Source organism: Dasypus novemcinctus, chromosome 10 (assembly GCF_030445035.2).
Source record: "Dasypus novemcinctus isolate mDasNov1 chromosome 10, mDasNov1.1.hap2, whole genome shotgun sequence".
NCBI lineage: Eukaryota > Metazoa > Chordata > Mammalia > Cingulata > Dasypodidae > Dasypus > Dasypus novemcinctus.
This window is the reverse complement of record NC_080682.1, coordinates 15,097,178-15,169,266: the sequence shown is the minus strand read 5'-3', so window position 1 is coordinate 15,169,266 and position 72,089 is coordinate 15,097,178. Positions and strand designations below refer to the sequence as shown.

Sequence of the window (72,089 nt, the reverse complement as noted above, 5' to 3'; positions counted from 1 at the left end):
ATTGCTTTGTGACCTGCACATATATCTCCAAGGACAGCATGACTCAGTGGTTAAGGAGGTAACTTGCTATTATGGAAACAACATGCCTTTGTTTCCCACAACAAATGTCTCTGGCAAAGACATCCAACTTTTAATAAATCAATAAGTAGATCATAGTGGGTGGTAAAATTTTATGGAAGTTTTGGGTTTGATAGAAACACAATGACTTGGAATTAGAAATAAAACAAATTATATATCTCCTGAAACTCAGAAATATGTGGGACTACTTAAAGTAACAGTGTAGAAGTTAGATGGATCCTTCAATCAGACATTGCAAATTGAAGAAAACAGCTTTAAACATGATATACCCTGCCATTCCAAAAGCAGAAGAAATAAGAAGAAAAATTCCACCAAAGAATGGAGAAGAGGTTGACATGGATATTTTTGCAGTCGATACTGATTCCCTTTTGCTAAGGATAAGGATAGACCCAGTTATATCAGTACTGAGGAAAGTAGAATTTGAACAAGGTGATTATATGTGGCAGTATCAACTCCAGGCAGAGGTTACATAGGAACTTTGTATTTTCTGCATGAATTTTCTACAAACCTACAACTTCTCTAATTATGCTTTTTTAACCTAAAGGGCCACCAAAGGTACTGGTTCAAAAGAAGGGGAAGGGAAACGAATTTTTGTTAAATATACATGTGGCAGGCATTAGTACAAAAAGCATGCATGCAATAAGATGTATTCCTCATTTGAACTCAGTTGAGGAGGGTGCAGTTATATTTAATAGAGGAAGAAATTGAGTTTTAAAAAACATCATTTCCCGAGATCACATTGCTAGTAAGAGGGGAGCGGAATTCAAACTTCAGCCCAGCTATGAAGTTCTCCTCCTTTCTGCTACTGTCTCTTTAAAGACAATAGGAAAAATCTCCCTATTTTCCATCTACAGACATACCATAAGCCATCACTTCAATAATGCACTTTTTCACATTGAAATGTCTTTGAAATATTATGCTGTCATAGTTTAAATGGCAGTATTTTTCCTCTTAGTGTTTGTAAAAGAATGATGCAGCTTACTAAAAACAATGTGATAGATTTAATGAAGTTTTTAGCTATATGAATGGGCTCCAGATGGAAGCTCTGGAAGAAATGTTTAAAAAGTAACATAGTCTAGAACGATTTGGATATTCACCTCACAGATGAAGGCAGTGGCATGAAACCATATCTCTCTGAGGTGGCTTCTTTGTTTAGCTCTATTTTTCCTCACACTTGGATGATGCCTCTTGTGCTGAAATATTCTACTTTCTGACACTTGGAAAAAATCATTTTTACAGAAGCTCTTTGGCTTTGATTGTCTGAAACATGGACATTTTTCTGACAGACTGCCCCCACACAAAGAATCTTTCATTACTAATGCAAATGCTAATGAGTTTTTGGGGGTGTCCTGTCAATTCAGAGAAGGCTCAGAGAGAAGAAAAAGAGGCCCCCAAGAGATTAAAGCCATATTGCACCTTTTTCTCCTCATCCTCCAAGAGGAGTAACTCATGGGGGAAAAACAAAGAGAACAGGATATCCATCTGATGATGGAGATAGGGGCTGGCCAGCCGGGCAGCTACCACACCTACCCCCACCTCTGCCTCCTACCATGTAGAAAGTGGAGGGCTCCATTTCTCTCACTATTAGACCTAGGGGAGAAAAGGAATAGGGTCTACATCACATACCAGGAAGCTCACACCCTCTAATGACTGGGATCCAGATCTAAGGAAGAGCAAATGACTACAAAGAGGCCACTGAAGGCCCCTGACATTGACAGAATTAAATTCTCATACTACTGCTTTTATTTTTTTTTTACTGTATTATTTCTTACTTTATTTTTTTTTCATTTATTTATTTTTTTATTGACTTTGTAATAATATTACATTAAAAAAATATATATATGAGGTCCCATTGAACCCTACCACCCCCACCCCACCTCTCCCCCCCCCCCCCCCCAGCAACACTCCCTCCCATTATCATGACACATCCATTGGATTTGGCAAGTACATCTCTGGGCACCCCCGCACCCCATGGTCAATGGTCCACACCATGGCCCACACTCTCCCCCATTCCATCCAGTGGGCCCTGTGAGGATTTACAATGTCCAGTGATTGCCCCTGAAGCACCATCCAGGGCAGCTCCATGTCCCAAAGACACCTCCACCTCTCATCTCTTCCTGCCTTTCCCCATACCCATCAGCCATCATGTCCACTTTTCTCAATCCAATGCCACCTTTTCTATGTGGACATTGGATTGGTTGTGTCCATTGCACCTCTATGTCAAGAGGAGGCTCAGATTCCACCTGGATGCTGGATGCAATCCTCCCACTTTCAGTTGTAATCACTCTAGGCTCCATGGTGTGGTGGTTGTCCTTCTTCAACTCCATCTTAGCTGAGTGTGGTGAGTCCAATAAATCTGATTGTAGGTGCTGGAGTCTGTTGAGGCTCAGGACCTGGCTATCACATTGTCAGTCCAGAGATTCAAATCCCCTAAATATATCTTAAACCCCGACACTAACTGCACCTCCAGCACATTAGCATGAAAGTCTTATGAAGAGAGATCCCATCTGAGTCCAGATTCGTCACACATAAACACCAGTTCCAAAGAGGGGCCATCTGACCTGGTAGTTAACCCCATCGGCCATGACCATAACTCCCATGGGTCTCTTTAGCCCTCAAAGGAACCAATATCTGGGGGTTGTATCTGCTTTATCTGTCTCTCAGACTCTGCTCAGTTGTGCATAAGGGCAATCCTTCTGACAGCCTCCAGACTCTTTTTTAGAGACTCGTAGCCATATAAACTCATTTCTCCTTTCCATTTCCCCCTTACATTAGGTCAAACAGCATTTTAAAGTCATGTTATTTTATGTAGACAGGGATATTCTGCTGATCCGCATTGAACCTTCCATATAAGGTCATTTTCTAGTTGCATCATCAGTTGGTAGTTGATAGTGGTCCCTCGGTGCCAGGAAGGCTCATCCCCAGGTGTCATGTCCCACGCTGGGGGGAAGGCATTGCATTTACATGCTGAGTTTGGCTTCGAAACTGGCCACATTTGAGTAACATGAAGGCTGACAGGAGGAAATTCCCAGGCACAATGCTGCTCTAGGCCTTGTTCTTATTTCAGGCTTATCAGCTCACAAGCATAGTCATTAGTGTCAGGGGCTCACTGTTGAACCCTCACTCCCTCCCGGTCCCCGCTGCTGCACCTGGGAGACTGTCGCTGCTCCCCTAGGGACCATGACAGAGCACCACTGGCCAGGAACCCAGTACCCCCCCTGCTGTGGTTTTTAATTGTTGCCACTATGAGTATATCCAAACATTGCCATGCACCCTGGACATATGTTCTGTACAGCTCCCTGTCAGCCATATATCCCCTGTCAATGGTATCCCATACCAGTATTCCTCCATTGCCTTTGTTGAACCACTCTGTGATCCAGAACTCCCTGAAATTTGAAGCCCAATATAATGTCAGGGTCCCTTACTAGGAAATGGCATATAGTGATGGGTTTAAAGGTTATATAAAGAATACGTGTTGACTTGGAAAAAATTCTACATCTTATCTTTCCCCCCCCCTCCAATTATTCAGCTTCTCTTCACAGGAGCCCTAGACCACAGCAATGCATATATATAGTATACAGCACTCCCATACATCCACCACGAAACCTTTCCCTTCACAGCGATACTCTTACACCCTATTCACATCATATTTACTTAACGTAATGTACAGAGTCTGAGACAATAGCTTTCAAACAAGGTGACATTTGTGCTTACATTGTGGTGCATACTTTAGGATACACAGTTTTTTACATTCTTAGTTATCCTATGTTTTACATTATGGTTTACATTATCAGTCTGTCATCTCCTATATGTTATGCTGTAATATTACATGTTTTATATCCATCCTTGTGTACTCTCACGAAACTCCTCTCTTACCCCCCATTTACCTTGGTTACACACATTTAACGTCCATTTTCCCTTCCACCTTGGTGCCCACAGTGACAGCCAGCCTCCGTTTCCCGAGGAGCCACTTCCAGATTAGATGGAATAGTGTTCAGGGTCTAACTTGCTCAACTGCCCCAATGCCCTGGGAGCCACCCTTTCTTTCGAGGGATACAGTTTCCTCTATTTGATGGCATTAGTCCTCCCCAGGATGTGGGTCCACCCCCACTCTCACTACTTGGATTTCTACCCCATGGTGTCACCCACTCTGGCAGAATGAGCATTTAGACATTCCCCAGGAGCCCGTCCTGCATCAGACACTCCCCTCCGAGCATTCTAAACAGGTAACCCTCTTTAGTATATTTTGATATGATTTTCTCGGCATTTTACTCTCCACCAACACCTGACCCTCTCCTGTGTTCGTATGCTACCCCTCCCTCCCCCCACTTTTGGGCAATGTTACCCATCCGCCCATCCCCAGCCTCCCTCAAACCCGCAAAGCCCCAACCAAAGGCAACCCCTGCCCCCCTTTTATCTCTTCTTTGTGTTCATACTTACCACCATCTCGTCTTAAATTCCACCCCTGTAGACATCGGCTCACATCCTTCCTCCACCCTCCGATTTCCTGTAAGCCTATCGTTCAGTCTCTTGCTATCTAGGGCAGCTTGGTTATTTCAAATCATTGAGGTCATGTAGTATTTGTCCTTTAATGTCTGGGTTGCTTCACTCAACATAAGGTTCTCAAGATTCATCCATGTTATCACATGTGTTTGTAGTGTGTTTGTTCTTACAGCCGAGTAGTATTCCATTGTGTGTATATACCATATTTTATTGATCCACTCATCTGTTGATGGGCATTTGGGTTGATTCCAACTTTTGGCGATAGTGAACAATGCTGCTATGAACATTGGTGTACATATATCGGTTTGCGTCCTTGTTTTCAGTTCTGCTGGGTATATACCCAGCAGTGGTATTGCTGGGTCATATGGCAAATCTATGGCTAGTTTTTTGAGAAACCGCCATACTGTCCTCCAGAATGGTTGGATCCTTCTGCATTCCCACCAGCAGTGGATGAGTGTTCTCCTTTCTTCACATCCTTTCCAGCACTTGTATTCTTCTGTTTTTTTCATAGCTGCCAATCTTATGGGTGTAAGATGGTATCTCATTGTGGTTTTGATTTGCATTTCCCTGATAGCTAGAGATTTGGAACATTTTTTCATGTGCTTTTTTGCCATTTGTATTTCTTCTTTGGAGAAGTGTCTGTTTAAGTCTTTTTCCCATTTTTTAAATGGGTTGTTTATCTTTTTATTTTCAAGATATAGGAGTTCTTTATATATGCAAGTTATAAGTTTCTTATCAGATATATGGTTGCCAAATATTTTCTCCCACTGTGTGGGCTCCCTTTTTACTTTCTTGACAAACTCCTTTGAGGTGCAGAAGTCTTTAATTTTGAGGAAGTCCCATTTATCTATTAGTTCTTTCGCTACTCGTGCTTTTGGTGAGATATTCATAAATCCATTACCTATTACAAGATCCTGTAGATGTTTCCCTACACTGCTTTCTAAGGTTTTTATGGTCTTGGCTCTTATATTTAGGTCTTTGATCCATCTTGAGTTGATCTTTGTATAAGGTGTGAGATGGTAATCCTCTTTCATTCTTCTACATATGGCTATCCAGTTCTCCAGACACCATTTGTTGAATAGGCCACTCTCTCCCAGTTGAGAGGGTTTGGTGGCTTTATCGAATATTATGTGGCTATATATGTGAGGTTCTATATCAGAGCTTTCAATTCGATTCCATTGGTCTATGTGTCTCTCTTTATGCCAATACCATGCTGTTTTCACCACCACAGCTTTGTAGTATGTTTTGAAGTCAGGTAGTGTGATTCCTCCAATTTCGTTTTTCTTTTTCAGTATGTCTTTGGCTATTTGGGGTCTCTTTCCTTTCCAAATAAATTTCATAGTTAGTTTTTCTAGTTCCTTAAAGAAGGCTGTGTTGATTTTTATTGGGATTGCATTGTATGTGTAGATCAGTTTTGGTAGGATAGACATCTTAATAATGTTCAGTCTTCCTATCCATGAACAAGGAATAGTCTTCCATTTATTTAGGTCTTCTTTGATTTCCTTGAACAATCTTGTATAGTTCTCGGTGTATAAGTTCTTTACTTCTTTAGTTAAATTTATTCCTAAGTATTTGATTTTTTTATTTACTATTGTGAATGGTATTTGTTTCTTGATTTCCTCCTGATCTTGCTCATTATTGGTGTACAGAAATGCTACTGATTTTTGCGCATTGATCTTATAACCTGCAACTTTACTAAACTCATTTATGAGTTCTAGAATCTTTGTTGTAGATCTCTCAGGGTTTTCTATGTATAGGATCATGTCATCTGCAAATAATGACATTTTGACTTCTTCCTTTCCAATTTGAATGCCTTTTATTTCTGGCTCTTGCCTCAGTGCTCGAGCAAGTACTTCTAAGACAATGTTAAATAGGAGTGGAGACAGTGGGCATCCTTGTCTTGTTCCTGAGTTTAGAGGGAAGGAGTCTAGAATTTCTCCATTGTACACAATATTGGCTTTAGGTTTTTCATATATACTCTTTATCATGTTCAAAAAATTTCCTTGTATTCCAATCTTTTGGAGTGTTTTTATCAAGAAAGGGTGCTGTATTTTGTCAAATGCTTTTTCTGCATCAATAGATATAATCATGTGATTTTTTTCCTTCAATCTGTTTATATGGTGTATTACGTTGATTGATTTTCTTATGTTGAACCATCCTTGCATACCTGGGATGAATCCCACTTGGTCGTGGTGTATAATTCGTTTAATGTGTTGTTGAATACGATTAGCAAGTATTTTGTTAAGTATTTTTGCGTCTAGGTTCATTAGAGAAATTGGTCTGTAATTTTCCTTTCTTGTGATGTCTTTGTTTGGCTTTGGTACTAGGGTAATGTTGGCATCATAGAAGGAGTTGGGTAATGTTCTTTCTGTTTCGATTTTTTGGAACAGTTTCAGCAGGATTGGTGTCAGTTCTTTCCGGAATGTTTTGTAGAATTCACCTGTGAAGCCATCTGGCCCTGGGCTCTCCTTAGTTGGGAGATTTTTAATAACTGATTCTATCTCTCTGCTCCTGATTGGTTTGTTAAGATCATCAGTTTCTTCTTTTGTCAATATGGGCTGCTTATGTGTTTCTAGGAATTTGTCCATTTCCTCTAGATTGTCATTTTTGTTGGAATATAGTTTTTCAAAATATCCTCTTATGATAGTCTTTATTTCTGTGGGGTCAGTGGTGATATCGCCTTTCTCATTTCTTATTTTGTTCATACTACTGCTTTTAAACGAAAGGTCCCACAGACTCTCCACTTCCAGAGGAAGTTCTACCCAGAGGCAGGTTCAAGGATGACCTCTTCTGTGAAGCCTTGCCTCACTAAGAACATTGTAAATTCTTACGTTCTGGGCTGACTGCATCTTACAATAGCTGTGTATTTTGCTAGGTCTAATTCTCTCTTAGGATATGAACTTTTTGAAAATCAAAAACATTTTTTCTTAAATTCAGGATCCCCAGTTCTTTTTCAATCAATACTTTCTAAATAACTGTTCGTCTCTCCTTCAAGAACCTAGTAAAATCATCTCAGGAACAATCTGCATCAGTAATGCTAACTCCTCAAGGCACTCATATTAGAACAAAAGATAACACTTGCCTTATCTTCTATACAACTTTTATTCCCTTTAAGTATTCCAGAATTGATGGCAAGACCTTCAGTTTTTATTTGCTAAGCTCAATCCTTCCGGCTGGGGTGGGTAGTACAAAACACTATTTGTAGATAATCCTCTTATCTATATCTCCCTAAAACTCCGAAGGGTAGCAGGGAAATTCCATTTGTGTACTCCATGCAATGGTTTCTCCCCTCCTCCAACCAGCAACACTTTCATCCTGACCCCTCTAGAAAGTCTCTTCACTTGCCTGTTCCTCACATTCATCAACTTTAATGCAAGACTTGATGGTTCTTTCCAGCCTTGTATTAGTTAGCCAAAGGGGTGCTGATGCAAAATATCAGAAAATCTGCTGGGCATTATAAAGGGTATTATTTGGGGTAGGAATTTACAATTACCAGGCCATAAAGCATAAATTACTTCCCTGGCCAAAGTCTATTTCTGCATGTTGGAACAAGATGGCTGCTGATATCTGTGAGGTATCAGCCTTCCTGAGTTCCTCTGGGCTCAGTTCCTCTGTTTCCTCCACAAGGTCAGCTGTAGACTATGAGGTTCTCTAGGCTTTACCTCTCTCCACAAGGTCAGCTGTAGACTATCAGGCAAACGGCTCTTATCTCTTTCCCCAGGGCCCCAGCTATTTTGCAAAAAAGGCAAAAACCATATAATCCTTAGATAAGAGATGACCAGAAAAAGCAAATTTGCAAGGATAGAAAGCAGGTGAAGGGGAGGACAGAAGAAGGAAGAGGGTGTGTGTGCTTATTAAAAAAAAAAAAAGCCACTAAATTAAGAAAGGCTATTCCACCTCCTCTTTACTAAGGTCCAAGGTTAAAAATAGCCCTGGACCCAACTATATCTCCCATCAAAGGCCTAAAAAATGATTTCCTGGGAAGAATTTTGCCTTCTTCTTTTTCAGAAATGGTGTATTTCCTGTGAATTGAAACCACCTTATTTGTGACGCTCGCTTTTTTAAACCTTGACTTTTCAGATGAGCTTTTTTATGCTCAGGATTATTTATAGGATTCAGTGGGCAAAGGCTGAAGAGAAGCGCAAACTATAAGTGGGGCTCATGAGCAAATAAGCTCCTAATGACCTTTCTCTCTCATTCACCAAATCCAGTCCCATGATTATCTATACAGCAAGGAGAGGGATTGTAGTACAAGAAGAGGGAAGGGAAGGAAAGGTAAATCAGGGGCCGAGGACACTACAGTAGGAGTACTACAGACATACTCCCCACAGCTAGCCAGTTGGACTGAGGGCAGTAACACCTGGTATTCATCAAGGAGCCCCAAGACAAGGGGTTCTTAACCTTTTTTCATTCATGGATCCCTTTCCCACTCAGGTGAAAACCATAGAGCTGTTACTAGGTCCACATGATACCGCATATTATTTAATAAACATATCACACCCACACCAACACGCCTCCATAAGAATAATGTTTTTTTTAACTTAAACTCTTGTTCATGGACCCTTTGTTAAGAACCACTGCCCTAGACCATACTTCACCAATGAACCAACTTTCTGCAACTTTACACAGTAAAAAAAGGAGGAGGAGGAGGAGGAGAAATCCACAGTTCAATAGGAGAAACCATTCCTTTGATGACTCTTTGATTTTGGACATCTCTTAGCCTCAAACCTGTGAGTCAATAAATTCCCATTGTGTAAGCCAACTCATTGCATGGTATTTGCTTTAGCATCCAGAAAAACTAAAACAGATTCACAACCACTTGTTACTTATTGGGCTTGCAAAGTGTCAAGGGGGAGAGAGAAGCAGAAGAACATGTTCTGTTGCCTCTTCAAAGTTCTCATGTTAACTTCCTGATATCTGAGGAAAAGAAAGACTTTGAAAAACTCTAATTACCCAAAAATATGGAAGAAACATAAAAAAGCAAAGATTAACCTTGAAGGACCTCTGGTGGTGACATCTGTCACTCTCGCATCACAAATACTTCTCTATGTACTTCTGTGTCACTTGCCACTTGAGGCCACTACTCAGGCTCTGACAGCACAAAACCCTACCAGAATTTCCACATCTTATGAAAAGCCAAACCATGGGAGCCCCTATGTTCATTCTTGAGTGCACTCCACCTCTGCCTGACTCTGCTCTTCCTGGCTTGGCGATGATGGCCTAAAGAGTTGATTGGGCCCAGGTCCCTGCAAGTGCCCTGCTTTAGCAGAAAGAGTGCCCGGCTGGGCTCAGACACACCAGGTCTGAGACCTGTGCTGCTTCCTTGCTACGTGACTCTGATGACCATAATCAGATTGCTAAACATGCTGAGACTCAGTTTCCCCAGATATAAAAGAGGAATTAATGATATCATGGTATTACCATAAGAATTAAATGAAGGAGATTTGGTAAAGCCAACTAGTGTCCAATAATTGGCACATGATATTATATTTAAATCACTCTTAACCTGATTGCTCAGATGATCTACAAAAAACACTGTACTCTGTATACCTGCTTGGCATCCTCTCCCATGAGCCAAACCACTCTGCTGATTACTCCACTTTTTGAGAAACCAGGTGGGCACTGATTAACATGCTTATCAAGTGATAATTCTGTGACAATATAAACCAGTTAGTTGGGTTACCTATTTGTGATAGAGATTGTAGCCAATGGAATCAGGCCACCCACAAAGACATATTCAAGTCCCCACCTCCCTCCTGGGGGTGTGAACTCCTTTGTAAATGGGATCTCTGAAGATCTTATTAAGGTGAGGGTAAAGTGAATCAAAGGTCAGCCTTAATCCAACATGGCTGCAGTCCTCATAAGGAGAAGAAATCTAGACAGAGTCACAGACAACTGAGCAGCAGGAGAAGCCAGAGGAGACAGAGGAAGACAGGTTGCCATATAACAGAGGCAGGGACTGAGCCTCCAGCAGAATGCTACAGGCTTTGAGAAAGCATGGCCTGTTGATAGCTTGCTTTTGGACTCCTGGCCTCCAAAACTGAGAAAATAAATTCCTGTTCTGTAAGCCAAACAGGGATATTTGTCATGGCACCATATGACAGTGCCATAGCCACCAGTCAAACTAAGACAGCTACTCAGCAAGACAAATTCAGTAACTATCCACAATTTAGAGAAATGGAGAGGAGAGGAGTATACTTTGAGTTGACCAATAAATATATATAGTTGCCAGAAATGATGTAGTACTTGAAATCCTGGTGAAAATTCATAGGAACACAGCAAGGGTAGTACCTTGTTGGTAAAAGAATATTTATTTAAAGAATTAAAAAAAGAAGTACATGTGCCTTTAATTCAAGAATTAATACCAGCAAGAATTGGATCAGTAATTCATGCAGTAGCATTTCACTTTCCCTCTAAAAACAAAGGGATGTGCGCAAGGAAACAGTACACAAAAGAAATTTGGGTTATAACATAGGTCCCTGTTTTCTGAGGCAGGGAAACTGTTGACAGAGTTCTATGAAAGGGAAATATGTACATGCTTAAAGGATTAAAGCTTTAAGCTTTAATTACAGTAGTCGGCGAACAGCCCCACTCTCCAATTATGCTATGAACAGTATGTGTTGCATTATATATAAAAGTGGAACATAGGGTCCTTATTCTTCAGCACTGACTAGTCCTTGTTTCACAACTCAGAGCTCTAAAGAATGTGCTCTATGCTGGTTAAAGAGAGAAGTTTTCTCTTCCTTTATAAATATGAAGTGAGCATTCTTTCTAAAACTAATATTTAACTGATGATATCCGGCATCTTTAATAGTCAACTCAGATTTACTAGGATATTCCTAAAAGAGTGATGAAAAAGAAATTATGAAATTACACTATATCCCCTCCCCTAATATAAGGGTTAAGGAAATAAGAATAAATAAAACATTACATGAAAGGATCACATCATTAATGACAGCAATCCCATGGTTATGAGACCAGACAGAGAACACTAGATGATTAAGAAAGATTAAGGTTAAGAAACATTTCCTCATCTTTGGAGAATCTGGAGGCCCATGTGGAGAAGGAAGGGCATGTTCAACCTCAAGAACACTGTTCGTTTTCAACTTTCTCTTTTTGCTGTTTGAATGACATGAATCAGGGCAGCCACGTGATATGCTGCCACACAGTCACCCTGATTCTGTGATATTTCTTGTTACTTTAATTATCTTCAGCCTTCAAGCAAGCAATGCTTTGCCTAAAATTATGACTTTCTTAAACTCATACCATTAATATATTTTTATCATCCTTTTTTTTGCCATTTCAGAAAAACATAAATTTAAAATCACATGAAAAAGAAAGCCTTCAATAATAGATAACAGGAAAAGCAATGTGGAAAAGGAATATGTATTCACCCCATGGATTCATTTGACATACTTTTAATGAGTAGTGTGGGTTAGGGGTGGGGACAGATGTCAATTCCTGCCCCAGGGATCTCTGCCCTCAAGATGTTCATGTGTACCTGTGAGACAGAAGGGAAAATAAATAGTTGGAATACAAGAGGACACACTCCAAAACAGAGAGCATGCAGCTGTTAAGAATGACCATAACTACAGTGGTGGGGACCGGGAGGGAGTGAGGGTTCAACAGTGAGCCCCTGATACTAATGACTATGCTTGTGAGCTGATAAACCCAAAATAATAACAAGGCCTAGAGCAACTTTGTGCCTGGGAATTTCCTTCTGTCAGCCTTCATGTTACTCAAATGTGGCCAGTCTCGAAGCCAAACTCAGCATGTAAATGCAATGCCTTCCCCCCAGCGTGGGACATGACACCCGGGGATGAGCCTCCCTGGCACCGAGGGACCACTATCAACTACCAACTGATGATGCAACTGGAAAATGACCTTATACGGAAGGTTCAATGCGGATCAGCAGAATATCCATGTCTACATAAAATACCATGACTTTAAAATGCTGTTTGACCTAAAGTAAGGGGGAAATGGAAAGGAGAAATTAGTTTATATGGCTACGAGTTTCTAAAAAAGAGTCTGGAGGCTGGCAGAAGGTTTGCCCTCATGCACAACTGAGCAGAGTCAGAGAGACAGATAAAGCAGATACAACCCCCAGATATTGGTTCCTTTGAGGGCTAAAGAGACCCATGGGAGTTATGGTCATGGCCGATGGGGTTAACTACCAGGGCAGATGGCCCCTCTTTGGAAATGGTGTTTATGTGTGATGAATCTGGACTCAGATGGGATCTCCCTTCATAAGACTTTCATGCTAATGTGCTGGAGGTGCAGTTAATGTTGGGGTTTAAGATATATTTAGGGGATTTGAATCTCTGGACTGACAATGTGATAGCCAGATCCTGAGCCTCAACAGACTCCAGCACCTACAATCTGATTTATTGGACTTACCACACTCAGCTAAGATGGAGGTGAAGAAGGACAACCACCACACCATGGAGCCTAGAGTGATTACAACTGAAAATGGGAGGATTGCATCCAGCATCCAGGTGGAATCTGAGCCTCCTCTTGACATAAAGGTGCAATGGACACAACCAATCCAGTGTCCACATAGAAGAGGTGGCATTGGATTGGGAAAAGTGGACATAATGGACAAAGGGTATGGGGAAAGGCAGGAAGAGATGAGAGGTGGAGGCGTCTTCGGGACATGGAGCTGCCCTGGATGGTGCTTCAGAGGTAATCACCGGACATTGTAAATCCTCACAGGGCCTACATGATGGAATAGAGGAGAGTATGGGCCATGATGTGAACCAATGTATATGAGGTGCAGAGGTGCCCAAAGATGTACTTACCAAATCCAATGGATGTGTCATGATGATGGGAACGAGTGTTGTTGGGGGGGGGGAGAGGGGGGCTGGGGGGGTGGGGTTGAATGGGACCTCACATATATATTTTTAATGTAATATTATTACAAAGTCAATAAAAAATAAAAAAATTAAAAAAAAAAAAAAAAAGAATGACCATAAGTATGTTTATTAACATGAAAAAGTGTTTATAAAACATTAAGCTTAGAGGCAGGTTACAAAATATATACATCATATGATCGTAATTAGGTGACTTTATAGATAATTTACAAACAAAAGTTTAAAAATCTGTAAAGGGAAATATGCTTGATATGCTTAATTATTTTAGGTACAGTGAGATTGTGGACAATTCTTTACTTCTTTATTATCTTCATTTCCCAATTTTGTTTATCTAGTTAAAAAGGTATTAAAATGCAATATCATGTTGCACTCGAGAGGAGCACAAAATTCAGAGAAGCTGAAGAGGATAAGCACTTAAGTGTTTGGAAACATCAGGAAAGGCTTCCTTCCAAAGGAGAGGAAGCCTAGCATATGCTGAAATTTATAAACAGGCCTCTATGTCATGTCCAATTGGGGTGGAAGAAAGCCAAGCATAAGAGGACTTTGGACTATATACAGAAAGGAGACAGGTTGATTAGCAGCAAGGAAGTAAAATATACATATAAAATCTGAGACCAGCAGAGAGTTTGGAGCAGAGACAAAGAGAAAAACAAAGGAGCCAGAAAAACAGAGTAAGTCCATCGAAACATCTCTACCTATCTCTTCAATGGGCATAAATATTGGGCTGGCCTACCTGGGCGGGTTCTCTGCTGCATTCAATTCTCTAGTCTAGAGTGATGAAGCCAATTCTTGAGTATATGTCGAGGTTAGTAGAAAAGTAAGGAAAAAACAAACCAAAGAGGAATGAAAAGAGGAGAGACGTGAAACAGAAGAGCCATAAGATACAGAAGAGAAAGGAAAGAGACAGCCAGCTATAAACAGATAAAAAGGTACTGCACACAAACACAAATACAATAGCTAATGCTGAGAGAGGACATAGAAGGTTCAAATATGTCATTTCCATGGGAGGAGGCAATGTCCCAAAGTAAGTATTAGATGATCATAGAGCTGCCACATGACTATCATAGGACATTCTTATTGCACTTAGTTTTATACTACATTTTAATCAAGTTGCCTCTTTCTGGCAAGAAACAAAGGTGGGGGAAATCATGCATTACCACTAGGTCAGCATGTTAATTTGTGGAAAGTATACCAGTGAATGTCCTGAGCGATACTGTGCAAGTGATTCAACATTTTCCTCACTATATACTCAGACCATGGTCATTATCACCAACAGTGTTAAAAATCAGATTAATATAAAGATAGAAAGGAACTAGCAAAATGTAAATTTTTCTCACTTTTATTTGAAATTTACTAACCAAATGGCAAATTGTGAGCTCTTGTCTTCCTTTTTTGTTTGCTCACTTTTTTTATTTTTTAAAAGATACTTCAATTACACAAATGTTACAGAGAATATATAGGAGAGTTCCATATGCCCTGCTCCCCACACCTCCCACATTTTCCCACCTTAGTTTTGTCTTCCGTTTGATTTCATCGCACCTTATGTTTGTGTGTGTGTTACTTTTGCTTTAAAGCGATTGTGATTGCTCTAATTTTTTGAAAAAAAAGATAACAACTGGTACCAATAGCCACAAGAAGAACTGTACTATGTACATATTTTACCAGTTACCAGTAGCCACAAGAAGAACTATACTATGTCAACAGATGGACTCTACAAAGAAAGTCTATTCACTGGGTTGCCATTTCCTGTATCATTTCCAGGATTATCCTCATTTCAATGGTATAATCACTTAGCTATTCCATGAGCATTTCCCATTCCCTTTGTACCAAACTCTGTAAACAGCAAAGCTGCGTGTACATTAAGTCATTTTCAGTATAAATTAAAAGGAATGAGATTGGCTGGACTTTTCACTCCTCTTTTTCTAAAAAACACAATTTAACCCAGTAAATATGCATTCTGAAACCAGTCATAATCATCACATAGAGGTATTAATAATCAAGATTCTATTTGAAAGTATGGCCCTTAGTTCAGAACTAAATACTAGATATGAAAACAGAATCTCTTGATGAGTGAAATTTTTATAAAATTTTTCAATGAGACAAAAAAATTACCAATAATCAACAGTAAGAGAAGAGTAATGAGATCACATACATGCAGAAACACGGGACAATCATTTAGATGAATAATTTTTAAGAATTCAAGAAATTCTACTTCTGGGTAATTACTGTACCCCAAACTCCTATCTTTTATCTACTTGGTCTTTGTATTGCTCTTTTGAAGTTCTCTCCCTGTTAAAAACTTTCCATAAGGCAATAGTTTAAACTGGGAAAGAAAACATTGGGTTGTAATAATAAATTGATAGCTATCTTTTAGTGAGCTCTTGCCATATTCCAGGCATTGTTCCAAGGATTTATGGCAATTACCATCTCCATAACACACCCTTTCTATAGGAGACATACATAGTCTCATTATACACTTGAGATAAGGGGAATAAAAAGGATTTAGAGAGATTAAGTAATGCCCCAGAGTCAATGAAGTGGCAAATTGGAGCTTAGAATACAGGGTTTGAGGGTTAGAGGGTCCGGGAACCATTTCCATGGGCTACAACCGCATGTGCTCAAAAAATCACTGCAATGGAATTCTTACCTTTTCTTTGTTTAAAATAACCGTTTGTGGATTGAATTTTTTTTTCATTTTAAAAAAGTAATCCCTTGGTATTCAGAGGATTAAGAGATATTTTCTCTTGTTTTCAACCATCTTCAGTTGTATCTACCATCTGGGCAGTTTAAGGTAATGGTTATGTATGTAGGTTCTGGACTCTTGTTTTCTCATCTGTGATATGGACATACTAGTAGTACTTGCCTCCTGGGGTTTAGCAAATACTAACAGATAACTTATCTCACACACTTAACATAGCAATAAAAATAATACCCAACTGGTGTAGTGCTTATTATGTAAAAGTTGCAATTCTAAGAAGTTTGCACAGAATAAGTCAATAATACTCAAAGCGACCCTAGGAGGAAAGTGCGCTTATTATTCACACTTTCAGATGAGAAACTATGGTAAAGAGAGATTAATAAACTTTCCAAAGATACATGGCCAGTGTCAAGCCAGGATCCAACTGAGAATTCATATCCCTTAACCACAACACAGCATGGCAACTACTGTGCATACAGCAAGTATTTAGTAAATCTTAGCTCTCTAGACAGCCCACCAGAGGTTCACAGAGGACAGGCCTTGTTAACTCGGTTTCCAAATCACTTAGAATTCAGCCTGGTTTACAAAGCCCACAGAACATCAGCAGAAGAAAGGAGCTTAGTCGCTGGTTAGTTGTAGGTACATGGTCAACTCTGCCTCACCAAAGCCGGCCAGGATGACGAACTCTGCAAACATCCACAATGAAGCAGGATGATTGTTGTGGAGGAAATATGGAAGCAGTCAAGAGCCCTATTTTCTTTTCCTGGCTCCACTACACATTATCTGTGTAACCTTGAGCAAGTCATTTAACCTGCCTGAGCTTTAATTTCACATCAATAAACCTAGAGGAATGGGACAGGATGACTGAAAAGATTCTGCAGGCCTGAAATGTCAGAATTCTATGAGTACATTGTCTGATATCAGAAAAAAGGTAAGTCTTCTAATCCAAAGCAGAAGTTCTTGTTGAAATACCAGAGTGAAACACACCTGTATCCTATTCAGACTTCATAACAATGGTAAGATTTTCAGAACTCCTACTTTCTTGATATTGATGAAGTAGAAGTAAATGATTTGGGGAGAAGGGCTCAAAATAAGAGTATTGAATATTGAAGACCAACTTTTAAAGTGTCATGAGTTTTGCAAGGGTCAATTGTGACTGCTGCACATATCCAGTTGTGCTGGTTTATTTCCAACATAATTTCCCTTGGCCACATGGACCCTGAGCTGCTCTAAGCTTTTTAAAGGATAAAAAAAATAGGGACTCTCAAGAACATTTTTCTCAGTTTAACCAGAGAATCAACTTAATGGGCCATATGTGAATTATCCACTCTTCCAGTTATTGACAAATAATTTTAAATATTGGACTGCCTTCCTTGCCATTCGGTTGTATTCTTGACTCTGTATTCATTTTCTATTTGCTGCTGTAACAAAGGACTACAAACTCAGTGGCCTGAAACAACACAAATGTGTTTTTTTACATTTTCATAAATAAGAAGTCTCTCTGATCAAACCACCCTAAGGACATTGTTACCATAGGAACAGCAGGGTTCCCTTCTGGGGGGCTAAGGAGAGAATCCATTTCCTTGCTTTTTCATCTTCTATAGTTGCCCACATTTCTTGGCTCCAGACCCCCTTCCTCCATCTCCATAGCCATCTCTCTGACCCTATTTCCATCATCACAGCTCTTTTCCTGATTCTTCCTTTCTGCCTCTCTGCTCTACTTTTAAAGTCCCTTCAAATTCCATAGGGTCCATTTGAAAAATTCAGCTGAATCTCCCTATTTTAAGGTCAGCTGATTAGCAACATTAATTCCATCTGCAACCTTAATTCATATTTGTTATGTAAACAAGAATATTCACAGGATTCGGAGATTAGGACTTGGACATCTTTAGGAGAATCATTATTCAACCTACATTCCTACTCTCTGTTGTCCTTTAGATGCAATGAAATGGGGAAAGATAAATATATATAAGTACATCACAAAACCAAATAGGAACTGGAAGATAAATTTACCTTCATTTACCCTTCTCAACTTTTCAAACCATAGAGCATACAAGATTACAAAGTCAAATGAGAATTGTGCTTATATTAGCCATCATCACCATTACCCATTTCCCATTATCTGCTCACTTGCCAATGACATTTGACAAGAGTTCTTCAGTTTCTTTTATGGGAAAATGTATTATTTTTGAATGTTTTGCAGTATTTAGGACGTAAGGATGTCATCCAAGCCAACAACCCACCCTGGAAATCTTGAAACTGTCTCCAACCCTTACTCACCAAGCAACTCTATGCCCCAACAACCTGTGAGTTTAATAAATCCAATAAACCAAGCTCAGGGCATCCAGCCTCCTTTTATCACTACTACTGGAATGATCATTAATGGTCAACAGGACCAAGGATATATACAAATGAGAAATTCAGCTCTAGGAACAATAAACACAGACTTTAAAGAAGAAGCCAAGATAGTAGGGGTAAGTTTTCTCACTCTTGGAACTTTAATTTTACATTTGCAAGGTTTTGCTCTCTTAAAATATAGGAGACAAGTTTATGATTATCATGACATATCATCCAATCATTCTACGTTTTAATTCTAAATCTACAATCGACTTTTAGTACAATCTACGGATAGTTATTTCTCACAAATATATGCTTTTTCTGGACTAAAGAAGGTGCAGTAAAGGGTAAAAAGAAGTAAAAGGTGCATCCCCTTTTCGGGGGACTCTCTCTTTGCAGGTAAGAAAATTTTATTACCTGCAATAACAAAAGAACAAGACAAATGAGTACCAAACCATTTAATAAGGAGTGTGACTTCTGTCATAAGATGCATGAGAAATTCAGAAAGTAAAAGGTAGCTTAATTTGAATGGTGTAATGGAGAAGACTCTATGAAGGAGGCAGTACTGAATAGTTAAGGCTGGAGTCAGTTTTCTGCATTCAATTCCCAGACATGCCCCTTAGTCACTGCATGACCTTGGAATCCCATTTCTTTGCCTCTGTGTCTCCATCCAGTTGTTGGGAGTGTTCTATGAAATAATAAATGGAAAGTGACTAGAACAGTACCCATTAATGTCCACTGAGTGCTGTTTCTTCATTGATCTTCTCCCCAAAGCTGGAATTACCCAAGCAGAGATTAGACCGCTGGGATGAGACAGCAATTTGAAGTCAGAGCTAAAGCATTTTTCTCTGAGAATCTTGTAAAGGTTGCCAGGGGATGCTAATGTGTGCTTCAGCACTAGCACTTTCTGAAGAACTCAGCCTGGGCCACCACTAACAAGCCTCCCCAGAAACCTCAAACAAGTCCTTGGTTCCCCAGTTATTAAATCTTAATGGGTCATCTCCTGCTTCAGAGGCCTGCCTAAAAGACACCGGTGAATGTTAGCATAGCTGACAAAAATAAGCAGAGACCTCAGCAATGGCAGTAATGGTTCATGGGCCTGAAAATGAAAAATAATTTTAAATTGACCGTCTTCTTTGTTCAGGCCATCCAGATCATAATCGGATTGATGCACATTGGCTTCGGAGTTGTTTTGGGTTTAATGACTGCCGATCAGAGACCAGTGTTTGTTTTTATCTCCTTTTCTTTTACTGGCGGATATCCATTCTGGGGTGGCATCTCTGTGAGTAGATTTCTATAACATCTCTCTGTCCCAAGTTATAAAGCAGAAATTCCCAGTCTATACACAACCCATTCAGTGATAAGCCCAGCATCTGCTCAGCTTGGAGAAATTAGAAAAATAACAATCTCTGATTGGGCCTAAACAAGGGGGAGCTTTTTTTTTTAATACTTTCTTATACTTTTCATTTTTAAATACTTTAGATTACATAAATGTTACATAAAAAAATACTGGGTTTCTCAAATGCCTTACTTCCTCCCCCTCCCACACTGCCACACATTAACAACATCCTTCACTGTTGTGGTACATTTGTTACAATGGATGAACACATTTTGGAGCATTGCCACTAAGGGTGGATTATAGTTTACATTATAGTTTATACTCTGTCACACTCAATTTTGTAAGTAATTTGTTACCCATTTTAACTTGCAACTTAAACCCATATGCTAAAATTTGCTCGTCAGTAATCAGGAAGGCAAGGTTTTAGTTCTCTATTACATTTTAGAAGGAAATGTTATATGTTGGGTGGACAGCCAAAGGGGGTGATCAGGAACATGATTGAAAATATGCAATTGATCTTGAAAAGAGGCTGAAGAGAAAGTTTGGGAATCATCAGAACAAGAACAGGAGGTAAAACTTACAAGAATACAGGAGTTCTTCATATATGAAAGAAACTAGGGAGGAAAAAAAGTAGAAGTCAGGAACATACCCCTGAGAGCAACTCCAGAAAATTAAGAACTATGAGAAAAATTTCTGAGAGGGAAACTAAATGAATAGATCATCCTTTCAGATAAAGAGAAGAAGTTCTCAGGAACAATGAAAGAACCCACAATATCACAAATAAATTCATCTCTTTCTACAGTTCATTACTTCTGGCTCTCTCTCTATAATGGCATCCAAGGAGTTCTCACCTTGTCTGGTAAGTTAGAATGTTTCTACCTTTTAAGCCCCTTTATTAATCAAGTTTAATTTTTTTCTTAGAGGAGGAAATTTGAGTAGGTGTGTTCAGATATGTAAGGGGGAGCACTTTTCCCAAACATTTGTGAGTTGCCCGCACAGTGTGTAGCACGGAGGGTGACAAAAGTCTACACAATTTGCCACTTAGGAGTGGCAGAGCTCCACCTCCTGACTGGAACTCACAGGGGCAGGGAGGTAGTAAAGATAAATATTCTTTACATTTTAACCTGAAGGTCTTCCTGACTGATTGGGGTCACACTGCATTAGGGGAAAGTCTAAAGAAGAATCCAGGATACAACACCTTATTGGGACTTCAGTAATAAAGTCCGCATTGTTCACTTACCATTTCTGTCTGCCTTGTACTTTTATCCTTGTCTTTGTGTCTCTCTCCTATTCTCATTTACAGTGAGTTCTTGTTTACAATATTTAAATCACCATTAAAAAGAAGCAGCTCCATACATAAAAATTTATAAAATAATCAGGGAGACAGGGCTTTTAATTCTCAATAACAGAACCCCACCTTCTGCAATTTCCTGGTGTACTTCTAAATCAGGATAAGGAAATGATTTGTCAACAACAAGAGGCAGCTATAGCAGAAATGGTTTCAACGGTCAATTTTTCTATCTAATGCAGAACAAGAGGAAAGAATGGGAAAATGGGAACATACAAGAGTGTTGCTCATGCTTTCCCAACCAAACAAAACTAAACTAAAATCAGTGTAATTTCAATTAACCATTCCCATTGTAATCCATAACCAAAATAAAATAGCCTTTTTCTGCATCATTCATGGATCTTTAGCTCAAACTGATATTGCCCAAGAAGACAATCTGTCTATTTAGAAAAGACAGTCACTGAAATCATAGCTAAATCAGGGTTTTTTAGGAGGCTTTTAGAGACCTTCCATAGACGATAGCATGCTGAAGAAGTGAGGCATTACAAAGAACTCTACCTGTGCCATCTCTAGGTTTCCCGGCAAGGCCTCGATTCCACAGCTGTTCTGCATCGTATTGTAGAAACTGGGGAAAGTATTGTGCTTTGTCCATACACACCACCCACAAAAGCCCTAAGATACTTCCTCCTAAATCTGGGGTTCTTTACCAGGTCCCTGGAAAGACTTAAGGGTTTCCATTAATTCCTAAATTTATTGGTAAAAGAAATTGTATATGTATCTTCCCTTTTATAAAATTGGTGGCTATGACAATACCTACAATAGGAGTTGTAAGAGATAAATGAGATCATGTATTCAAATAATTTATCACACTTTTTGCCCCACAAAATGCTCATTAAAACTATGGTTGTGCTCTCTTGCCTTTGCCCTGTCCTGTGCCTGCCGTGATGCTGGTCCCTGTGTCTGTTTCTGCCTTCTGTGCCCTGCCCTCGTCATTTTTCCCCTACCATGATGACAACACAAGTAAAACCTAGGCATTGTAGTCTATAAATCAGCCCACGTTATCAATTTTCAGCCCCGTCCTCTCTACATGGGACCCAAGATCTTTCTCCCATTTATCTTCCCTCCCTACCTTAATAAATTACTGGCCTCATTCAAAATAAAAAAAAAAACAAAAAAAAGTACACTTGCTGTTTCATCACTTTTGAAAAGGGAGTATAACAGTTACTGTGTATGGACTTTAAAACAAATATTATCGATGAGCCTCAAACTCTGGATTATGACCAGTAATCCAAAATACAGATTACTTTGGGAAAGGAAAAAAAACAAAAAACACAAAATCATTTGAACTTCAAAATTTTTTTAAGATTTCAAAGATTTAGAATCATTAAATTTGGTAAATTCTCATTTCATTTAATTTCAATTATATTATATGTGATTCAATTTTCTGGTTGTCACCATTAGACAAAAGGCAGCCTTGGAATGAATATTGTTAGTGCTATCTTTGCCTTAATTGGAGTGATTCTGTTGCTGGTGGATATGAGCATCAATGGGCCCCCCAACCAAGAACACTGGGTACTGGTAAGTGTCCCATTTTCTACAGGTGCCTCCTTTCTTTCTACTCTCATGGATTGCGACTCTTATTACTATACAGCAACTCTAGTGGAAAATCTCTGTTCCTAATCCAGCCCTACCCCAGTCATGTGGTCTATGGGACTACAAAGTAAAGTGAGAGAGTTACCTCAATGGATGGCCTAGGTCAGAAAGGGTGCCCCTTCTTTGCCCATCTCACTATTGAACACACAAACAATAGGGAAGAGTTTGGATAGGCCTCCAAGACTCCTAAAATTAAACAGATATTATTTCCAAATTATTTAAAATTCTGTGTGACCAAGATAGTCAAATTGCTAAATAGTGTTTTTATTTTGGAGTAAGATTGGGAAGAGCAGAAAATGCCACTCACAAGGATGTTTCTTGTTGTTTTTTTAATTATGAAGTCCTAGGAACAGAGAAATTGCAAATGAAGCACATGTCTATTCTATCATTGTATAAGCCAAAGCATGATCTCTGACCGTTATCTTAGGAGGAAATGGATGGTCTGGGGGTCAGAATGCAGATAGGAAGGGGTGGGGGAATAGAGTATGAAATGAAGCTGGATTAGAAGGTACCATTTTGCCTCATGGGCCATACTGAAGTCTTTGGTCTACAATCAGAGACAAGAAGTCGTAAAAGAATTTTATGCACACAATTGGTACAAGCAAATTTGTGTTTTAAAAGTACCACTCTGACCTGAATCTCTGGACTGACCATGTGATAGCCAGGCCCTGAGCCTCAACAGACTTGCAACTCCTACACTCTGGGTTATTGGACTTACCCCACTCGGCTAACATGGAGGTGAAGAAGGTCAACCACCACACCAGGGAGCCAAGAGTGCCTACAACTGAAAGCAGGAGAATTGCATCCAGCATCCAAGTAGAATCTAAGCCCCCTCTTGATATAAATGTGGAGTGGACACAACCATTCTATGGTCCACAGGATGGAGGAATAGAGTATGGATTAGAGTGGACTTACTGATATTCTATTCATGAACTATTGTGATTAGTAATCGAAGAAAATGTGACATTGGTGTGGAGAAAGTGGCCATGGTGGCTGCTGGGGGTAGGGAGTGGGAGGAAGAAATGTGATGTGGGGGCATGTTTGGGGGTTGGAGTTGTCCTGGGTGGTGCTGCAGGGACAGTTACCGGGCATTGTATGTCCTCCCATGGCCCACTGGGTGGACTGTGGGAGAGGGTGGGCTATGGTGTGGACCATTGACCATCAGGTGCAGCAGTGCTCAGACATGTATTCACCAAATGCAATCAATGTCTCATGATAATGGAGGAGGTTGTTGTTATGGGGGGAGGAGTGGGGTGAGGGAGGTGGGTGGTATATTGGGACCTTGTATTTTTTTAATGTAACACTGAAAAATCAAAGACAAAAAATTTTTTTTAAATCACAAAAAATAAAAAAATAAAAGGACTACTCTGCAAAATAGAGTAAAATTTATAAGGAGGAAAGAATAGGTGCATGGATCTCTTGGTAAGTAAGATGGAGTGAAGCAAGAATGCAAAATTCATCTTCTACAATATCAAGAAGAAGAAAAAATTAAAATTACTTAAAACCAGGTTTTAAATTGGCATCCAAGTATAGAAGCAAATAATTCTGTTGTGGATCAAGGTGGAAGGATAAAGTACAGTTCCTGCCTGGCTCTACTTCCCAGAAACTAAACAGGAAAGTAGAAAAGCCAAAAAATACTGAGAATTTCCACTAATGCCCTCCAATCTGGATCTAAGACGACTGAGGTGGAAAGCTGTCCAACCTGAGAAGAGAGGAAGGAAATCCTGAACGGTCACAGCCCCTGTAGGTCACACAAGGACCTCAGGAGAAAAAGAAAAGACCAGTAAAATGACTTTCCAGTGCACTTTTCTAACATGGGACCAGGGCTGGCAGGGCAAAACTCTTCCTCTAAAAGTTGTGGATTTGGTTTCAGGTGGGTCTGGGGGATGAATGAGGGACCACCGCAGAAGCTGACCTCTATTTTGGCTCTCTGGGTAGCACAGCTTTCAGCCTCCTACCTGCATCCACCTGGACATCTAGAACTTGACAGCTCAGCATAGATTCTGGCCTTGGTTCCAGCTCTCTCTGTAGCAGGGGTCCTTGGCCTCACACCAGCATGTGCCAACACTTAAAAACCCAGTGCTCTTTTGTATTAGTTGAGTTACTTCAGTCTCTTTCTGGGGTACTTTAGTCTGGCTGATCCCTAAGAGCTCAGGACAGACACTAGCCTCTGTGTCTCTCAGAAAAAGATGTAGGTGGCCTCATACCTACATCTACAGAGACATGAAGAGCCAGTGTACCTGTACTGCCTTTTCTGTCTGTTGTTTTTGCTTGTTTTTGTTTGTTTGTTTGTTTTGGTTGGTTGTTCTTTTCTTTCTCTGACAGTTCCTTGAATGATGAGCAGTGACGCTGGCCTAGGTTTTGGTCTTGAAAGCAGCAGGTTCTGGCTTCCTACCAGCACAAAACAAGAGACTTAGAGGCGGTGCTTGATGACCAAAGATGAGAGACACATAAAATAAGAGTGCTAATCAATTCATTTTTCATAATAAGCATCCATTTAATATTGTCTAAAATGGCAACCTTTTGGTGTGAAAATGACTTCAACTTCATGGATTTCACAAACTTTTCCTTTCAAGTGAACTGCATAAAAACTAATCTTTCTTTTAATGAAGAAACTTCTGAAGTTCAGAAATTCCTTTAATCTGACTTAACTTCATTAAAATTTAAATAAAGATATTTTTATTTCAAAATAGGACGCATACTATGACTTTGATATTAAGGAGAGCTTTATCTTTCTTTCTCAATCCCTCCTGCTTTACAGTCTTGCACTCCCTTCCTTTGTTCTTTACCTCTCTTGCTGGCTTTTTATGCATCTACTTCCCTATACATAGGGAGATAGAATAATAGAAATCAAATGTTATTTCTAAGCACTTTTGAGATAATTGTTCTCTTTTCTGAACTGCTGGGTTTTTAATATGCATTTAATATTTTTATAAAAACAAGAAAATACAATGAATAAATCTACTTCCTTTTAAAAAGTTGGTAAATGAAATAGCCTGCTTGCCAAAAGCCTTACAGCAATTTTTCTGAAACCCAAAATAAATTCACATTTCCTTTAAATAAGCAGCCCCTCATGATAATAATGGAGTTTTTTGAGTATAAACAGTAGCACATTTGATCAGTCAATAACTTTTTAAATTCTGTGTAAGGCCTCCTAATTAGCCAAAATTTCAGGATATTTATTCCTGATTTCAGCTTTCTGGGAAAGGAATTTCAGCCATACTGATGATCTTCTCACTCTTGGAGTTCTGTATAACTTGTACCACAGCCCATTTTGCCAACCTAGAAAACATGAACACCAACAGGGTAAGTTGGGTCTCTTCTCTGTAAAATAATCTGGACACATGTTGGATTAAAAACATACTTAAGTGTTTGCTAAATTCCACTGTGGGCTTGCTGGAGCACACTTTGTACATGATCTGTCAGGACCAAGGTGATTGAACAAGATTGTAGTAACAATATTACTTATTATTTTTAATTAATTAGTTTTTTTAAGTGTTTTATCCACCCTCCTGAAAGAATCCCTTGTCTGTTTGCTCGTTGTTTGCTTGTTTTGTGCTCATTGTTTGCTATTCATTGTCTGCTTGCTGTTTGTTTCCTTTAAGAGGCACCGGGAACTGAAACTGGGACCTCCACTGTGGGAAGAGGGAGATCAATTGCTTGACCCACATCCACTCCCTAATTTATTTTTTTATTGTAGTACCAGATATATCATAAATTTTGACATTTTAAACATTTTTAGGTATACAATTCAGTGGTAAAATTACATTTACAATATGACCATCCATTAAAAAAAGTTCTTATCACTCAAAAGAGAAACGATATAGCGATAACTCCCTATCCACCATCTCCATAATCTCATAAACTCGTCTACTTTTCTTTCTATGAATTGCTTATTCTAGATATTTAACATAACTGGAATCACAATATTTGTCCTTTTGTGTCTAGCTTATTTCATTTAACATGTTTTCAAGGTTCATCAATGTTATAGCATGTATCTGGACATTATTCCTTTTTACACCTGAATAATATTCCATGTTTGTATACACTATATTTTCTTTATCCATTCATCTGTCAATAAATACCTGGGTTTTATCCAGCTTTTATCTATTGTGAAGAATGCTGCTATGAACATTGGTGCACACACATATATATATCTGACTTCCTGCTTCCAATTCTTTTCAGTGTATACCTAGGAGAAGAATTGCTGGGTCATATAATAATTCTAACTTTAACTTTATGAGAAATTGCCAAACTATTTTCCACAGCAGCTCCACCATTTTGCATTCCAACCAAAAACGTGTGAGAGTTCCAATATTTCCACATCCTCTCCAACACTTGTTATTTTCCATTTTTAAAAAGCATATCCATTCTAATGGGTGTGAAATGCTATCTCATTATGCTTTTGATTTGTATTTCCCTGATGACTAATGATGTCAAGGATCCTGTAATGTGCTTATTAGCTATTTATGCTCTTTGTAGAAACATCTATTCAAATCCTTTTCTCATTTTCAATGGGACCATTTGTCTTTTTGTTATTGAGCTGTAAGTGTTCTCTATATATTCTGGGCATTGGACCTTTATCAGATATGTGATTTGCAATGATTTTCTCCCACTCTTTATAATATCTTCTAACTTCCTTGATGATGTCCTTTGATGCACAAAATATTTTAATTTTGATTAATCCCAATTTAGCTATTAAAATCTTTTTGCTGATTATGCTTTTAGCTTCATAGATAATAAGAGTCCATTGTCAAATGCAAGGTTATCAAGATTTTCCCCTATATTTTCTTCTTAGAGTTCTATGGTTTTAGCTCTTACATTTAGGTCACTGATCCATTTTGCAGTAATTTATATGATGTGAGGTAGAGATCCAACTTCATTCTTTTGCATGTGTATATCCAGTTTTCCCAACAGCATTTGTTGAAGTGGCTATTTTCCCCTCATTTAATGAATTTGGTGCCCTTATCAAAAATCAGTTCACATAGACGTGTGGGTTCATTTCTGGACACTCAATTCTATACCATTGGCCTATATGTCTATCTTTAGGCAGTACCACACTATTGTGATCATTATGGGCTTGTATTAAGACTTGAAATAGGAACTGTGAGTCCTCCAACTTTGTTCTTCTTTTTCAAGATTGTTTTGTTGATTAAATACCCTTTGTGATTCCACATGAATTTGATGATTGGATTTCCATAGCTGTAAAAATGCTGCTGGAAATTTGATAGGGATTGCTTTGTATCTGTAAATCACTTTGGGTAACCTGGCATGTTAACAATATTAAACCTTCCAATCCATCAGTACAAGATGTCTTTTATCTATTTAGGTCCTCCTCAGTTTCTTTCAGCAATATTTCATATTTCTCATTGTACAAACCTTTCACATTCATGGTTAAATTTATTGCTATATATTTAATTCCTTTAGATAATATTTTAAATGGAATTGCTTGCTTTTTTCCCTAATATTGCTTATTTTCATTCATTCTTTCCAGAATGTCCTGTTTATTCCAAATATGTATGGTACCAACCCCCTGACTCCAGCATCCTCCTCAGCTCCTCCCAGAAATGCTAGCCAGCCAGCTTAAGACCCTAAGAATTAGTCCAATCCCATGTGGTAAAACTACAGAAACTTCTTAAGAACTAGAAGGTAGATTTTACTGTCCATAATGTTGGCTAATCAGTTAACGACTGTGCTGATAACTATATCTACATGCTGTCTTTCTCCTACATGCCACCATCATGCACTGGCAAATGAGAAGGACCAGAAGACTGAAATGACTCTGCAACTCTCTGAAAATTAGAAAATTTCTGACTCAATGTACATTTCCCTCAATAAAATGCTACAAGGAACATCAACTTTTTTGGTACTTTTAAAAGTTCATTTTGGTTTTACATTGTTAGTAGAGCAGTAAGTCTGTCAAAGCATTGCAAGGCAGACTGATAAAATTCTATTAATGATGATTTTCAGGGTGTCCAAATCACCAAATATCCTTTATTCATCCCCTTCTCTTCCTGTACCAAGTGCAATGCCCAATTGCCCTTTGTGGGGGACGCATTAGTCAGTTCATTAATCTCATCACACATCTTGCTTCCAGGGATCTACAGAGCTTTTCTACTTACAGAGTATTTTCATATACATTCAACTCACTTATGATGGGGCAATAGCAAAATGAGAATGGTGCATTTGAGGAGTTTTTATTTTGTTCTTTTTGGTTTTTTGAAGGGTAGGAAACATGTGCACGCTAAAAGCCATTGGGAAGAACCCAGTGAGAGGGAGAGATTTAATGGAGAGAAGGGATGAAGGGTAGTGTAAGTTTTAAGAGATTTAATAGTGCAGATGGACAGTGTGATGGTTAGACGATGTGACGTTAGACAGTGTGATGGTCAACACGGCCAGGTAATTGTGCCCAGTTGTTTGGTCAAGCAAGCACCAGGGTAATTCTAATACAAGGACATTTATGGACCTGGGTCACAAGTGAGTTTATTGCATAGATGGTAATTACATCTACAATTAACCAAGGAGAAAGCCATCGGCAATGAGTGACATTTTATCCTATCAGTTGAATGCCTTAAAAGGGGAAGTGACTTTAGCACTCAGAGAGAATTTTCCAGGTTGACTTCAGACAACCAACATCCCCTGGGAAGTCATCAAGGGCCTTCATGGGAGACCCTGGTTTGCACACTGGTGGTGGAATTTGCACCTGTGCATCTTCACAGTCACATGAAAGAATTTTATAAAATCTTATGCTATTTACAGATATTTCCTATTGATTCTGTTTCCTAGAGAACCTGAAGAACACAGCTTGGTACAGGAAGTGGGGCAACTGAGGAACAGATCCTTAAACATGGGATTTCTCCAGTGATTTTTGGAGTTTTGCAATTGGTTCTATACTCTAATTGGACTCAAGGGTACTGTCTCCATTTCCAATAATCAAAAGGCCACTAACAATCCATGGATTTAGTTGGCAATGGAAATATACAAAATATCATCATTGAATCCCCTTACTTCCACTTGTAAGAAGCAAGGATCTGGGTAAGAGTGTTTTTAACACCTTAACAGAGTTTTGTGAAATTAAATAGTACAAGGATGTGGGCAGTCTCCTTCTAGACAGTCTGGATACAATTATAACACAAAGGGATAAGCTAAAGTTTTCAAATTTGCAACTTAAAATGCCACATGAATGATGTGAAACTTTCTATGTGTGCTCAGAAAGGAAATCTTGTTTCATGCAACCACTGACTTGTGATCCCTGAAAACCAGAATCAGAGTCTCATTGTACAAGTAACAGAATTACAAAGGAAACTAATATCTCAATGTCATAGGCTTTCTGCTGTTACAGTGAAGGCATGGATTGGAAGGAGAGGAACCCTGAGGATTGGAATGGAAATATATGGGATGATGATGATATTAGTGGGGACATTGGAACCCTAAATTCTGCTGAGACTTTGCCAGATAAACCTGTGATGACCTGCCCCAGTAGAGATCATACAATGCCAACCTTGTGTCAAGCAGGCTCTTGCCAGCCCCAGGAAATCTGAACCTACTACCAGCCCTGAGGCAGGTAACAGCCAAACTCAAGCCAGCACTGAGAAGGCTGGCCTCCGCCCTGCCCTGAGGAATCCACCATCCAAACCCTACTTGAAGAGATTAATTTTGTCCCACCAGATGAAAATGCAGGGAAAAGCCCTGAGGTCAGTAGTTTGCAAAGCATTTCAAATCCTTCTCCTTCCCACCACACCACCCCTCTTCTGTTCCAGACCAATTACTAAACTAAAATCACATCACAACAAGCCCCAAAAGGCAAAATACAAAGTGTGACTCATGAGGAAGTACACAATACTCTAAAAGAACTGCCTGAGTTTTCCAACTTATATGAACAGAAATCAGGGGAATACGTGTGGGAATGGATACTAAGCATATGGGATGATGGTGAAAGGAACATAAACCTGGATCAGGCTCAATTTATTAATATGAGTCCACTAAACAGCAATTCTAGATTCAGTGCTCTAGCTTGAGAGGTTAGAAGGGCCCTAGCTATTTGTTTGGGTGACTGACTAACACATGGACCAAAAGATGGCATAGCATGTCTGAAGTTGAAATCCTGATTTACCCTCATATAGAGTAGAAGAGAAAATTTATAGGCTTAGTGAGTTTGGAATGATAAATGGATTTACTATTTAAGACCTGCCCACCCACCCCAGGAATGTCCAACCTTTAATCTTCCTCCCACCTTTCCTAAGGAAATCTATGGCCCTTTCTCTGAGTAACTGTACACTGGGGAAAAGGAAGTGATCAGATGTTCTGGGGATTATTAGACACTGGCTCAGAAGTGACATTAATTCCAAGAGACCCAAAACGTCACTGTGGTCCACCAGTCAGAGAAGGAACATATAGAGGTCAGGTAATGGATGCAGTTGTAGCTCAGGTCCATCTCACAGTGGGTCCAGTGTGTCCTCAGGCACATTCTGTGGTTATTTCCCAAGATCCAGAATGCATAAATAGAATAGACATAGTCAGTAGTTGGCAAAATCCCCATATTGGATCCCTGACTTGTAGAGTGAGGGCTATTATGATAGGAAAGGCCAGTAAAGTCACTGGAATTGCCCCTACATAGCAAAGTAGTAGATCAAAAGCAATACTGGATTTTTGAGGGGATTGCAGAGATTACTGCCAACATCAAGGATCTGAAGGATGCAGGGGTGGTAATTCCCATCACATCCCCACTCAACTCTACTACTTGGTCTATGAAGAAAACTGATGGATCTTGGAGGATGACAGTAGATTATCATAAACTTGACCAGGTGGTGACTCCAATCTTAGCTGATGTCCCAACTGTGGTTGGGCAAATCAAAATCTGCTGTTACCTGGTATGCAGTTACTGATCTGGCAAATGCTTTTTACTCCATCACCATGAGAAAGGATCAAAAGAAACACTTTGCTTTTAGCTGACAAGGCCAGAAATATACTTTCACTGTCCTCCCTGAGGCACATATCAAGTCTCCAGCCCTATGTCATAATATTGTCCACAGGGAGCTTGAACATCTCTCCCTCCCGCAAGACATCACACTGGTCCATTATATTGATGATAGGTTATTGATAGGACATAGTGAGCAAAAGTGGCAATGACTCTCAACTTACTGGTAAGGCATTTGTGTGAGAGAGGATGGGAGAAAAATCCAAAAAATACAAGGGGCTTTCCGCTTTGGTAAAATTTCTAGGTGTCCAGTGGTATACAGCATGTCAAGATATCCCTTCTAAAGTGAAGGATGAGTTGCTGCATCCAGTACCTCCTACAACCAAAAAAGAGGCACAATGCTTAGTTAATCTAGTTGGATTTTGGAGCCATCACATTCCTAACTTGAGTGTGCTACTCTGGCCCATCTACAGAGTAACCAGAAAAGCTGCTAGTCTTCAATGAGGGTCAGAAAAAGAAGAGACCCGGTGACAGAGAAAGGCTGCTATGCGAGATGCACTACAGCTTAGGGTATATGATCCAGCTGATCCAATGGTACTAGAAGATTCAGTGGCAAATAGAGATGTGATCTGGAGCCTTTGGTAGGCCCTTGAATGGGAATCACAATGCAGACCCTTAGGATTTTGGAGCAAAGTCCTGCCATCCTCTGCAAATAACAACTCTCCTTTTGAGAAACAGGTTTTGGCCTTCTCCTGGGTCATAGTAGAGACTGACCATGTGCCATCAAGTAACCATGACAACTGAGTTGCCTATGATGAGTTGGTTATGCTCTGACACACAAAATAATAAAGTTGGGCATACACAGCAGCACTCCGTAATAAAGTGGAAGTGGTATATATGAATTAAGCCTTGAGTAGGTCCAGAAGGCACAAGTAAGTTACATGAAGTAATAGCCAAATGCCCATGGTCACCACCCCTGTCATGTTACCTTCTCTTTCTTAGCTCACAACTTTGGCCACTTGGGGAGAGCCTTACAATCAACTGACTGAAGAAGAGAAAACTCAGGCCTGGTTTACAGAGGGTTCTGTATGATATGCAGGTGCCACCCAAAAGTGGGCGGCTGTATCATTGCAATCCCTGTCTGGGAAGCCCCTGAAGGACAGTTGGGAGGGCAAATCCTCACAATGGGCAGAACTTCGAGCAGTGTACCTGGTTGTTTATTTTGCCTGGAAGAAGAAATGGCTAGAGATGCATTTGTACACTGATTCTTGGGCTGTTGCCAATGGTTTGGCTGGATGGTCAGGAACTTGGAAGAAACATGATTGGAAAATTGGTGACAAATGGGTCTGGGGTAGGGGTACGTGGATAGACTTTTCTGAGTGGGCAAAAAACATGAAAATATTTGTGTCCCACATGAATGTTCACTAGAGGGTGACTTCAGCAAAGGAAGATTTTAATAATAAAGTGGATAGGATGACCCACTCTATGTTTAACACTCAGCCTCTTTCCCAACCATCTCTATCATTTCCCAAAGGGCTCATGAATACAGTGGCCATGGGTAGGGATGGAGATTTTGCATGGGTTCAGCAACATGGACTTCGCTCCCCAAGGCTGATTGGCTACAGCCACTGCTGAGTGTCCAATCTGCCAGCAACAGAAACCTACACTCAGTCCCTGATATGGCACCATTCCCAGAAGTAATCAGCCTACTACCTGGTGGCAGGTTGATTACATTGGACCACTTCCATCATGGAAGAGGCAGCAATTTGTTTTAACTGGAACAGACAAAAACTCAGGATATAGGTTTACACTTCACGTATGCACTGCTTCATCCAAAATAACTATTCATGGACTTACCAAATGTCTTATCCACCACTGTGGCATTCAACACAGGATTGATTCTGATCAAGGAAGCCATTTTACAGCCAACGATGTGTGAAAATGTGCACATACCCATGGAATTCACTGATTTAACCATGTCCTCCGTCATCCTGAAGCAACCAGATTGATAGAATGGTGGAATGCCCTTTTGGAGACATGATTATGGTGCCAACTAGGTAGCAATACCTTGCAAGGTTGGGGCAATGTTCTCCAGGAGGCTGTGTATGCTCCAAATCAGTGTGCACTCTATGGTGCTGTCTCTCCCATAGTCAGGATTCATGGGTCCAGTAATCAATGGGTGGATATGGGAGTGGCACCACTGACTATTACCCCTAGTGCTCCACTAGGAAAATGTTTGTTTCCTGTCCCTGCAACTTTAAGCTCTGCTGGTCTACAGGTCTTAGTTCCAAAAGGAGGAGTGCTGCCACCAGGGAACACAACACTGATTCCACCGTACTAGAAGTTAAGATTGCAACCTGGCCACTTTGAGCAACTCTTACTTATGAATAACAGGAAAAGAAGGGAATTATTGTACTCGCTAGGGAGATTGATCTTGACTATCAAGGGTAAATAGACCTGCATTTAATTAATTGGGGTAAAGAAGAGTTTGTCTCAAATACAGGAGATCTTCTAGGGTGTCCTTGAGCACTGTTTTAATTATAGTGATTAAAGGCAATGGAACATTGCAACAACCCAATCCAAGCAGGACTAACAAAGGCCCAGAATCTTCAGGAATGAACGTTTGGGTCATCGCACCAGGCAAAGAACCATGGTCAACTTAGGTGCTTGATAAAGTTAACGGGTAGTGGATAAGATGAACTCCGGCCATGTGACCAGTTACAGAAACGAGGACTGTAATGGTCATGAATCCTTCTTCCTTGTTTTGTTATGAGTATGATTGTATATGTATGTAAAATGAATATCTTTGTTTTCTTCCCTAACCTTGTCTCTTACAATATGACAAGTTGTGTTAGTTTCATGTCATTATATTTAAGGATTTCAAGATTAAGAGTGAATATTACCAAAGGACTTGCACCCTCTTCTTTAGGGAATTAACACATTTCTGGTTGTATGCAGGGCAGTTGCATTTTATTAAGCAGAAATATCTATATGCATGTCTATTTTTAATTTTATTTAGACACTAAATATGGTTTAAGGTAATGTATATGTTTGCCAAGTTGACAAGGGGTGGACTGTGATAGTTAGGCAACTGTGTCAACTCGGCCTGGTAATTGTGCCCAAATGTTTGGTCAAGCAAGCATGGGCTAATTCTAATACAAGGACATTTATGGACTTTAGTCACCAGTGAGTTTACTGCATAAATGGCTGTTTACATCTGCAATCAACTAAGAAGACTGATGTCAATAATGGGTGACCTTTTATCTAATCAGTTGAATGCCTTAAGAGGGGAAGTGATTTCAGCATTTAGAAAGGATTTTCCAGCTTAACTTTGGACAGCCAAGGTCTTCTGGAAATTCATTAAAGACTTTCATCAGAGCCCCTGCTTTGCAGCCTGCTTGTGGAATTTGGACTCGCACAAAACCACAGTCATGTCAAAGAAATTTTTAAAAATCTTATACTACTTACAGGTATCTCCTGTTGATTCTGAGAACCCTGACTAAAACAGAGAGCTTGGTCTAAGTCATGAAAAAGAGCGATTCCTCTATGCAAGGAAAGGGAAGAAAGAAATCATCTCTGCAGCTATTGATAAGATTGAAGTAATAGCAGTGAGTACATAAGGAGGTTCCAATGTGAGGGATTCTGTCTTCCCTGTTAAAGTAGAAGTGAAGCCATGCCCCAGGTGGGAGTGGTGATGGGGGTGGGGAGAAGGAGGCACTGGGTAATGGAAAAGTCATGGAAATGGAGCAGAAGTTGATCAGAGAAACAGAGGAGGCTTACTGATCTGTGTTAAGGGCATATTTAAGGAGTGGTCATAATTTATAATAAGAACACACAGCTCAAGCAGGGCTCAGCTCCTCAGGTGTGGACTCAGAAAAAGTTCCTGTTTGATTTAGTCAGGGTTAAGGCTTTGCAAAAGAAGATGAGAAAAGAGTAAAGGGCAGGAAAGTTTAAGATATTGTAAAAAATATTATTAAAATGATGGACTGCAGAATCTAAACTGGAGAGTAGAGAAATGAAGGGAATAAAGAACAGTTGGATTGAGTCAAAATTGACATATCTGGTATACATTTCTCCAGCAGATTTGGTGTGAGGATCAATGAGACAATGTTGCATGAAAAGTTTTGGAGACAGTTACATATTCGCCATTTTGCAAGTTTCAAAATTATTGAAGAGACCAGAGGAGAAAATTATATAGGGGAAGAGCAAGCATGAGTAACTCCTCATGTTCTCATTACTATGACTTCAAAGGTATCCATAGCTGCACTGGTTACAACATCAAGGAAAAGGCTGATGAGAAGAACAGGATTTTTGCATCCTTGAAAGCAAATGTACCGTGTTGGGTGAGACTCACATAGTTTCAAGGTCCTTAGCTGCCTGGATGCCAGGTATTAAGCAACTCTGGTAATTAAGAACACTGCATCTTTCATCATGAGCCTTACCAGCTAAGCCAACATGAAGGCATGGACTCCATATTTGAGGGTATAGGACAGCGGTTTTTTGACGGGTTCCATGAGATCGAATTGAAATTCAAAAAACCATTGTATTTGTGGAAACATGATGGTGGGGTGTTATGTATTTATTAAATAATACACGGTACAGTATGGACTTAGTAAAGGACTTAGTAAATAGCCTGTGGGTTTCACTTGACTGGCAAAGGGGTCCAAGGAACAAAAAACGTTAAGAACCCCTAGTCTAAGAACGAAAGATATCTCAAAAATATCTAGAGGGGCAGTATACTGTATATCCATGGTTCTAAAATAAACAAATATAAAAATGAGCCTTACTTTAGGGAATAGAAATACTTCAAGCAAAGGTGATTTTTAAATAATTTTTTAGAAATTTGTACAGTCTAAAGTATAAACCATAATGTAAACCCAAAAATAAATAAATAAATAAATTTTTATCAAGCACATTCTATTTTTCAATATAGTTTAAAAGTAGCAATAATGATAATAACCAAGACTTAGCCTACTTTATGTGCCAGGCAAAGTCCAAGCACTTAACAGATACGGACACATTTGATGTTCTCAACAACCTTATAAGGTAGGTACTATTATTAGCAGCATTTTCAGATGAGAAAACTTAAGCAAGGAGGTTAAGAAACTTACCCTAAGACTAGGGAGCAAACGAAGCCATGATTTGACCCTAGGGTCTCTGGCTCCCTAGACCTGGGCCACTATTCCAACGATTGTTATTGCAAGATTCCATATTAGCCCCAAGATAAAGTCAACTTGTAGTAACTTCAGAAGGAACTGCCTCACTCCCTAATGGGAGAAGGGTTTAATAATAGAATACTACTACTGTCAATGCCTGCTTCCTGAAGGTTCTTCTCCACAGTTGATCCAGGTCATTAACCTTTAATCCCACCTGGGAATCCCCAAACTCAGTATTTAAAGTATCATTTCCTCTATTCCCTTACTTTTGTTTTTGCCAGATAATCAAAAGGAGGTACAGAGTAGGTTTCAACCACCTAAATTTTTTATTTAAGTCAAAGTTTCTCAGAGTATGAAAAACAAGACCCCCTATTTAGCAATTTTAACAATGCTGCAATCAGAAAATTCTTATATATTGGATTCATTTAAAACAATGCAACTTTATTTTTTCCAACTGGGAGCAATATTCATTCCTTCATTTATCCAACAAAGATTTATTGAGTGAGCACTGACTGTTCAGGGCACTATTCTGTGTGTTTGAGAAAAATAGATAAATATTCTGTTCCTTGAAAATTCAATATTATCAAAGTGTTAGATTTCCCAGGAAAATACAGCATATAGACGTATACATATGTATGTATGTATGTATGTATGTACACATGTGTGTTGATAACTACATATCAAGAGACTTATTACAGGAATTGGCTCACACAATCGTGGGGATTAGCCAACCCAAATTCCATAAGGCAGGCTGCTAGTTGGAATTCAATGGTGATCTTGAATTTCCCAGGAGAAGCTGGCTGGTTAAAGTAGAGACAGAAATTCTCACTACTGGAATCCTCAATTCTCCCCCTAAGGACTCCAACTGATTGGATAAGAAGATTCCTTGAAAATTCAGTATTATCAAAGTACTAGATTTCCTGGGAAAATACAGCCTATAGATGTATATATACGTATGTATGTATGTACGTGTGTGTAGATAAATACATATTAAGAGATTTATTACAAGAATTGGCTTGCACAATTGTGGACATTCAAATCCAAATCCAAATTCCATGGGGAAGGCTGCTAGTTGGGAACTCAGTGGTGACCCTGAATTCCCCAAGAGAAGCTGGCTGGTTAAAATAGAGATAGAAATTCTGACTATTGGAATCCTCAGTTCTCCCTCTAATGACTCCAACTGGTTGGATAAGAAGATTCCCCTCACTGCTGAAGGCAATCTCCTTTGTTGGTTGTAGATGCAATCAATCATAGATATAATCAACTGACTAATGATTAAAACCATGAAATACACTCACAGGAACAATCAGGCCAGTTTTTGCTTGAATGAACAACTGGACACTGTAACCTACTCAAGTTGACACATGAAATTAACTATCGACCTTGGTTAGTCATTCCTTTCCTCAAAAAAATTCATTACACTACAAATTTGTGACCGAACACTGCAGGAGGCTATCGACAAAAAAGTTAGGCTTTTACATATATTTTAATCAGGAAATATTAAGCAAAATTAAGTGAGACTTTAAATGCCATTGCAGACATATCTTCTTCACAAGCAATTTCTTAATGTCAAAATTGAGAACAAAGATTTTGTCCATGATACATGACTTAAACCAGGCAAGAACAGCCCAAGTCCATCAAATATTTTGTGTCTTCCCTCCTCATAAGAAACTATGTCACTATTAGATCTCTAGGGTGTCCTGCAATTCTAAATTCTAAGGCTTTTAGAGATGGTCAATAATTCATCAAGAAATAATATGGTCTTAGGAGTTATCATTTCATAGACCATAAATATATTTTAGATATATGGCTATTATTGATTCAAGTCTAGCCTACACATCATTTCTGAAAGCTTTCTTGCCCAGAGCCTGACCCTCTACTAATCAGTCAATCTCACTTGTCCTCTTCTCCCAGGTAGTGGGATATTAGCCAGACTAGCCTGAGTTTGGAAGAGGAGTGGGTGTTGGTTTGCAGAGAGTCCCTAGACACCTATTTTCAGTAGTGTTATATATCAGGGAGAGATTTTGCAAGGAAAGTTAAGCAAGAAGTTTTCGTTAAGGTATATTGACATCCAGGTAAAAAACTGGGCAATTGAAAGAAAGGAGCCCAGCTGACCTCAGAGACTGGATCTGATCCCTATGGAGAAAGGTTGTTCTCATCTGTGCATGGACTACAACCAGGCTCACGTTCTGTAAGGAGGACTGAAGAAAATGCAATACTGTTTGAACACCTCCTCCAGGATTCTGGAGCTTTGGGGGTGCTGGGAGACAGCACCTGGGGTAGGCAGCCTTCTCCAGAGAAGCAAGAGCAAAGCCTGAGTAGAATGCAATATGCACGGCAAGTGGCTGCCCATATGTGCAGCTTAAGCTCTGCTGAGGCCTGCTAGAGAACAAATACAAAAATTCTCAGGACTCTCAGATATACCTTGGGAGGGGGGATTTACAGAGAACTGAAGTCAGCTTGAGCTGATAGGTGATAGACAAAGTTGGCCATGATAGTAATGTGTCCTAATTCCCACAGGGTGGAGAGGATTTGGACATCTGTGTTCCCCTTAAAATTGGCTGATTCCTTCCTTTCTCCCTTAAAACAAAAAACCTCCCTCTCTCCTGGCTATTCCTTATGAATCAACTTATGATAGTTAACTAATTATTCTTCTTTCCTAAATTCCTTATTCTCCATACCTCAATTCCTGGCTTCACTCTAAAAACAAACAGCTGTTTACTAAATTCTATCAGCTCAAGAATACTCATCTTGCTTCATTCAATCTTCCTCCACTCATCTACCAAGAAGGCATCTCTGCTGCGATGTCTATCTGCAGCCAGTCTCCATATAGTTCAAGCCTCACTCACTGCCTAACTTTAGTTTTTGCACTTTCTCCCACTCTCCCTAGGAAACTGACTTTTAGGTCAAAAGGCACTTCACGTATTCATATGATGGTACATTGTCTAGTTCAAGACCTAATTTTACAGATGAAAAAACAAATTCAAAGTGTAATGAATTGGAGCACACAGGATTACACATCCAGCAATGGAGCTGAAAACCATCCCTAAAGCTCACAATGTTCTCAAAAGTACTCTTTGAAAGTCTATATTGGTCGCAAACCAGAGCCCTTCCAGAAGGATGCTCAGATAAAGCAAAGGGGGTCAGGTTCTGGAGATAGATTATCAGAGCTTGAATCTCAACCCTAATATTTATAAGTTATTGCACCATGGGTAAGACCCAAGTCTCAATATTCTCATTGTGAAATGAGGTTGTGATATTTAAATGCGGTAAGCCACGTAATACCTGCAACATGTTGCATGGACATAGTAAATATGAAAAAAAAGGGGGGAGGGCAGGCAACAACAAAGCTACTAAAGCAAAGAAACAGATTCAGCAAAGTATCAAGGCCCAACACCAACACAAAAAATCAGTTGTGTTCCTAAACAAATAGTGTGGAGGCACAGAAGACATCAAGAAAATATTCCATTTAAAATAGCAACTAAAATAATCAAATATCTAGGATTAAATTTGACAGAGAATGTAAAGGACTACATGTATAGAAAACTACAAAGAATTGCTAAAAGAAATCAATGCTCTAAATGAAGTAAGTACGTTCCATGTTCACGGATTGGATGCTACCCACAAATAATTTACAGATTCAATGCAATCACAATCAGAAGTACAACCGTTTTTTACAGAATTGAAAAAAGCCAAGAATCAAATTTATTTGGAAGGGTAAGGGGTCCTGAATAGCCAAAAATATCTTGAAAATGAAGAACATAATTGGAGGACTCACACTTCCTGACTTTAAAACATTTTGCAATGATACAATGGTCAAATCCTCATGGTATTGGCATAAGGATAGTCATATTGAAAAATGGAATCCAATTGGGAGTTCAGAAATAGACCCTCAGATCTATGACCAAACTGATTTTGACAAGGCTGCCAAATTCTTCGGAACAAAGAATTTCTGAAACAAATGGTGTTGGGAGATTTTGATATCCATATGAAAAGAATGAAAGAGGACCCCAATCTCACACCATATACAAACATGAACTCAAAATAGATCAAACACCTAAACATAAGAACCATGACTATACAACTCCTAGAAGAAAATATAGGGAAGCCTCTTTGGGATCTTGTGTCGGGTAATGGTTATTTCTACTTCATACCCAGAGCAAAAGCAATGAAAGAACATCAGACAAATGGTACCCTCCTTAAAATAAAAAAAAAAATTTGCATATCAAAATACATTGTCACAAAAGTGAAAAGACAATCTTCTTTTTGGGAGAAAATATATGGAAACCTCATATCCAATAAGGGTTTAATATTCAGAAAATATAAGGAAATCCTACAACTCAAAAATAAAATGAGAAGCAACTCAATTTTAAAAGGACAAAAGACATCAATGCTCATATCTCCAAAGAAGAAATACAAATTGTTAAAAAGTACATGAAAAAATGCTCAAAATCACTAGCTATTAGAAAAATACAAATTAAAAACACAATGAGATATCATTTCACACATACTAGATTGGCCACTATAAAAAAACAGAAAACTATGTATTGGAAAGGATGTGGAGAAATAAGAACGAATAGGAATGAATTCCCATTCATTCATTTCTGGTGGGAATATTAAATGGTGCAGCTGCTGTGGAAGACAGTTTAGCAGTTCCTCAGATGATAAGTAAAGAAATACGTTATCACTTAGCATCATACTACTAGGTATATACCCAGAAGAACTGAAAGCAGGGACTTTTACAGATATTTGCATTATGATGTCCATAGCAACTTTATGCACAACTGTCAAAACATGGAAGCAACCCAAGTATCCATCAACTCCCGAAGGGTTAAACAAAAGATGGTATCTACATACAATAAAGTATTATCCAGCTGTAAAAAGGACTGAAGTCCTGATGTATGTATCAACATGGATGAACCTTGAAGATGCAATGTTAAGTGAAATAAGCCAGACACAAGGCAAATATTGTATGATTTCACTCTTATGAACTAATTATAATAAGCAAACAAAAAGAATTAGAATCTAGAATATCACTTATATGGACATAGATTGGGTTTTGGGAATGAGATGAGGAAATAATGTTTAATTTGTATAGATTTTTCTATTTGGGCTAATGGTAAAGGTTTGGAAATGGATAGTACTGATGGTAGCACATTATTTTGAGTGTAATCAACAGCACTGAACTATATGAGTGAATGTGGGTAAAAGAGGAAATTTTAGGATGTGTATAACTAGAATAAAAATTAAATGATAAAATGTAATATGTACAACACAGAGAACCCTTTTGTAAACAATAGACTATAGTTAATAGTACAAGTATAAGAACTCTCTTTCATGAATTATAAGAAATATACAATACTAATATATGGTGGTAATAAAAGGGTGGTATATGGGGGGGGATATACCTAAAGTAAATAATGGACAATAGCGAGAACTATTTCAATAATCTTTCATTAAATGTAAGAAAGGTAATTACTGTTTTTTAAAAAAATTAGTACAATCACAAAAAAAAGTGCTATCATTTTTTTAACAAATTCCACATCATTGCAAAGTGTGATATATGGGGCAGTTTTTTGGGAATCCTGTATTTTATGCATGATTGGTGTGTAAACCTACCACTTCCCTAATAAAAAACAAAAATTTAAGGTGGGTGGAATTTTAGGTTGTACATATGATACTAGAATAAATAAATTTTAAAAACAACCACTATGGAACGTACAATGCAAAAAGTGAACCCTAGGTAAATGATGGACTCTAGTTCCTAGTAAAATTATACAAATGTGCTTTCATAGACTGTAACAAATATACCACACCAGTGCAATTTCTTAATAATAGAAAGGTATATGGAATCCTGTATTTATGCACGATTGTTCTGTAAACCCACAACTTTTCTAAAAAATAATAATAATAATTGAAAGGGGAAAATGTGCCAAGGAATTTTGCCTATCTGTCTCCTCTCTGTGCCTACATTCATGCTGAATACTGTATATTTGAGCCAATGTCTGAGAAAATCATTAAATCTAAGATGATTTCCAGATGCTGTAGGTTAAACAATTTTTCTCCCAGTTTCTCATTTATCACCCACCTTACCAGATCTGAATCTTCTGTATCTTCTAGCTGCTGCCTCTACTTCTTTACACACCTCATCATAAATATTATTATTCACTATGTCCAGCACCAAAATGGCAAATAAACACCAGATATAACGTAAGAGGTAAACCTACCTCAGCAAGTGGATAAAAAGTCATTCTGAATTCTTGTCAAACATCTTCATCAATTTCCTTCTTTTATTATTTATGTTAAAAAGAAGAAAAAGTGAGTCATTGACTCACCTACTAGCCTTTTTCAACATGTATCTTCTAAAGTGCTTTCTGTGGCCAACATTTTCCTTTGTGCCAGGAGGGTTTGGGGTGTAAGAATGTAAACGACTGACATCTCATTAGCAATCCTGGTCGCTTTACAGCAGGTGTGGATAAGAAATGCACTTGAAGAGGAAATATCGGAAAGCAAGCATTGGAGAAACCATTTCTTCAGACTTCAAAACACAGTAGAAGTGTTGTCCGACCATGTGGCAAGCGTGGCCCTAGGGAGTCCGCACGACGTCCTCTCCCCCACCACTGTTACTACTTGGAGCCTGCGCGCAGGCGCAGTTAAATATCTCACCGTTGCTGTTGGAGGCCTGCGCGGCCGGAGGAGTTAAGAGCCTTTTAGGTCCTGGGCTCTGGGCTTCCTCAGTGATGGCCTGTCGGCCCCATCTGGGGACTTGGTGGTGAGGGCACCGCCAGCTGGGATCTGCCTCTGCAGCCAGCAAGGCCCAGGCGCTGGCTTGAGGACCCCGACGGGCGCAGGACGAGCGCACCAAAGGCAGGGTGGCAGACCTGGGCCTGAGAGGGTGAAACGCTGTCATTGGGACCTTGATGAAGTAAAGTGCAGGGTAATGACTTTGCTTTATCCACGGGATTTGTTAAGCTTCCAGAGCATAGAGGGGCTTGAGACTGAATACTGGGCCCCACCCCATCTCCTCCCTCCCTCCTTCTGCAGCTGCCATCAGCCTCCCCACCCATCCATCCACCTGCCCTGTTCCACCCTAAGACTGACCCTATATATACTGAAATGAATTGCTTGACTCCTGGAAGCTCACGCTGAGTCGGGAGCCAGACCTGAAAATCAAAAGTTCGAATACACCATGCACAGATTGTTAGAGGAGCAAGGAGATAACCGACTCCTGAGTCAGAGGAAGCTTCCCTAAGCCTAATGCTGGAGCTCTGAGGGCTGAAACCAGGAGAGTGGTGGTCTGAGGCCAGCAGAGTGGGCAGGCAGAGAGAAGTAGCTCATGAAGGACCTTACGTGCCCCGGGAAGAATTTGAACTGTATTATGAAGGCAGTGAGGGGTGGCATCCCTGCTAAAGATGCTAAAGATGTGAAAGTGGTTCTAGACACGAGTTCTTGAGGCTGTTTCAGAATTTCTATGTAAGGCAAGTTGTGGAGGTGGGGGTCAGGATAATATCTAGGGGACTTGTCCTGCACTGCTTTTGGATTAATCCGATCACTAGAAGAAAAAAAAAATTATTTTTATTTTTAATTTTTTTTTTACAAAAATGGGATACTTAGCTGGATTATAGACAAATATAGAACTTTTAAGAAAAATAATTCCAACTGTCAATTATTCCGTCACTATATATAGCATTTTTTAGTTTCTTCCATCAATCAAGCTGAGGATCTTAAACATACTCCATTTTTTTATTTTGATTAGTATTTTTATAAATACTTCATCTGGGGTGGTTTCAGTGGGGGCCTTATGGAGATTGCATTGATACTGAATATTCCACTCCTAAAGTAACTTCATGGTGCTTCAGCTAGTAGTTGTAAATATGAACTAAATTTCTCCATACACTTATAAGGGCTTATTTTTATTATTTTGCTGTTATCTAAAAACTGACAAGTAATAGCAATCAGCAAATGGCTTTCCTCATTACTCTATGCATTATATACTGCTATGGCTTTTTTTTTAATTCATTTTTTAAAAATATTACACTCAAAAAATATGAGGTCCCCATTCACCCCCACCGCCCCCACCCCACCACTCCCCCCACAGCAACACTCTCCCCCATCATCATGACACATCCATTGCATTTGGTGAGTACATCTCTGGGCATTGCTGCACCTCATGGTCAATGGTCCACATCATAGCCCATACTCTTCCACGTTCCATCCAGTGGGCCATGGGAGGATCTACAATATCTGGTAATTGTCCTTGCAGCACCACCCAGGACAACTCCAAGTCCTGAAAATGCCTCCACATCTCATCTCTTCCTCCCATTCCCCATACCCAGCATCCACCATGGCCACTTTTTCCACACCAATGCCACATTTTCTCGATTACTAACCACAATAGTTCATGAATAGAATATAGGTAAGTCCACTCTAATCCTTACTGTATTCCTCCTTCCTGTGGACCTTGGATTGGTTGTGTCCATTCCACATCTCTGTCAAGAGGGGGCTTAGATTCCACTTGGATAATGGATACAATCCTCCTGCTTTCAGTTGTAGGCACTCTAGGCTCCATGGTGTGGTGGTTGCTATTCTTCAACTCCATGTTAGCTGAGTGGGGTAAGTCCAATAAATCAGAGTGTAGGAGCTGAAGTCTGTTGAGGCTCAGGGCCTGGCTATCATATTGTCAGTCCAGAGATTCAGATCCCCTAAATATATCTTAAACCCCAGCACCAACTACAATTCCAGTAAAGTAACAGGAAAGGCTTGTGAAAAGAGATCACATCTGAGTCCAGCTCCATCACGCAGAAACACCAACTCCAAAGAAGGGCCAACTGACATGGCTGTGAACTCTATCTGCCATGACCATAAAACCTGTGGGTCTCTTTAGCCCTCAGAAGAACTAATACCTGGGGTTGTATCTACTTTATCTGTCTCTGAGACTCTGCTCAGGTGTGCATAAGGGCAATCCTTCTGACAACCTCCAGACTCTTTTTTAGAGACTCATAGCCATATAAACTCATTTGTCCTTTCCATTTCCCCCTTAATTTAGGTGAAACAGCATTTTTAACTCCTGTTATTATATGTAGACAGGGATACTCTGCTGGTCCACGTTGAACCTTTTATTCAAGGTCATTTTCTAGTTACGTCATCAGCTGGTACTTGGTAGTGATCCCTCGGCACCAGGGAGGCTCATCCTCAAGTGTCATGTCCCATGCTAGGGGGAAAGCAGTGCACTCACATGCTGAGTTTGCCTTCGAGACTGGCCATATTTGAGTAACACAGAGGCTGTCAGGAGGGAACTCTTAGGCACAGTGCTGCTCTAGGCCTTGTTCTTATTTCAGGTGTATAGGCTCACAAGCATAGTCATTAGTATCAGGGGCTCACTGTTGGACCCTCATTCCTTCCTGGTCCTTGCTGTTGCACCCAGGGGACTTCCACTGCTCCCCTAGGGACCACAACAGAGCCCCCCTGGCCAGGAACCCAGCACCGCCCCAGCTGTTGTTTTTAATTGTTTCCACTATGAGTATATCCAAACATTTCCATGTACCCTGGGCACATGTCCTGTATAACTCCCTGTCCACCATATGACCCCTGTCAATAACATCCCATACCAGTATTCCTCTGCTGCCACTGTTGAACCACTCTGTGATCCAATACTTCCTGAAAAGTGAAGCCCAGTATAATGCCAGGTTCCCTTAATAGTAAAATGGAATATAGCGATGAGTTTAAAGGTTAGATATAGAATACATATTGATTTGGAAAAATTCTACATCCTATCTTTTTCTTTTCTTTTTTCCTAATTATTAAGCTTCTCTTCACAAGAGCTATAGATCACAGCAATTCATATATACAATATACAGTACTCCCACATATCCAATATAAAATCTTTTCCCTTCCACAGCAATAATCTTTTAACTTAGTCATACCATATTTACTGAAACTGATGTACAGATATTGAGACAATAGCTTTCAAACAAGATAACATTTGTGTTTACATTGTGGTTTATACTTTAGGCTATACAATTTTCTAAATTTTTAGTCATCCTATGTTTTAAATTATGATTTACATTATTAGTCTGTTGGCCCCTTTATGTTTTTGGTGTAATATTACATGTTTTATATCCATCCTTGCGTACTCTTGTGAAACACTTCTATTGCCCTCACAGTTATGTTGGTTCTATCTATTCAGTACCTCTTTCCCCTTCCCCTTGCGGCCCACAGTGACAGTCAATCTTCATTTCTTGAGGAGCCATGTTCAGAGATACTTGCAACAGTGTTGAGGGCCTGACTTGCTCACCTGCCCTAATGCCCTGGGAGCCACCATTTCTCTTGAGAGATACAGTTCCCTCTATTTGATGGCATTAGTCCTCCCCAGGATGTGGGTATACCTTCACTCTCATTTTATGGGTCTCTACCCAATGGTATAACCCACTCTGGCAAAATGAGCATTCACATATTCCCTAGGAGTCTGTCCTACATCAGATTATGCCCTTTAAGTATATTAAACAGGTAACTTTCCTAATTATATTTTGAAAAGGTTTTCTCAGCATTATACTCTCAACCAACACCTGACAATCTCCTATGTTCATATGTTGCCCCACCCTCCCCTCCAATTTCTTGGGCAATATTACCCATCCGCCCATCCCTAGCCCCCCTCAAGCCCACAAAACCCCACCCAAAGGTAACCCTATGCCATTTTATCCCTTCCTTGTACACATACTTACCTCCAGCTTATCATAGATTTCACCCATGTAGATGTCAGCTTACATCCTTCCTCTACCCCCCAATTTCCTGTAAGCCTATCTTCCAGTCTCTAGGTCTCTGAGGCAGCTTGGTTTACTTATTTCATATCATGGAGGTCAGGTAGTATTTGTCCTTCAATGCCTGGGTTGCTTCACTCAACATAAGGTTCTCAAGCTTCATCCATGTTATCACGTGTGTTTGTAGTGTATTTGTTCTTAAAGCCAAGTAGTATTCCATTGTATGTATATACTACATTTTATTAATCCACTCATCTGTTGATGGGCATTTGGGTTGATTCCAACTTTTGGCGATAGTGAACAATGCTGCTATGAACATTGGTGTGCATATATCAGTTTGTGTCCTTGTTTTCAGTTCTGCTGGGTATATACCCAGCAGTGGAATTGCTGGGTCATATGGCAAATCTATGGTTAGTTTTTTGAGAAACGGCCAAACTGTCCTCCAGAATGGTTGGATCCTTCTGCATTCCCACCAGCAGTAGATGAGTGTTCCCATTTCTTCACATCCTCTCCAGCATTTGTATTCTTCTGTTTTTTTCATAGCTGCCAATCTTATGGGAGTAAGATGGTCTCTCATTGTAGTTTTGATTTGCATTTCCCTGATAGCTAAAGATTTAGAGCACTTTTTCATGTGCTTTTTAGCCATTTGTATTTCTTCTTTGGAGAAGTGTCTGTTTAAATCTTTTTCCCATTTTTTAAATGGGTTGTTTATCTTTTTATTTTCAAGATATAGGAGTTCTTTTTTTTTTTTTAAAGATTTATTTATTTATTTAATTCCCCCCCGGTTGTCTGTTCTCTGTGTCTATTTGCTGCGTCTTGTTTCTTTGTCCACTTCTGTTGTCGTCAGCGGCACCGGAAGTGTGGGTGGCGCCATTCCTGGGCAGGCTGCACTTTCTTTTGTGCTGGGTGGCTCTCCTTATGGGCGCACTCCTTGCGCATGGGGCTCCCCTACGCGGGGGACACCCTTGTGTGGCAAGGCACTCCTTGCGCACATCAGCACTGCGCATGGGCCAGCTCCACATGGGTCAAGGAGGCCCGGGGTTTGAACCGCGGACCTCCCATGTGGTAGACGGACGCCCTAACCACTGGGCCAAGTCTGTTTCCCTATAGGAGTTCTTTATATATGCAAGTTATAACTCTCTTATTGGATATATGGTTGCCAAATATTTTCTCCCATTGTGTAGGCTCCCTTTTTACTTTCTTGACAAACTTATTTGAGGTGCAGAAGGTTTTAATTTTGAGGAAGTCCCATTTATCTATTTGTTCTTTTGCTGCTCGTGTTTTTGGTGTTATGTTCATGAAGCCATTTCTGCTATGGCTTTTAATTCATCATGAGAGAGTGACTAAACTTGATTGCCGATAGATCTTAACCCTTTCTTTGGTATTTTTCAGAGATGGTGTTTGAATGCCTAAAGCTTACTATTTATACTTCAGTTATTAACATTGTTTCTCTTTTGCTATTGCTAGCTCTGGATTTCTAACCTAGTTTTTTTCTGTCTCTAAGCTTTATAGCATTGAGACATTCAGAAAATGAATTTAAGAAACATAAAAGACTCATTAAAATAATCAAGGCATGGATTTTTAGAGGTCATTTAGTCAAACCCTCTCTTATCTGAGAAGACCATGTCTCAAAAGAGTTTTATGATCAGGTAGCTGGGTCATGTGATTGATTTACTTATACCATAGTAGACAATGTAGAATAATGTAATTTCAGATCCTTAATAAGATACAGTCCCACAAAAGGGTGTGCATTAGGCAGCCAAAGGGGTCCTGATGCAAAATACCAGAGATCTGTTGGCTTTTGTAAAAGGGTATTTATTTGGGCTAGAAGCTTACAGTTACCAGACCATAAAGTGTAAGTTACTTCCTTCACCAAAATCTGTTGCCACGTGTTGAAACAAATGGCTGCTGATGTCTGCAAGGGTTTGCTTCCTGCTCCCTCTTTTTTTTCTTTTTCTTTTATTTTTACTATTTATTTTATTTTATTTTATTTTTTTGTCTTTATTTTTTTAATGTTACATTAAAAAAATATGAGATCCCCATATATCCCCCACCCCTGTCACCCCACTCCTTCCACGTCAACAACGTCTTTCATCACCATGGAACATTCATTACATTTGGTGAATACATTTTTGAGCACTGCTGCACTACATGGATAATGGTTTACATTATAGTTTACACTTTCTCCCAGTCCACCCAGTGGGCCACGGCAGGACATACAATGTCCAGCAACTGTCCCTGCAATACAACCCAGGACAATTCCAAGTCCTGAAAATGCCCGCACATCACATCTCTTCTTCCCTCCCTACCCTCAGCAGTTACCGTGGCCACTTTCATCACATTAATGCTACATTTTCTTTCATTACTAATCACAATAGTTCCAGAATAGAATATCAGTAAGTCCACTCTAATCCATACTCTATTCCTCCATCCTGTGGACCCTGGGATGGTTATGTCCACTCCACCTCTCTTAAAGCTTCACGGGCCCAGCTTCTGGCTTTCTCAGCTGTTGGCTGGTATAAGGCTCCCTGGCGCTTGTTTCTCTCCAGGCTCAAGTGCTCTGCTCTATCCACAAGGCCAGCTGTAAACTCTCAGGTAAAAGGCTCATCTCTCTTCCTGTGGCCTCTGCTGTGTCCAAAGTACCCTTCTCATTTTCTTCATGCATCTGATTATCTTGTGTTTACTCACCAGGGCTCCAGCATCAAAAAATCAAAACTCTCTTCTGTGCTGTGTGGTTTTCTGGGAATTGTACTACTGACACGGCCCAATCAAAGACTTCATCGTAATTTGATCAAGTAAAAGTGAAACCTCTGAATCCAATACAATCTAAAATATACAGAGGAAGAGACTGGTTTACAATAATCCAATATTTAATTTTGGAATTCATAAACAATAAAAACTGCTACAGGATATAATTATTAGCCAGGTTTTCTTTTTAATTGAAATAAGGTAATCTAAATACCAGTGATAAATGCAGGAAAAAATGTTAAGCAGAGGGCCAGGAAAAGCCTTTACAAGTGAGGAAGCAATTTTAAATTATGTGATAGAAGAAAGGTTCTTTGATATATATTTTTAAAAGAATAACTAGATAGTAGTTATGATTGAGAAAAAATTCACACACCCATATTTTTGGTAAGTTTAAATATAAGAACTTGGTTTTGGAAATGCTTATACAGCTTTTGGGTTACACTAAATTGAGTATGAATTGCAAATGAATTGTTGAACTCAACTCAAATTTCTCTAATATTTTTCCCTACATGTAACTTTCTATTTGCCATCTAAACACTGTTTACTACTCAGAGAAAGTACCTGTAACATACCAATATTTTTCAGTGGTAAAAAGAGACTTTTCAGTTACCAAAGCTTTTACTCAGGACAGGTGGATGCAAGTTGATGTCTCTAAAAAAGAATGCATGGAGAAAAGAAAGCTACAGCTTCTGAGCTTGGGAATGTGATTGCTAACAATAAGAAACTTACAAAATGTCTTCTGAGCAAATCATGTGTATGTGCTTTATATTGTTTTGTAGAAGTTTGCTATTGATGGTATCACCAAAAGTTAGAGACAGAATCATCTAGAGAAAATGACAATATTATGGCTCCAAATGAGAATTCAAAACTCTCTACAGCAGATGGTCTTGTTTTAGGGGTAAGTGACACTTCTCTTTGACAAAATATAAATAGGAGTATTCTTGGATCTACAGAGGGGCATATTTATTTAAGTAAAAAGAATAAAAGATTATTTTTTTAAAAGTGTTGTCTTCTATGATTTTTAATGTCCCGTCATGAACAAAAATGTGCTTGGGTATAAGTGTACTAAAAAAATCAATACACAAAAGGCAACAGAGAAATCCAAATATAGAATAAAAAAAAGGAGAGTTGTTTTGTTATAAACTAAATCTATCACTGACATCTTAATCAATGTACCAAAGCCTGTGTATAAGATGTTTATAAATGTGTCCCTTTTTTAAAGTTAAAAAACATGGTGACGGTTTATACTGTACTCTTAACAAACATCAGGACTTATGAGGATCATGCTCTTTCATCTCGGAAGGGGAGAGAACCGGTCTATTTGAAGTACATGGACCATTATCTAGGCCTCCTGCCTTACTGTTCAGCAAAGGTTCTTAACGTTTGAGGGGCCACAGGCCCCTGTGCACATAGGATGAAAGCTCTGAATCTTCTCCCTAGAATAGTGTACATATTCAGAAGCCTCCTCACCCAATTTGGGGGAGGTTATGACCTCCTAGAATCTATCTATTCATTCGCTTTAGGTTAAGACCAATTTGGGGGAACTTATGACCACTTAGATTAAGAAAATTTTTAAAAAAATAAGAAAACCCATCTTGCAATTCTCCTGTAGAGTTCTTTATAAGCTTTAACTTGGATATTTCATATTTTTCTATAGATCTGACAATCAATAAAAGAGGATACTATTTTTGAAGTGCAGTCACTCCTGGACTTGGGAAAGTCACATAGAATTAATGTTCTTATATTTGATGCTAAGGGAAGCTTAAATGTTAAATCTAAACAATACAAAGAGTGTTAACAAAAGAAAGAGTAAAAATAGCATTCAGTAAGGAAACATCTGTTCACATAAATTCAGAAACAAATTTACTGCAGCATATTTACTGCAACTATAATTAATTTCTTAAAACTTAAAGGCGAGTAATAATTTTCCCTTATCCTGATCATATCCAATGGGAAGACGTTGTATAAGCAAGTCCACCTTGGATGTCCTCTGTATCTCTGTGTTGGACTGTACCTTATTCTACCCTAACTTCAGGGCCAACCAGTCCAGAAAATTCATGTTTAATTACATTGCTATTTTACTTATTTTCTTTTGCCAAGGTGTTAAATGTTTCTTATCCTTAACGCTTATCGAAATTATGTATAAATTAACATGGTTTCAGTACTAATAGCATTCTCATCTCACAGGTTATCCAGATTCTGATTGGCATCTTTCATGTCCTTATGTGGTATTTCCTATTGATTTCATATATGGGACAAAAGGAAGGATTCTTTGGGGCATATGAACCTGTAACTTACAAAGCAGGCTGTGCTTTATGGGGAGCTGTTGTGAGTAGAATACATTTGTATTGATTCAATCATTCAGTAAATAGAATTCATATCAAATAGTGGAAAGTAGGAAACAGGTTCTAAGCAAAGTTTTTGGGTGAATTATATAACAAAATCATATATTCCTAGCACCTGTTACCTTAATAATGGCTATTCTCAGTTTAGAGAAATATTTCATACATACACAATTTCGAGTATACTCACAGGGCATGTTATTTAAATCTGGGTACATAATTTTAATCAGTGGCATCATCTTATTAAAAGCTAGCTTTAGAAGTAAAATCAAATGAGTTCAGAGAACATGCACACAGAAGCATATTTCATCTCTGATTCTGAACTACTTAAGCCATTTTTGGAATATCCCATAATATGAATTCTGCCCACTGTTCCCTATATTCGTCTGTTACTAGTGTGCTATCCATCTTTCAGTTCATAGCTGAATGATGGAAATTTGTTCTGGTCCCTTCTAATAATACTGAAAGTGAGGGAGATTTCTTTATATATTGTTACTCTATTTTTACTATCATAAAAATAATGAACTTAAAAGAGGAAGTTACTAAAAATATATTTTAAATTGACAGGCATTATCAATGAATATTTTAAAAATATGTTTTTATCTACAGTTTATCATTTCAGGATTCCTCATAATAAAAGTAGCAAGGCAACCAACTAAACGTGTGGTAAGTTGAAATGTGTAGATTATCTCTAGAAATCACTTGTCACAAAGCTGAACATTGGGTTTTCATGAAAACCTCGTGAATATCTAAACAATAAAGGAATCTAAACTACCTGTAAAAAAAATCAAGGAATTAAGTGAAAACCCAGGGACACATAATATAATGTAGTTAGAACAATGATTGCTTTGTGTAAAAGTTTCTCAATTTAAGTAAAGGTCCTTTGTTATATTTTTGTGTCCTTTTTTTCTAACAGAAAAAATTTATTAGGACCAGTTGTATTTCTATATAGAAACAATACTTATAAAAAACGAGCTTTCGAACTATCTAGTTTGGGAAAAGAATTGCATCGTGTGACAAAATAGGGGAATCTTTCGAGAATAAAGATGCATTTATGGTATAGGTAAAAGATAGGGGGAAGAAAAATATATTAGAATCTTAGAACTAAAAGAAATCTTAGAAATTAATTAGTCTAATCTAATAATTTACAGAGAAAATACTGATGCCCAGATAATTTGATAAATATCCTTAAATCATGAAAGTCCAAGACAAAATGCTTTGACTTCCATTTGGTTTTATTTCCACAAGCAGGCATTATCCATAATTTTCTTTTCCAGTGGAGCCCTTTTTGTTGAAATCATATCGTATAGATTTTCTTCAAGTGACTCAGAATATTTTGAAATAAAGTGTTTTAGAGCCCAAATGAAAGACTGATGTTTATTGGTCTGATTGTATTTCAATTGTTCCTCCATTTAACTGGGTTTTGTGTAAACCAGAAATATATTTTACTCGAATGACAAATATATGAACACTTCTAAAACTTGAGAAACTAGATCTGAGTTTAAACTAGATGACTTTTTTTTTAGCAGTAAAAACTGTTTAAGCCAAGTGTTTATCCTGAATATAATACATTTATCCTATCTCTTTTTTTTCAGATTACAGGTGCTTTGGTTGTTAACATCATTTGCATAATTGCTTCAATTGCTGCATTAGTTCTAACAGTAATGGAGTTATCTCACTTTAGAACTCTGTCATATAGGAATTATGGACAAGCGGTAAGTAATCAGTTCTGTAGGAACATCTTCATGTCCAAAGGATTCAGTGCTTTTGAAGCTTGAGGAGGTACTTAAGGCTTTAATTGGTTCTTTAGTTTAATGGTGAGCTCTTGATTGAAGGTTTAATTCAATAATAATTCGAAGATTTTTTATAAATATTAATAGGTTGTTTGAATCTTTGACTTACCCAATTAAAATAAAACAAGCAAAAAATTCCAAGGCTTCAGTGATATATATTTATGACATTTGACCATGTATCACTGATGATTCCCTCAATAAATGAAAAATATATTCCTGAACCATAAAATCATTCCACAAACCAATAGAAGAAAGGCTCAAATCATAAATCAAGAATTCAATTGCTCTCTCTAATCTTTTTCTAACTGAGCCTCTCTGGAAGCCATCATTCTATTTCCAGGGGACAGTTTGAGAATAATACCAACACATGCACATAAGGGAATGTGGGCAAAATGACTTTTTACCTTCTTGCCAGCTATGAGATTACAAGTACTTTCCAGTTCAAATATTTTTATTGTGTTTCTGTCAATAAAATTAAATCACAAGTATTTATATTGGCATTTCAAGCCCTCTACAGTCTTTTCCTTTTTCACCTGTTAATATCATGCATAAATGAACACTGTACTTCAGTTAAACTTGTTCTTTCCTTATCTCAAAAATTTATCACTTTCATTCTTGTGTTCAGTTTTTTCTTCACATTCTGAAACTGCCTAAGTTGCTATGTTATGATATGTTATGTGTTTTAGCTTTATGATTGGTTCTGTTTTATGCCTTCATAACCAAATTTTTAATTTATACTTTTAAATTATTTGGGGAACAAAATAGATTCCAGAGAAACAAGTAAATAAAAAATGTAAGGCTGTCTAGAATGCTGCATCCCTCCTTCACTGTTCTCAGTCCTGCCCTTATTACAAAGGTCCTATCTCTTTATGAAGGTCCTGGATATAATGGCATAGAGTGAAACACGTTTTTATCCATTTTGACATATTTGCCCTTATCATAAATACTTTATATTACTTTTCTGTCTTTTCTGCTGACTATGAACTCTGTGAAGCAGAAATTTTATGTCATTGCATTCTCACCATCTAGTTCCTCCCACTTAATAGTTTCCTGCATATAAAAGATGTTAAATACACCAAACAAAGAAGGAGAAGGAGGAAGAAAATAAATTGGAGAGAAAATTATGACATTCCCTCTCTTTAGGACTGAATATCATTCTTGCCTTTCTACAACCATCACAAAGATCATATTCATTTTAAGGAGGTGCACCAATATCTTTCATATAACTCACCAGTAAACTATGATAACTGAGAATATCTTTCCAATACCAACAGAAGGGATCTGTACCACTTATGCCATCTATCAATCATAGGCACCTTTTGTCTTCAAGTATAATGCTATTTTCTGAAGTCCTTGGGAATTTGCTCATCCTTCATATGATATTACAGGAATTTCCATCTGAGATTTTTATCTCTATAATTTAAATTTAAATAAAATTTTAATCAGTAAGAGTTCTTTTAATAGAAGAGGAATGTTTGATGACAAAAATTTGGTGCCATCTTATCATTAGAAACACGAAAGTCGAATCTTATTGATTGAAAGTTCAGATAATATGCTGTGTAAAGGACTGAGAAAAATGAGAATAAAGAGTTGTAAGAAGTTGGACAATATTGCTGAGTAATAAAGAGCACATATGGAAGCTGCAGATGATGAGTTAATGAAAACTGGGAAACGTGAATCAAGAAGAGAAAGCAATGGAAATATCTAGGATATAAAAAATATTGAAAGAGATTTACCTACTTTTCCTATTTTCCTTCTTTTCCTTGACTGTCATACTAAGAGATCCTGCAGTAAATCTGCTTTCACTTACTAAATACTATAATGCAAGATTCCCCCTATTTTTTTTGTTTCAGAAAATTGGTAGGGAAGTTTCACGTGTTTTAATGTTCTCCTACCCATTGGTATTTTCTATTGCATTTGTGCACTCATTCTTCATCTACATTGGTTGGGTAAGTGTTCATTTACTCTGACAAAGTAAGAGATGTTCATTTGTACTATGTACACTTTATAAGGATATGAAGTATATTGATTCAATATGTTTGGAACTAATAAAAGTAGAATGTGATGATATTAGACTTTATTTTTTCTTTATTTTTATTGTTTATAAAATTTCTAATGTAATACTTGAAACTGCAAATGAAAAAGGTAAGAACGTATAGAATAAAAAGTAATTATCCCTTCATATATTTTCTGTCATACCCACATAAAAAAATATATACGAAACAGGCAGGAACACTCCCAGTTTAATTTCATTAATTGTGTGATCATATGCATATTGTTTTGCCATATGCATTTTTCTCAATGCTCATAAACCTCTTTCCATTAATTAACATATCTAAAAAATATTTTTAAATACATTCATTGTTTTCCTTAGTCCTTATTTTAATACTCCCTCATTACTGCATATTTACGTCTGTTTCTAGTTTTTGAAACTTAGAAAACATTCTTCAGTGAACATTGCAATACACATATCTTTGCATTCCCGACTAGCTCTCCATAGGTAGTTAATGGCTGGAAATGTAATTGTAGGGTCAAGTTAATAGCATCCCCAGATGCTATAACAATTCACAATACCTACAGAAGTTTATGAGATTGATTACTTTATGTCAAGCTTGAAAATAAATTAGGTAGCTAACATTAATTCTTTCTTTCACAAATATTTATTGAGGACCTACTATTTCTAGGTATTGTAGTAAGTACAAGAATGCAAAGCTGAATGGTGGCAATATGCTTACCCTCAAAAAGCTTGCATTCCAGTGGGGGAGGCAGAAAAGAAACAAATATATATATATATATATATATATATATATATATATATATATATCAGGAAGTGAAAAATAATAATGAAAAAATAAAGCAGAGTTAGGAAACAAGTCAAAAGCTACTTTTCACAGCATGGTCACTGAAGATCATTCTGATTAAAGCCCAAATACAAGGGGAACTACAAGACTAAATGGGAGAAGCATGTTCAAAGAATTGGGAATAGGATGAGACTTTCATAATGGATAAGTGAGGACATGACAAATTTTATCCCTAAAAATGAATAAAACTTGATCAAATAATCAACAACCACTTAAAAGACTGGAAATTGACCAAAGGCATAAAACAAATTGAGAAGCATTTACAAAAATCTACTTGAACCCCAGGAAGAATGGTGGATGTCTGTGGCATTTTAACTTTGGCTGCTTCCATTCCCATCACCCTACAGCATAACTGTGCAGATGTTTACCTGTGAGGATCAGACTGTGAGGACCAACAACCTCACAGCAAGAGGGGCCTGGGGACTGATTTTATTTGCAGCAAGGCACAGAAAGTTTCATGATCAGTTGTGTTATTAAAATCAGTAGTCAAAATTGTGGGAAGATGGCATTAGATTCAGCAAGGAGCACTCAGTTCTCTCACAAAAAAAAAGCCTCGGAGAAAGCACCAAAAGCTGTCGAGGGACCTGCTTTGGTGGTGAACAGCCCAGGACAGTGCTACACAACTCCAAGAATGTTGACAGACAAAGAAACAAAGAGTCTGAAACAACAAACATGGGTTACCAAACCTCCACAGCAGCTGGGAAAAGCACCCCTCTCCCACAGCCAAGATATTAAGCTGGGTTAAAACCACTAGTTCACTGCAGCTGACTGAGAGGGGAACAGATATCTTCCTTCCTGTCAGATATTACAAGGGAAAAGGAGTAGGAGGGCTTTCCTTCAGTGAATTCTGCCATCAAAGCCAGCTTTGAATCTCAGCTCTGGCCAGACCACAACACAGAAAATCGGAGATTTCTGCCCATGGAAAGGTGTGTTGGTAAGCGCCAACTGCTGGCCAGTCTGGAAATTGCATGAACAAAAACTGTTTTTGGGTCTCCTGGGTGAAAATCTGCAACCCATTAGTGTGTCCCTGGCATGATTCTGATAACTTAGACTGGGCATATTAAATACTTAGAATAAATTGTACCAAATATCAAAGAAGAACTGTGTGGGAAAATAAAACAATAGAGAAATGGGACATCCAAGTAAATTCACCAACAAATTCAGATACCTAAACATCAGCAAAAAATGACAAGTCATACGAGTAAACAGGAAATAGTCCAGCCAAAGGAACAAACCAAATATCCTGAATAGTTACAGGATTTAAAACAATTAATCAAGGATAATCACATAACTCTAAGTCCATTTACAGAATTGAAAAAAAATTTTTTGACTAAAGAGATAAAGGATATTAAGAAAAAACTGAGCATAAAAGACAATTTGAAAGTCCACAAAAAAAAAAGTAACAGAGTTAATGGGAATGAAAGACATGACAGATGAGATTAAAAATACATTAGAAATACATGAGAACAGATTTGAATGGCTCAAAGACAGAAAGATTGATTTTGAAGACAGAACATCTGAACTGGAAAAGATAAGAGAAAGGAAAGAAATTGGAGCATGGTGTCAGGGAACTGAGTGACTATGCAAATGAATAAACATAGGCATTATTGTGTCCCAGAAGCAGAAGAGAATGGAAAAGGGGCAGAAAGAATATTTGAGGAAATAATGACTGAAAACTCCCCAACCCTTATGAAAGACATAAATATCAATATCCAAGTGGGACAATGCATCCTAAACAGAATAAATCTAAAGAGACCTACCCCGACATACCTACTTTTCAGAATGACAAATATCAGACATAAGAGAGGATTCTGGAAGTAGCAAGAGAAAAGGAAAACATCACATACAAAGGAACCTCAATAAAATTAAGTGCCAATCTCTCATCAGAAACACTGGAGGAGAAAAGAAAGTGGTATGATGTGTTTAAGGTATTGAAAGAAAAAAACTGCCAGCCAAGAATTCCATATCTCTCAAAGCTGTCCTTCAAAATTGAGGGTGCCTTCAATGTCTTCAAAGATGAACAAAAACTAATAGAATATGTTACTAAAGATCAGAATTACAAAACATACTAAAGGAAGTCCTGCAACCTGAAAGGAAATAATGCCTACACAGTAATAACATTGAATGTTAATGACTTGAAAGCACCAATCAAAAAACACAGACTGCTAGGAAGGATTAAAAAACAGTAGCCATCAACATGTTGTCTACAAGGGACTCACCTCAGAACTAAAGACACAACCATGTTGAAAGTGAAAGCTTGGAAAAAGGTATTCCATGCAAATACTAACCAAAAGAGAGCTGGAGTAGTGATACTAATATTGGATGAAATAGATTTTAAATGCAAAACTGTTAAAAAGGGTGAAGCAGGTCATTATATATTAATAAAAGGCCAATTCATCTAGAAGAAATAAGTATGCTAAATATTTATGCACCTAAGCTCAGTGATCCTAAATACATAAGACACACACCAGCAAAGCTGAAGTGAGAAATAGAGGTCTCTACAATAATACTTGGAGACTTCAGTACAACACTGTCAGTACTGGATTGAACATCTGGATGGGATAAATAAAGAAACAGAGAGCCGGAATGATTTGATAAATGAACTACACCTAACAGACATCTATAGAGCATTGCACCCCAAAATAGCAGGATATTCATTCTTTTCAAGGGCTCATGGATCCTTCTCCAAGATAGACCATATATTAGGTCCTAAGACAAGTCTCAATTGAAGCCTCTGTGGGGCTTCGTGGGGTCGCAGGAGGCGAGGACGACGCGGCCCGGCTAGAGGAGACAGACCATGGAGACTGGCTGATGGCGCAGATCTCCGTGGTCTGTCTCCTCTAGCCGGGCCGCGTCGTCCTCGCCTCCTGCGACCCCACGAAGCCCCATAGAGGCTTCAACTGGCGCCCAACGTGGGGCCATCTAACCCCTCGCCTCAAGCAGCTTGGGCAAAGCCAGAGGAACCCCCAACTTCAAATGGCGCCTCACGTTGGGCGCCAACTGAGGGCGCACGGCGGACAGTGGGCAGTGTCAAGGGCGGACGCACAGCGGCGCGAAGAATGCTGCGGAGACGCGTTGCCACCACTCTCCGTCTCCGTAGCATTCTTCGCGCCGCTGTGCGTCCACCCTTGACACCGTCCGCTGTCCGCCATGCACCCTCACTCAATAATTTTAAAAAGATTGAATTTATACAAAACTCTTTCTCTGATCATAAAGAAATGAAGCTTGGAATCAATAATGGATGAAAAAAGAGAAAATTCATAAATATAGGCACTTAACCAACATACTCTCAAATAATCAGAGGGTCAAAGAAGAACTTGCAAGAGAATTCAGAAAATACCTTGAGATGATTTATAAATTCCAAGTTTAGTTACGTCCTCAAATGGGGCACTATTTTCTGGGGACTGGAATTCCAGAGGCTTAGGATTTCCAGAATCAGTTTCTCTTTCTTTTGTGCCCAACAATTCAGTCCTCAGCTTATCTCACTCGTCTAGCATTTTGCTATAAGCTGTAGGGAGAAGCCAAGCTGTATTCTTCAATTTTAATATGGAAAGTTCTTCAGCTAAATGCCCAGGTTCACCATTTTCAAATTCTGCCTTCCATACAACATGAGGAGTCAATCTTGTTAGATTCTCTGCAACTTTAAAACACTGATCAACTTTCCTCCAGTTTCCAATAATAGTTTCATCATTTACTTCTAAGGCATCATAAAAAGTCTATTCAAAGCACACTAAGTCTTTTCTACCAAACATCTCACAATTCCTCAAAAAAAAAAAAAAATACCCCTTACCCATTTATAAAACTGCTCCAGCATTTTGGTAATTGCATAAGCACTACTGCACTCCTGGTACCAATTCCGCATTGTCAGCCAAAGGCATGCTGATGCAAAATAATGGAAATAGATTGGTTTTTATAAAGCATGTTTGGGGTAGAAGCTTAGAATCACAAGACCCTATAGAGTTCAACTCAAGATACCTAAGATATAGTCTTACCCACTCTGTTGCCAGGTGTTGATGCAAGATGGCAGGCAATGTGTACAGCGGTGCAGTCTTCCTCCTCCCAAGTCTCCATGGTCCTAACTTCTTCCAATTTCAGCTGCAGCATGGGATGAGTCTTGTCAATCTCTTGGGGCTCATTTCTCTCCAGGCTCAGCTGCTCTGCTCTCTCCTCAAGGACAGCTGTAAACTGTCAGGTGAATAGCATATCTCTCTTCCCCAGGCTTCTGCCATGCCTAATGGAGGCTTCTCTCCTTCCTCACATATCAGCTTCTCTCTGTGATTACTTGCTGGTCTCCAGGGTCAAAACTTCAACTGACTCCTCTGACTTGTCATTTTCTTGAGTATACCAAGGGAGTGGGGTCACAACATCCTACTAACATGGCTCATTCAAAGCCTTAATCATAATTTAATCAGGTAAGATTGAACCTCTGAATCCAGTACAATCTAATATGCCCAGAGGAACAGACTAGAGGAATCTGATATCTATTTTTGGAATTCATAAACAATATCAAACTGCCACACATAGTGAAATCTCATATAAAATAGGAATATGTGTGATATTCCATAGATAAAACAGTTTTTACAATTTATAAATACAAATATACTAGAGAGAAAGAAACAGAATAGCAGGTATATATGACAGGAGAAGCATAGAGACATTAAGAGGTGAAGAGTTTTGGTTTTTATTAAATATTATTACTGGAATAGTGAAAATGCTCTAAAAATGATTGGAGTAATGAATGCACAGCTATGTGATTATACTTAATACTGATTGTACACGTTGGATGGATTTATGCTTTATTTATATGTATCAATAAAATTGATTTCTTAAAAAAAAAAAACAGTGATCTCAGTGGCAAACAGTCAGGAAAGGCCAACATCACACATAACCTGACTGTGATCACATGGCTAGATGGGGCAAAATTTGGCCAGCAAACCAGCCAGATATTTAACAGGGATATCCAGAGAATAAGGCAGTCAAAGTGGGCCTTGATTATATTCTACTCATCCTTAGTGGTCCAGAAGATTGTACTCCTATGTGAGGTTATGCATACACTAAGGAGATTGGAGAAGTCTCTAATGAGCCACTCATCTCTGCCTAATTGAGAGGCCTTGACACAACAAGGTAAACATTGGGTCAAACTTTTAAACTGCCTATAGTTTGGGTTAATTTCTTAGGGTATGCTGATCTATTGGCAAAGGATGGAAATTTAGTGGCTCAAGGTATTTAAGCACAACCTCTGACCAGTCACTGACTGGCCACTGGTACTAATAATATGTTTGGAAACCTAGGAAAACAGGCTTAAAAGAGAAAAAGAAGAAAAAAAAATGGAACATATGAGTGTATATATATAATATGACTGTATACATAAATATATAATACACACACACACACACACACATATATATATCTCAAAGGCCACACACTGCAAGGGAAACAGATTCCACACAATTAGTATAAACAATTCACACACACACTAAAAAACAACAATAGCAACCACTCCAAAGGGGCCAAGATGCAATCAAAATCCAAAGTTGCCATATTTCCTGAAATTCCCAGATTTAACAACAAAATATTATGACGTGTAAAGAAATAGGAAAGAATGATTCATTCACTTGAAAAATTCAGTAAATAGAAAAAAATACAGTAGAGATAGTCTTACAGGGTCAGTGGAAGAAAAATAGCAAAAAATAGACTTTGAAGAACTAAAGGAAACCATGAATAAATAAGGGAAACAATGACAGCAATGACTCACCAAAAGAGAATAGCAACACAGATAGACATTATACAAATGGACCAAATGAAAATTTTCAGGTTGAAAAATACAGTAACTGAGGTAAAAAGAAAAAAAAATTCATCTAGGACTCAATAACAGATTTGAGTTGACAGAAAACAAATCGGCAAGTAAGAATATAGAATAGAGATCATCCAGTCTGAAGAACAGAAAGAAAAAAAATGAAGAAAAATGAACAGAACTGCAGGGAGTTTGGGGACACCATAAAGTGTATCAACATAAACATTATTTACCTGAGGCATGCCTCTGTGTAATACGAATGTGTTCATGTGCTCATGGGGTGTGGTCTCTGTGGGTGGACACCCACACAATAACTGAAAGAATTTTGAATTCCCATTCTGGGGAGTCCTGCTACATTCTCTAATACAGTGGCAAGAATGCTAGAGTACATGGGCAGTGCCTGGCAAAGGAGGACAGACCAATATGTCAGGCCCTTGATATTGATGCGAGTACTTATGAATCTTGTTCTTGTGAAATGGAAATGTATTATAGTATTATATACTGCCTAAGAGTTACCTCCTAAAAGCCTCCTGGTGCTCTAGGCCTCTCTCTATGCCACACTCAGCATATAAACTCACTACCTTCCCCATGGTGTGGGAAATGACTCCTAAGGATAAGTTTCCCTGGCACGAAGGGATTATTACCAGACTCCACCTTGTGATGTTTTTGTGAAAAGACCTTGACCAAAAGGGGAAATATTAAATACAAATGAGTTTTTATGGCTAAGAGATCTCAAAATCAGTTAGGAGGTCATTTCAGAGGTTATGCTTATTCATGTCTTAGGAGGATCTCACTGCCACAGGAAACAGTGCCTCAAACAGGGGTTTCCTGAGGGCTCTGGAGACATCTGGGCTCTATAGGTAGGGCAGACAGCCCACTCTGTCAGGGCACCTTACCTTGGAATACATGATAACCTATCCCCCATAATATTTTGGAGTTGGACTTATTTATACTCTTCCTATACATTGTTTTTATGTCCCTTTTATTTGAACCTATAATTAGCACTCTACCCATTAAATATGTGTCATGGAGACTTAAATCTTCTGGTTGTTCTTATGCTGATTGAGCCCCGAATCTCAGCAGAGTTACAGCCAGCCTCCTGTAATCTACCCTCCGATTCATTAGACTCACCCAGGACAAATAACAAGAGGATGATGATGTACAACACCCATCCCCAAAACCAGAGAATATCTGCAACTGCAAGCAAGACAATTCAACCCATTACCCATGGGATCAAAGCACACTCTCAATTGGAAACACAGTGGACATCACCATGCCAAAAACCACAAGATTGAGGAATGAACACATATAAGGGGGTGATGCAACTATGGACTAAAGTAAACTTATTATTATTCTAGTAATAGAAGCACTTGTAACATTGATACAAAGACAGTGGTCAGAAATTCTAAGGGAGGAAGAGGGAAGAAAAGTTGTAACATGGGACTTTCGGAAAATATTGAAATCATTCTGTATGACATTTGCAATGATGGATACAGGCTATTATACATTTTGTCAAAACCTATAAAACTGTGTGTTGTAAAGTGAAATCCATAATGTAAGCTATAGACCATGTATGTTATACTGCAATATGTGCTCATGAACTACAACAAATGTACAGCACTAATGAAAAATGTTGTTCATGGGGATAAGTGTGGGAGGGGGAGGGTGTGAGGTATATGGAAATCCCCTACTTTAGATGCAACGTTTATGTAAATTAAAGCTTCTTTAAAAATAGTTATACTAAAAAAGCAACTAATAAAGCAGTGTGTAGACTATGTTCCCATTTATATAAAAATCATTGTTATATAATTTTAAAAGTCAGTAGAGATATACAATAAAATACTAGCAGAGTTATCAAGAGGTGAAAAAATATATATACATTATGGCAGTTCCAGAAAAGGGCAAGAAGGTAGCAGAAAAACCTGAAGAAGTATTGGTCAAAATCATCCAAATTTCATGAACAATATTAATCTAGATATCCACAAATATCTGCAGTCTCCAAGTAGAATAAACACAAAAAGATACACACCTAGATACATCACAAACTGTTGAAATAAGAGAAAATTTTAAAAGTAGAAAGAGAAAACTGACTACTCGTGTACAGGGGAAGCACAATAAGATAAACAGCTGACTTCCCATCAGAATCAGCTGAGTCAGAAGATATTGGGATGGCAAATTAAAGGGGCAGAGAGGGGGGAAATCTATCAAGCAAGAAATTTTTTATCTGTATTAATGTAACCTGCATGTACTACAGAAACACGTTCTTAAATTTAATCCATTACTAATAAATTATATCGTTGATGTGAAGACAATGGCCACTGGAGTTGCTGAAGACAGGGAGAGGGAAAAAGAGGTGTAATATGGGAGCATTTTTGGGACCTGGAATTGTCCTGGAAGACATTGCAAAGACAGATACAGGACATTATATATCCTGCCGTAACCTACCTAATGGAGAGAGATAGCGTAACTACAATGTAAGCTATAATCCATGCCGTGTGACAAAGCTCTAAAATGTGTTCATCAACTGCAGTGAATTTACTACACTAATGAAAGAAGTTATTAATGTGGGAAAAGTGGGAGTATGAGAAGTGGGGCATATGGGAATCCTGTATATTTTTAAAACGTAACGTTTTATGTAATATATGTATCTTTTTCAAATAAATTTAAAATATATTTTTAAAAATCATATTAAAAATATTTAATCCATTACTGTGGGTATGAAATCATTTTCACTAGGACCTTTTCATGAGGTTACTGCAGTTAAGGTGTGGTCCGGCCCAATCAGAGTGAGTCTTGATCCTATCACTGGAGTCTGTTATAAGTGGAATGAAATTCAGAGGGCGAAAGCCACAGGAAGTAAAAAGCTGAAATCAAGAAAACCCAGAAAATAGAGAGGTCAGGAGAAGCCACAATGTGCATTGTCATATGACAAGCTAAGGACCAAGAATTACCAGCCTTCAACCCCCAGAGTGCTAATCATTAGGGAGAAATTTGCCTTAATTTGGACTTTCTTTTTGACTCAAAACTGTAAGCAAATAAATTCTCATTGTTTAACGAGATCCATTTCATGGTAATTGCTTAGGTGTACTAAGAAACTATAACAGACTTTGGTACCAAGAGAGTGGGGTGCTGCTATTAAAAGTTGTTCTATTTTACTGGAAATAAATTAGTGTTAACTAGAGTAGATTGTGTATTGAATAGATGGAACCAACGTAACTGTAAGGGCAATAGAAGTGTTTCACAAGAGTACACAAGGATGGATATAAGACATGTAAAATTACACCAAAAATATATAGGGGCTGATAGGCTAAAATGTAAATCATAATTTAAAACATAGGATAACTAAATATTTAGAAAATTATATAGCCTAAAGTATAAACCACAATGTAAACACAAATGTTACCTTGTTTGAAAGCTATTGTCTCAATATCTGTACATCAGTTCCAGTAAATATGGTATGAATATGTTAAAAGATTATTGCTGTGGAAGGGAAAAGGTTTTATGTTGGATATGTGGGAGTACTGTATATTGTATATATGAATTACTGTGATCTAAAACTCGTGTGAAGATAAGCTTAATAATTAGAAAAAAGAAAAGAAAAAGATAGGATGTAGAATTTTTCCAAATTAATATGTATTCTATATCTAACCTTTAAACTGATTGCTATATTCCATTTTACTAGTAAGGGAACCTGGCAAGATATAGGGCTTCACTTTTCGGAAGTTTTGGATCACAGAGAGGTTCAACAATGGCAGCGGAGGAATACTGGTGTGGGATGTTATTGACAGGGGACATATGGTGGACAGGGAGTTCTACAGGGCATATATACAGGGTACATAAAAATGTTTGGATATTTTCATAGTGGAAACAATTAAAAACAACAACTGACGGAGTGCTGAGTTCCTAGCCAGGGGAGCTCTATCACAGTCCCTAAAGGAACAGCAACAATCCCACAAGTGCAATGGCAAAGACCAAAAAGGAATGAAGGTCCAACAGTGAGCCCCTGATACTAATGACTATGCTTGTGCTCCTGTGCACCTGAAATAGGAACAAGGCCTAGAGCAGCACTGTGCCTAAGAGTTACCTCCTGAGAGCCTCTGTGTTGCTCAAATGTGGCCAGTCTTGAAGCCAAACTCAGCATGTAAATGTCTTCCCCCAGTGTGGGACATGACTCCCAGGGATGAGCATCCCTGGTACCGAGGGATCACTACCAAGTACCAGCTGATGACATAACTAGAAAATGACCTTGAATAAAAGGTTCAACGCGGACCAGCAGAATATCCCTGTCTACATATAATAACAGGAATTAAAAATGCTTTTTGACCTAAATCAAGGGGGAAATGGAAAGGACAAATGAGTTTATATGGCTATGAGTCTCTAAAAAAGAGCCTGGAGGTTATCAGAGGGGTTGCCCTTATGCACCCCTGAGCAGAGTCTCAGAGACAGATAAAGCAGATACAACCCCAGGTATTGGTTCTTCTGAGGGCTACAGAGACCCACAGGTTTTATGGTCATGGCAGATGGAGTTCATTGCCATGTCAGTTGGCCCTTCTTTGGAGTTGGTGTTTCTGTGATGGAGCTGGACTTAGATGTGATCTCTTTTCACTAGCCTTTCCTGTTATTTTACCAGAATTTTAGTTGGTGCTGGGGTTTAAGATATATCTAGGGGATCTGAATCTCTGGACTGACCATGTGATAGCCAGGCCCTGAGCCTCAACAGACTTCAGCTCCTACACTCTGGTTTATTGGACTTGCCCCACTCAGCTAACATGGAGTTGAAGAATGTCAACCACCACACCATGGAACCAAGAGTGCCTACAACTGAAAGCAGGAGGATTGCATCCAGCATCCATATGGAATCTAAGCCCCCTCTTGACATAGATGTGGAATGGACACAACCAATCCAAGGTCCACAGGATGGAGGAATAGAATATGGATTAGAGTGGACTTAATGATATTCTATTCATGAACTATTGTGGTTAGTAATCGAAGAAAATGTGGCATTGGTGTGGAGAAAGTGGCCATGGTGGCTGCTGGGTGTGGGGAATGGGAGGAAGAGATGAGATGTGGAGGTGTTTTCAGGACTTGGAGTTGTCCTGGGTGTGGTGCTGCAGGGACAATTACCAGACATTGTAGATCCTCCCATGGCCCACTGGATGGAACGTGGGAGAGTGTGGGCTATGATGTGGACCATTGACCGTGAGGTGCAGCAGTGCTCAGAGATGTATTCACCAAATGCAATGAATGTGTCATGATGATGGAGGAGAATGTTGCTATGGGGAGAGTAGTGGGGTGAGGAGGTGGGGGGTACATAGGGACCTCATATTTTTTGATGTAATATTTTAAAAATGAATTAAAAAATAAATAAATAATAGATTGTGATAAATTAAGATGCATCTTGTAATCCCTAGAGCAATACCTCAGATAACTAAAAAAAAAAAGTAAAAGTTGAACAAAGAAATAAAAATAGTACATAGAAAGATAGAAAGCATATCTGTAATTAAAAAGAGAGGAGTAAAGGAGGAACACAGAAGACATGAGACATACAGAAAACGAATAGAAAAATGCTAGACATAAATCGAACTATTTCAATAATATCAAAATGAAACTACAATGAGATACTATTAGGTACCTAGAAAAATGACTAAATTTCAAAATATTGACAATTCCAAGTGTTGTTAAAGACTATAGTTAAAAGGTATCTATCACCTGCTCCTGGTAGGAGCATAAATTTTTTGCCGTCATTTTGAAAACCTTTTGGATGGTTTCTACTAAAGGTGAAGATGTGAATACACTATGATTAGTAATTTAAGTCCTTTGGTATACACACAACAGAAATGTGTGCAGATATGTACCAAGATGTACTTCCAGAAATAGAGCAGTATTATTCATAAAAACCCCAACGTGGAAAACACGCCAATGGGTTAATGACGAATAAATAGAGGTATACTCATCCTATTAATAGAATTCCACATAATGTTTGAAATGAACTATAATTAACAACATAGTTTAGCTCACTAATATAATGTTGAATATAAAAAAGCAGACTCAAGAGAATACATATTCATGATAATATTCATATGAAGTTTGAAACCAGGGAAAACTAAAGCTAAGGTAGAGTATTTATGAATGCATGCTTAATTGGTAAAACTGGAAAGAAAAAGTAAGGATTGTTTACCTAAAAGTCAAGAATAGTGGTTACCTTTGGAGGGAAGGAAGAAGTAATAATTGGGAGATGTCACGAGAGGGGACAGTTTGGAGTGGTAGCATCTGTTCATTCTCAAGAAAACCATGATTATTTTAATACAAATTTCTATAATTATGCCCAAAGTTAAAAGTGATTCATTATGAATTAGGAGAGTAGGTAGAGGTTTGGGATGCAAAAGAAGGCAATGGTATTTTAACTTTTTACTCTATGAACATCAGTGTTGCTTGCATTTTAAAATCAAATATGCATGTATTTATTACTTGTATGGGTTTTAGAAAAGGATATGAATTTTAAAAGATTAATATTTTTTTCCAGGGTCAATATACTGAAGAAATTCCAACCAATGCAATGATAGCTGAGAGCATTTCTTAGAAACTTGAAGTCTGAGATTTTTCCTGGCGGTGATACCTGATATGGGCCCTAATGCTATCTCTGTATAACAAAGCTGCTACAAGGCTCATAGATAATTGCAGAAAGGAAAATACAAAACAAGTTGTATTTTCTTCCTCAGTATAAAGAAATTTCTCTGCACATATTTTCACTAGGCTCCAAGGGGAGAGGTTGTTCCTATTTAAAGATGAGATGATTATAAAGAAGAATTTCTTACCTGGTTAACTGTCAACTCTCTGTAATGAGGCTTTTGTAATAGACCACGAAAAAGATGTGTGTCTTTAGAGTGTGATTTTGAAGAATTCTTAGGACACTTTAAGTAATTAATGTCCCTACAAATGAAGATCACATTTCACAGGCTGAGTTTTCACAGCAAACTATGAATGAGAAGGCCTCCAATGCATATTCCCTTCATTGTTCATCTTTGGCTTCTCCTCTCTTCATTAAAGTTCCTTGTTGCCGGGAAAGTCTCTGCTGTCTTTCTTCCCCTTTAATTCCCCTTGCTTCTTACTTCTTCTCATTCCTTAGATCATCTGCTCAATTGCTTTTCAAAGCAAACAGACTGCCTTTCCACAATAAGGAGAATTTCCAAGGTGATCTGTACTAAATTCAGATTCTCCCTGTAATGTGGAATCTTACTTCCCAAAGCCTAATCACTGAGAAACACAAATCATGCCTATGAGTATCTGTAGCTCTCCTTTGAGAGTTCTTTGTTGGTTTGCCATTTTGTTTGTTCTGCCCCATTATCTTTCAAGATGCTTTATCAATTGTTATCTAATACTGTAGATTAAGATTTCTTTGTTCTAAAAAGTCCAGTATTCAGTTCATTTATTTCAATTCAACACACATTGAGCATCTACTACATGCCAATGGATATATTAAACCCTGGAGTGCTAAACAACAAAACACCTGGCCACAAGGAGTTCTTATTTTAGGGAAGAGAATAAGCAGGTAACAAATCAAAACTATGCAGTGTGATAGATGCATTAAAAGCAGTATGAAAAAGGAAAATAGATGTGTCACAGAAGAGATAATGATCATATTGGGGGAAAAATGAGCATAATGGATATAATCTTTCAGTAGGAGAAAGAGTTCACCAAGCAGATTAGAAGGTAGGAAGGGTATTTCAAAAAAAAAAATAATTAGCTCATGTAAAATATGATAATTAAAATATATGCCTCTTTTGCCACTTTTACTGAACCTGTGATTGGCATTGGGGTTTCTGTATGCTCAAGAGACTTGAATCTCTGGACTGCTCATGTGCCAGCTGGGCCTTGAGCATCAGCACAGTTGCAACACCTAATCTCCAGTTCATTGAACATACCCGGGTCAGCTGATGGGGAGGTGAGAATGGACAACCACCACCCCAGAGAACCAAAATTGTGTACAACTGCATCAGCCATGTGAGATCTAAGCCCCCACTCAATTTAGAGGTGGAGTGGACATCACCTTCCCAGGATCCACAAGATGGAGGAATATAATATGGATTGGAGTGGACTTGCTAATATTCCACTGTAGAACGGTTGTGACTCTAGTAATGGAAGAAATTGTATCATTGATGTAGAGATGGTGGCCATGGGAGTTGCTGAGGGCAGGGAGAGGGAGGAAGAGGGGTGATATGGGGCATTTTTGGGACTTGGAGTAGTCCTGAATGATACTGCAGGGACAGATGCAGGAAATTGTTTATCGTGCCATAAGCCACTGGATGGACTGGGGGAGAATATGAACTACAATGTAATCTATGGTCCATGTGGTGTGGCAGTGCTCCAGAGTGTATTCACCAGATGCAATGAATGTGCCATACTGATGAAAGGGGGTGTTGATATAGGAGGGGCATGGGGGGGTGTTGGGGCAGGAAGAGGGGTATATGGGAACTTTTTATGTTTTTTAATGTAATATTTTGTGTCATCTATCTTTTTAAAAAGACTATAAAAATACTAAAATATATTAATTATATCTTGGAGAGAGTGGGGAATCATTCAAGAGTTTTTTTTTAAAGATTTATTTTATTTATTTCTCTCCCCTTCCCCCCTCGCCGCACTTGTCTGTTCTCTGTGTCCATTTGCTGTGTGTTTTTCTTTGTCTACTTCTGTTGTTGTCAGTGGAACTGGGAATCTGTGTCTCTTTTTGTCATGTCATCTTGCTGTGTCAGCTCTCCATGTGTGTGGCACCACTCCTGGGCAGGCTGAACATTCTTTCGTGCTGGGCGGCTCTCCTTACAGGGTGCAATCCTTGCACGTGGGGCTCCTGTACACAGGGGACACGCCTACGTGGCACAGCACTCTTGCACGCATCAGCACTGCTCATGGGCCAGCTCCACACAGGTCAAGGAGGCCTGGGGTTAGGCGGATGCCCTA

General features: G+C 38.6%; 2 protein-coding genes across 2 annotated transcripts; both read left to right on the top strand.

The window, feature by feature from the left end:
• The first annotated feature begins 14,013 nt into the window (after positions 1-14,013).
• Positions 14,014-28,618, top strand: LOC101423309 (membrane-spanning 4-domains subfamily A member 12). The gene is made up of 7 exons (XM_058305387.1): positions 14,014-14,122; positions 18,353-18,623; positions 19,631-19,768; positions 20,628-20,684; positions 22,575-22,691; positions 25,962-26,072; positions 28,261-28,618. The coding sequence occupies exons 2-7, from the start codon at positions 18,369-18,371 to the stop codon at positions 28,351-28,353; spliced, it is 771 nt and encodes a 256-aa protein (XP_058161370.1). The 5' UTR covers positions 14,014-14,122; positions 18,353-18,368; the 3' UTR covers positions 28,354-28,618.
• Positions 28,619-43,523: 14,905 nt separating this feature from the next.
• On the top strand, positions 43,524-70,199 carry LOC101422870 (membrane-spanning 4-domains subfamily A member 13). The gene is made up of 7 exons (XM_058305386.2): positions 43,524-43,776; positions 51,124-51,242; positions 52,532-52,672; positions 53,296-53,352; positions 54,282-54,401; positions 56,333-56,428; positions 69,658-70,199. Exons 2-7 carry the CDS (start codon positions 51,189-51,191, stop codon positions 69,712-69,714), a joined length of 525 nt encoding a protein of 174 aa, XP_058161369.1. The 5' UTR covers positions 43,524-43,776; positions 51,124-51,188; the 3' UTR covers positions 69,715-70,199.
• Positions 70,200-72,089: the final 1,890 nt, after the last annotated feature.

Bases quoted from the DNA above. Each gene is read 5' to 3' on its own strand.
- LOC101423309 (XM_058305387.1), top strand. From the start codon at position 18,369: ATGTCATCCAAGCCAACAACCCACCCTGGAAATCTTGAAACTGTCTCC. The intron at 22,692-25,961 runs GTAAGTGTCCCA...TCCTGATTTCAG, and splicing joins ACCAAGAACACTGGGTACTG to CTTTCTGGGAAAGGAATTTC. The intron at 26,073-28,260 runs GTAAGTTGGGTC...CATTCTTTCCAG, and splicing joins AAAACATGAACACCAACAGG to AATGTCCTGTTTATTCCAAA.
- LOC101422870 (XM_058305386.2), top strand. From the start codon at position 51,189: ATGGCTCCAAATGAGAATTCAAAACTCTCTACAGCAGATGGTCTTGTT. The intron at 51,243-52,531 runs GTAAGTGACACT...CTCATCTCACAG, and splicing joins CAGATGGTCTTGTTTTAGGG to GTTATCCAGATTCTGATTGG. The intron at 53,353-54,281 runs GTAAGTTGAAAT...CTTTTTTTTCAG, and splicing joins GGCAACCAACTAAACGTGTG to ATTACAGGTGCTTTGGTTGT.